Here is a 72089-nt window from a genome sequence, read left to right on the forward strand (position 1 = left end):
TTTATGGTATCATCATTGAGTCACTTGTGACATGTAGATGCACAGGGTGCTAGAGATCTACAGATTCATCCATTATTTATGAATTGTGTCGCAAGGATATAAATGCCGCTATCTCATTGTGGGGGTACTTGGCCTTTCGAACCCCGCTCACAAACTGCGCCATCTATTCACAGACAGTGATGCTGAGCTTTTCATTCCACAACTGCTCATGTAGAGAGTATTGCATCTGCCAGGGGAGCTGGTCTAGGCCGGACTTGAGCCGTTTGTTATGTGCATTTCCAGTTTTGCATTATTTTATGAAGATTTTGAAGAGTGTAAGCAAACAACTTTCAGATCCGCCTGAGGCCAGCCCTGAGAAGTGAGAGGAGTCATGTCCTGCGTTCTCCTGGGAGCCACAAATCCTTCTCCACACAAACTTCCCCTTAATTAGTTGGACTGTGCGTAATAGGAAAACATTAGTATTGTTATGAGGGGAATGGGAGTTTGACTGACAAGGTCCTGCTCTTAACTTTTGTTGAATTAAAAGAGGATAGCTATCGCAGGTTCGGTATATTGAAACGGTCATTTGCATATTTGCAGCTATATTAAAAGGGATTAGCTCCAGCCAGTGAAGCACAACAAACAGAAGGAGGAGGACAGCACGGTTTAATATCACAAATGACACCCAGGGAGTTACCCCATAGCTCCAAGCCTGATTACAGCTTCTTAATTAGGACAGCTTCTCAACTCTCACACATCTCTCCTTCCTCTGCTCTGCCGTGTGCGGCAGGAGTTTAGTCCCAGATTCAATATTTACCCTGCACTCCTCTACTTGTACCAGGAGTTTTTACCGGGGATAGAGGGGTGAGTTGGGGGTAATATTAATCATGAAACCTGCTCCTCGTATGCAGGTGCAAACCAATTAGCAGGCTGGCATTTAAAGGACTTTAATTAATATTTCGTCACAGATGAAATCAGATATCAGTTATGTTTAAATGCCTTTCACACAAGTTTTCAAATATTGGGGTGTTGCATTATTGGCAGCTGTGAGATTTTGCTTCCTCTGTTGACACCTCACATTTGCACACGTGCTGCGTACACACTGTGGCACAGTAACTACTTTGTAACACGCTGTATTTTATTATGTGAACATGAATATGCAATTTATTTTAGGGCGTGTCTTTTATATCACGGTTCTGGCCAGCTCATCTCTCAGTTTATTAAAAAAAATAGAAATGAAATATCTGAGGGTATGAGAGTAAATTTTGTCAGCTTTAATATCACTATAAGGATTTCTCACGGCAGCTGTCTATCCACATACAATGCATATTAAATGACCCAAATGACTATTGATTTTTTTGTTAATGTTTTGCAGATTGGCATGGCAGAAAATGTGCAGGAGCAGCTTGATGATTTTGTGTTGGGAAGTATGCTTGGGGGTTTTTTCAGGTTTTTTTTTTAAGTTAGATTTTTGTTTATTCTACTTCATACTGCTACTGTTCATAAGCAAATATTGAATTCTTACTCTGATACATTTATCTCACAGATATAATTATGATTGTGCAATTTAAATTTTATTTTACATACAAAACTTATGATTTTCTTATTAAATATGATGCATTCTTCATCACATCAGATAATATTGATATAATATATATATATAAAATAAATAGCGCTGTCAAAATTAATGTGTTAAGTTTTAAGGATACAGTAAAGATAATTATAGCATATGAACCTAATTAGTAGTAATGATATGGGGCTACATAACAATAAATTTTGCCAAGGAAACACTGGCATGGTCATTTTCAAAGAGGTCCCTTGACCTCTGACCTCAAGATGTCTGGATAGGATCTATGGTTACCAACACGTTTCCCCTTAAAAGTCAAATATCCATTATTTCAATTTATCATTGATTAACCCTAGCCCTAATTATAATATGATTGTCTGGAAAGGACCACCCAGCATATTGAATACTCAAGCATGTTGAAGTACATTTTGCTGAAATAATGTCTCTTCTTTTGTGTTTGCAAATAATACAATTTGAAATTCCTTCTGAAAATCTGAAGAAATTTTCAGAATTGTTCAGAGGCTGATTCATTTGGCTGAAAAGTAAGGTGTTTTTTTTTTTTTTATCATACTATATCTAGTCTTTGTGCACATACTGCTGTTATTGCAATATATTTAGTTATATTGTACATAAGAAGAAACAACAAAAAGCAGAACATAGTATTTGGTATCTATGAACTACTAATAAGCTGTTGATATGCACACATATATCGTGTAAAAATGTTATAAACAATTAATAAACACAGTAACACGTATTTTTCCAAAATGTAAAAAAAAATCTGATTTTTCATGTAATCTTGAAAAATGTTATGTTAGATACCTGTCACCACACCAATCACAACAAATGTGAAATTTCTTTCCTTATCATACCAATATATAATCTTTTGCCACAAATGGCTTAAGCGAAAACTCTTGATGCAAGACCTCCTTTATTGTTATTGTGGTACTTGTACCTCAACTTGTGTGAAAAATCTAAACTTATTCCACCGTATGGTCATAAGGTAGCAGAAATACAGTTGCAGTGGTGAAATATTTGCCAGATAAGAACATAACTTCATACATATTGTATTACATGGCAAACAGAGGACTGTGTCTTCTGCCCCAAACCCAACAAAGAAAAAAACTCCACCAGTTCCCCTCCCAAAAATGTTTATTATATGCAAAAAAACTCTAAAATTAAGAATAATTTACTATAAATTGTCTATATCGATGTATCATATGATGAAAAAAAAGCTTGAACATGGAAAAAGAAGGAAAATCTGCAAGTTAGCATATACACAGTCGCCTATAAAGTTGGAATAAAATATTTTTTACCTCTTTCCATGAAATGATTGTGACAATGTGATTTATTCTTGAAAGATAAAGTGTATATCTTCTGAAAACTTTATTAATCAATCTTTTCCAAACATATCACAATAAAAATGAAACCATAATTTACAGATGATTGTGTCTGAAAGCAATATTATTCCAAATTCATGGGTGACCGTGTATTTGTGCTGAACCCATTAACAAATAAGTGAATCACAGAATTGCAGTCTCTGCCTGTAGCAGCAGCCATACACAAAGCTACGAGTTAAATACTTAATGGTTATAAAAGCTCAAAACAATTCTTTATGGACAGTGTTGTATACGTCAAACATTAATATTAAACATTGTGTCAGCCCCACTTTCTGTCGAGGCTCTGCTTTATGAAATCACACAGGGGCCGCTGACCTGCAAAGATGCGACTTGAACCACTTTTTTTCCACTGCCGGGAGGCTGGGGGGGGTTAAAGGTCAACTGTCACAGAAGCCACAGAGGATCCTCCTGGGTGAAGATCCTTGAGACGTTTCCCTTAAACCAAGACACCATGGCCAGGTTTCACAGGTCTGCCCTGCAGCTGCCCCGGGGCTTGAATACATCTGTGTGTTTATTGGATGCTGTGGTACCACTGGCCACAAAACCCCAACCATTTCCCCAGTCAATGGTACACTTGATGTTCATGTTTAAGTGGGCTTACTGGTTTTTCCGCCACACTGTGTTCAAACTCATACTGTTAGTAATGCTTGGAAGAGTTTTGTTGACACTAAAACTTGTTACGTTATGATCTAATGCACTTCATAATGTGCATTTAAAGACATTAAGCGACCTTTGCGGCTCTTTATACGCTAACAGTAGGCCACACACGCAGAGATAAATGAGCTTTTTCTCCTTCACTGTTGGTAAAGCGTATAGTAAGCACTGATTGGGAATCCACTCAGCCAGAACTAAACTGTGTTTGCTCACAGTGGGGAAAAAAAATCATATTAGCAAAAATAAATGTTGGTGGGTTGTTAGAGAGTCTGATTATGTGTGTCTCAGGCAAATTGGCGGTAATGAGTCAAGAGACTGCACTCGTTCACATACATTAAAACAGCGATCATTAGGAAATTAGGGCCTAGATTAATCCTGTTAATGACACACTGGCGCTCATGGGAAAAAAAGACGGCCCCAGATGTCGGGATGCGGCGCCGTGATGAAGCATCAACTGCGTGCGACAGCTTCCTGCTCTCGCCTTCTTCCATCTCTCTCTCTCTCTCTCTCTCTCTCTCCTCCTCCTCCCCGGCTGACGGTAAAGCGGGGCTGCTCCTTGCACAGCGCCGCCACTTGAAATGCAAACGAGGGGGGCCGCAGCCGACTGCTAATGAGAGCAGATCCCAGTGATAAGGAGCGAGAGGGAAGGAGAAAGAAAGGGGGAGAAGGGAAAGTGAATAAATTAAAAAAAGGAGCGATCTGAACTGAGGATAAGACGCAGCAGCAGGAACTCTGATGTCCCCAATTAGGAGGGATGTCACCCCCTGTCTGGGCCGTAGTAATAAAGCCCTCACTCTGTATTCGGAATCACATGGCTCCAACACTGTTAACATTCTAATATCTTGGGCGTGCGTGGTAACATTAATTACTTGGCCATTTGGATGGCTCCTGAATCTCCTTAATGTTTGCTTCCAAATGGAAATCTGAGCTCAGGCTTAGGAGTGTTACATTAGAAAATAATAAGTAATATTTACCCTAGCAGCAAGCAGTCACGCCTGCTCCGCAACTGGTTCCATTTCTCCTATTGACTGTTTGGATATACTGTTCTCCTATACAAAGACAATTATTCTGTGAATTTTAACAAGAATGTGATCCCTGGAAATGGTGTCTTTTTCTCCGGGTTTTCGGACCTCTTGCACATAAAGCCTGCTGTTTGAGAGAGGCCACGCCACATTTAGATTTAATTACAGGTGTTTGAAATCTATGCAAATCTCCCCCAATCTATTCCTATCAGGGGAGCCCAATAATTGAAGGGAATCTTCCCAAACAATTCCTGCTAGCATTAAAATTCATGGTCACCTTGAAAGGCATGTCTGCGGCTGTGAATCCTATCAGTTCTCTTTCTCTCTCTCTATCTCTCTCTCTCTGTGTGAGAAACAAACACTGTTCTTCTTTAGTTGCTGCAATATATAGGCTATCATGCCAGATAAGGAATTGTGCAGGAATGAGCATTCTTCAGACTCCAAATGGTCAACTTTTATCTGGCGGAAGCTGCTGTATTGTTTTCAAAGTGTAGTGAACCCAAAAGAGAAAGGGTAAAGCCATTTTGGTGTGTGTATACAGCAGAAATGTGTTCTTTGGGGTGGCAATATAAGAGGAGCCCCGGATAAAGGAGAAAAAGATTACAATTTTCCCCCCATGTTGCGGTGGCAGAGCTGCCAGCGAGAGGCTGAGGAGAGCAGTGAATGTAATGGTTGTATTACTGCACTCGGCGATGCATTATTAATGCAAACGTGATCAAGGCAGGTGGACAAGCCCAGGAGAGATAGCGCTGCTTAATGAACACCCCCCCTCCTTCTCTCTCTCTCTCTCGGCAGAACAAGGCCTGGCAGCTGTTAGTGTTGCACTGTGAGGTGTGAGCTGCTGTACCTTTGTGGTTAAGGTAGCCCCTATTTAATTAAGAAATAATCCGCAGCCGCTCCTAATTGACTCTGTTCATAGAGCGGTGCATGTGTCAGCGCCGTGGTCATGCCCACCTGCAATTTTAAATGTAAACGGATGTTTTGTGCCGTTCATCATTTGTTTTCTGTGGCAATTCAAGTGCAACAAATTGTGTGTGATGGCATCGAGTAAACTATCAGAATGTAGCCTACACTTGTTAAAAAGCATTTTACATTATACTTTTACCACATCGCATGAAGTAAAATTATTGGATACACTGGATGGGCCTATAAGCAACAGTGTATGTAAAAATAATGTCTATTTAAGGCTTATTGTGGAAGACCCAAACATTTGCAGCCATTAAACTCAAGTAAAATATTATAAACCTGCATGCAGGTCTCAAATTCCAAAAACATACACACCATCTGTAGCAGAGCTTCATACACCTCACAAAGACGACAACCTTTCAGAGATATAGATCTCACAACACAATGACTATCTGTAAAAATATGCAGTGAAAACAAGGGACCATGTAGGCACTAATCCTGCTAAGGTACTATGTGCTATGCCTCATTTTGAAAGAACTCCCACGTATGGAGCCTCATTGCAGAACATATGATTATTTAGAGGCTGTTGAATTCACACGCAATATACATGGCTGGTAGGAATGTTGCTGATGTGTGCTGTGAGGATTGCTTTTATAGAGGATAACATCAATTTGACTTGAAATTTTCATTTAATTTTTGGAGCGCGCACATGGGCCTGTCAAAGGCACTGGCTTCAGTCAGGACATGTTTTTAAGTCACATACTGCCCCCTAGTGTGAGTGTGGTGTATTGTTGGTGTAAATCAGTGCAGCTTGCTCCTGTGGGAGAGTCTGCTGTACTGATGATGCATGGAAGGCATAGGTTTAGTTAGGAAAATGCATGATTATCCAAAATTGTTGTTGGGTAGTGTGTGCATTTGTGTGTGTGTTTGTGAACAATGCTACAGATGGAGAGCATTTTTTTTTATTCAAAGCTGTTGAGTGGGGGATAACTTGTCTGATTGGGGGTCATTTGTTTTCCCAAATTTGCTTTTACTGCACTTAAACTCAAAAGATGGAAAATGTCTTCATCCAGGGAAGGCCAGGGTGAGTGTTTGGATTAGGGTTAGTGCCATATTAGGGTTAGTGTTAGGGCACATCCAAGGAATGAATTGAACTGAATTTGAACACATTTGGTTGTATACAGTATTGTGTGGATACCCAAAGTGAGCCCAAAGGGACCAAATGGGCCAGGTCATATAAATACAAAAGATATTTGGGTTCTGACATGGTGCTTCAAGTTATTTCTAGTGAAAATACAGTGTCTGTTGGTTTCTGGCAGCATCGCCAGACAGACATATGGAAATAAATAGGTGTTTGCGGTCCTCGACATGGTATACTGCTTCACTTACATTAACTGCGTTTGGTTTTGGTCGGGTTTGGATAAAAAATATGCAGCTCGAGCTGCACTATATTGTACAGTAGTGAGTTTGATGTATTCATTTATACTCAAACCCCTAAGGTAATACCGGCTCCAAGCAGGTGAATCCCCCCACCCACCCCTTGCCTGGGACCTCATGCTGTTTTGCAGGGGACAGTAGCCTGCAAAGGGTCTGCAGGGCCTTGCGGTAAAGGAGCGGAGACGTAGGGGCTTATTCGCAGCCAATGAGCACTTTAATAAGCAACTTGTTTACAGCAATCCTGACAAGGAGCCAGCAGCAATAATGCAAACAGTGAAAAGACGGGTGTGCAGGTGGAGATACAGTCACATTTTGCACAGGTGTGATGCATTAACATAGACACAGAGCTCACAGACACATACACAAAGTCATTGATTTAACCATGTTCAGCTCTTCAGACAGGTAGGCCCGGGGTTAATGGAATACTTATGGATGTAGTGTGTCTGAGGCTGAGGGAAAAGATTGGGGTGGAGGTGGGATTTGGGGTTGCGGTGCCGCCCGCCGCCTCGGTGAAGCCCCCGCTAACCGACAGAGCGCATCCCTTCGTCAGGGTGGATTAAGAGCATGTCAGGCTAGACGGAGCAGATAGCCGGGTTTATATATCACACAGGACGGACACACCGCAGCAACGCCGACACATACATCCTGCCCTTTTACAAAGGATTTTGTCACGGAACAGTTATTTATGACTCCAGATATGGACATACGCATGGGGAAATTATTCCAGGATTATATAGATGATGCTTGAAAGCCATCAGTGTTATGAATTTGAATGAGATGATAATGTTTTTTGGATGTGATGGGGCATTATTTTATAGAGGAGGGATAGAGCAGTAATATGTTACAGCTGTTAGTTCTGACATGCAGGATTTGGAATCTGGAGTGATCTGAGTTGTTGGAATTGGTGGGTGTATAGATGCAATGCATGTGCTCAGTGCTACAACTGGCAAAAGAAACCATGTGAATCTTTCACATTTCTCGATTTATAATGAACAGTGAAGAGTCAAACTGCCAGTATTTAGAAGTTGTTTAGATTTGCTCTGAACTCATCCCAAACCAAGGTAAATCCGAGGCGCTCTGTAATACCAATGCGAGCCAAGGGTACAATTGTATCTCCGAACGACTTGTCATTATATTTCAGCCGAGCAAAAATAAACATTTGGATACCGTGAAGCCAAGAATTGATTGTGGCTTTGGGGAGGGTAACATTGTAGCCCATGTAGCTTTGCCTGAGGCTGAAGCTTACCAGTGCTTTTATACATAGTTTATTCCTACCTGTTCTCTCTCCATGTCTTGGACCTGTATGATAGTATCTGCTTCAATTCCCCAGTCTGAGCAATCTGTTTGAATCCACAAGGTTGTGAATAAAACAAACCTGCTCTCCTGCTCAGCTTAGTGTATAATGCAGGACCTCGCCATTGGTCATGAATTGACAAAGTCCACATAGAGCTATATCCCACACCCTTACCTGCTGGAAATAGCCATACAGCAGATATGCTACTAGCAAGCAATGAGGTGGGAGGAATTGCATGACGGCACGGAGAACTCTCGTTGAGTAGCACAGGAAAAACCTTCGGTGCAGATGAGCAGAAAATGGGACATTATGTTCGGAGGGAGTGGAGTTCGCTCCCCCCTCAAGACGAAGGTTCAAGGTGCAGGGAGTGGACACTGGACAGGAGTGCAGGGGCGAGGCGTGCTAACAAAGCCACAGCCACCAGCCTGGTCTCAGGGAAGCACTAAGCCTGAATATTTCATGGCTCCTCCAAGCACAAAAAGACTACAAAACTGGCCTGGCTCATTTGGAGCCGAGTGCTCGCTGAAGGTCAGGACCCGAAAACAGAGAGGCAGGGGCAAAAGAGGCAGGGCCAAACATCAAACACATTTCTAATGCCTAATCATATCTATTTTTTTGCTTGTTTTGCATATTGTTTCTCTATTGGCGTAGATTACAAGCTTGGAATATCTTGTATTATTTTGGAACAGCACTCCACTTGAGACTCCCATTCTCTCCGGAGCAAATGCATTCGGTTCATTAGATTGATGTATTTTTCTTCTGGTTGGAAATGCATAAAGTTGCTTTTTATTATTATAGAAAGCCTCGATGAGGTGGGTGTAAAATTCACATTCGCTCACTTCTCCTAACAACACAAAAGAGAAAACAATGGGGTGGTTTATACCCTGCAGACCCTAAAGGGAGGCGTTTAGCTCCTTGTGACTTTGTGTGCAAAGCAACCCAAACTCCCCGCGCTGGCGCATGGCAGAGAACAACAGCAAGAACTCAAGGGCTGTCTCTGACAAAAGGGAGCAGGATAGCGGTGTCTGAAACCCTCGTGTACCTCTTCTCCTATTCCCTCCCTAATCAATATCAAAAGCAACAAAAACGCAGGCGCGAGGAAGACACACAAAAACACACGCAAAAGCAAACAAATGCCTGTTCAGTGGGGGGAGAGAATTAGAGCACGGCGCCATCTCCTCATCTTACCTGTCATTATCTGCTTTAGCTCTTAATGAGTGCTCCTCTACACTTGGTCACATCACATTTGTTTTATACAAGTCCCTTTGAACAGCTGAGAGATATTGAGCCTCCTTTGATCATGAAATCCGTCTGAATTTCAAATCAGATATGAACCTCCCCCCCATATCTGGAGCTAGGTCGTCTCCACATTTTCAGTCACTATTTTGTTTGTTTATACATCAGCCGAGGAATAAAAAAAAAAGGGGGGTGAAATAAAAAGAAAGAAAGAAATCAGATAAAGAAAAAGTGAAGATATGGGAGCCTCGCAGAAGGAGCATGTGGGTTGTATAAATTTTGTTCATTAATGTTTATGAATTTAACAGAGAAATAATAAAAGAAAAAAAGAGAAACACTGCCACAAGATGCAGTGGCGTGCCTGCTTTTTTTTTTATACTTTATTTTTTTTGAAGGCAGCCGTCTTCTAATGATGACCCTTGGCATGCTGTGGCACCTGGGACCTCCCCTAGCATGAGGGAGGCTGATGAAAATTAGCCCATTCACATTTCAAACAGAATTTGGCCTGGCCCCTGATCACAGTGCCGGGGCCCCCCTCACGGTCCTGCAGAGAGAACACGCACCACCAGAAAGGATCTCCACCCGGCCAGAGCCTCTCCCCTGGCGATCATTGCGGGAACACATGGTGACATGACTGTGGGACGTGAGGGGTCTGGATGTACTCCGGCTGTTATTCCCTGTTAAAAGATTTAAACCATTGGGGTATGATAGGTCCCTTTGATGTTTGCTAAGCATAGAGCTAGGGAACAAGGGAGAAGGAGAAAAAGGGGGGAGAGGTGGGGTGAGGTATAGTGGTGATGGTAGCGGTGATGCGGGGCAGAGGCTTGTTACTAGAAGGCAATCATCTTTGTGGAGCCACACCAGAGGAGGGCGGAGATGCGTTGAACCTCTGTTTCAACACAGCCACGCCAACAAAGGGAAGATAAAAGACAGAGGTTGAAGCCGGGGCCAAGACCCGCTGTGGAGCCAAGATTACTGCCAGCACAAAGTTTTGGCACTTCTACCACTCCAGCAACTTTTACGTTCCTAATTGCCCCAATTTGGTCTCTTTTTCTAGAGGCGGGGAAAGGGTAGCAGTGTTAGTGGGATTATGTTTCATACCAGGAGTATAGTATATGATCTAGCATGCTGACGTCTTGCATACTAATTGTAAAAACAGTGCACTATGAAGACGTGAAAACAGTACATACCGTATACGGTTAGTGTGTAGTATAGGCGTGGGACCACAGCTCATCATAGATTATATACGGACTTCCAGGTCAGTCCATCCTCATCCACTGTCCGTGACGGTGATCTGTGCAAATGTAGCAGAGAGATGGTGTTACACTAGATTATAAACTTTTATTTTGAAGGAGCAAACTAAGAATGTTGGATTTTGCATTTGTAAGGGGTAACTTCCTGTTTTTATGTTTCATTTTTTTTGTTAAATTATTTTCAGTATCATTTTGATGTAAGCACAGGTATAAGTTAGTAGTTTGTCCTTGTAAAAAGTTGGATTCTCCCGTTGTGGACGTTGTGAAGTAATTTTTGTATTCGCTGTCTTTGTTGATGAGCGAAGGTGATGACAATAGGAGGTTATCTGTATTGTTAAATACTGTACTGCTATTACTGTTATTTGTTATTACTGTTATTAAAGAGAATGAGCTGGCAGAATAAGCTTCAACTATACTGTTGTTGTGGTGTCCTCAATAAAAAAATTCAACACAGCGCAAAGTGACACCCGCTACACAAAAATCTTATTATAACCCATTTTTAGATTGGTTGTTAAGGTTTGGACATACTTTCCTCATTCCGAGTCTTTGGACAGCTGCTGTGGTCACACGGGCAAGCACGCGATTCCATTCATGCTACAATTGAGGGTCTGAAATGGTTGTTTGTGTGAAACCAAAGATCAACTATTTTAACCTACATATGTATGTTGGTATGCAACCACTTCACATAAAAAATGTACCTGATGCACTTATTTTAGCCCTAACCTTTATTTTTTTCTAAACCTAACCAAGTAGTTCCATTTCACAACATGAAACATGTGTTTAAAACTGTGGCTGATTCACAACGTTAAATAAAATGGTCAGGTATTTAAAAATGCATCCACGCGAACATTTCATAGCGGTAATATATGTAATTTTGGAAGTAACGCATACAGCCTATTCTTTTATTTAGGCATGATGCCCTGCTTGTACTTTGACTTACCATTATAGTTGTTTTGCACACTTACCATACGGTATTCCTGTACAGCAGGGGACTATTAATGATATCAGTGTGCTGTCTTTTGGTTTTACATCCAAATAATATGTATATAATCCACGAATAATGTACCTAATCTTGGCAAAACTATTTTAGCAATATCATCACATTCCAGAGAGAGTGCTATGTTATTATAACCAACAGAACTACAGTTTTCCTTAAGCTTTCTTGAGCTGGAGTAAATATGTATTTAGCCTAGCTTAGCATAAAACTAGCGAGCATGGATCGAGGGAGGTTTAAAACTATGATCCCAGCAAGTTATTTTATGCACACATGAGAATAAATTAATAGAATTAACAATTTGTGATTTAAGGGGCAGTTTTGTGCTGTTTCCTGACAACTAAATCCTAAATCCATAAATCTAGCCATTTTCCATGTTTTTCTTGATAATAACCAAAATAATTATCAAGAAAACCATAGAAAATGGCTAGATATCAGCTCTTTAATTAAACTTTTTTTGAGCTATTGTTGTTGTTATCATTATATTTATCCAATCAAATGTACCTTTAGTTGTACCAGGCTTTAAAATGAACAATAAATTATAGAAAACAACAGTGGTCCAACAATTTTTTCCATGACAGTATTTTTGATCCATATTTTGTAGCAGCGCTTCTGACATGTTTTACATTTTTTGTTACTTTACTGTCATTGCAATTGTATATGTGTTTATGTAGATCAATGGTAGCAACATGGGGCTCTTTGGGTCCTCTCCAGTAGCTCCCCTGTGGCTTTGAGAAAAAATGATATGGTAATGAATAACGGTTATTATATTTTTTCTTCTATAAACTGTAAAGAAATGTTTGACTTGGGGCCGGTCATTTTTATTAGAGCTTCAACAACTTGTGTACTGTAACAAGATTTAATCAAAGATGAAATTATATCCTTTGATCTATATCATATACATTAATAGTGAAGCAATTATCTGAGTTCAAAAATTAATGGGAGTACCATAACTTTTACTCTCTAATGAATTAGTGCGTAATTATCTGAGCTTTACACTTAGTCCTCTGTTTGTGTGTGTGTGTGTGTGTGTGTGTGTGTGTGTGCGTTGCATCCCCCTTCATGGTACAGCATCGGGAGACAGATGGAAGACAGTCTCAGCAAAGGGAATACTAAAGATCTGAAAGCGTTTTAGAAACAATTAAAATCTTTGATGGTTTAATCTGTTCACATCAAAAGCAACAATCCCTCTGTTTGATTTTCTTTTGATGACACAGTATAAAACCGATTGAGCCAACTGTTAGCAAACACTGATGTAAACCACAGACTGAGAAGTGCTATAAAGTGATATACAATCATGAGACATGATTCACTGTATTGTTCAGAATTCAATTTATATTGTTCTGTAATTAAAATTAGTGTGTCTGAATCAAAATTTGATGCAGAATATATGCTGGAAATTATGTTTTCTTCAACTGGGAAATATGCCTCTTAGCGCGAAGTCGAACTTTCGCTTTCGTTCGTTCTCATTCTCATTTTATCTCTTGCTCTTTCACAAAAACACTTAGACACACACAGCTCAAACACTCCCTACACACTTAAAGATTTGATTGAACTATTTTAAAATGGTTATTTTGATGCACATGCTGTGTTTTTGCCAAAGTGCAAAATGTGTACAGTTTATAAAAAATGATTGCATCTCAAAAAAGTAAGTTATGAACGCACTCAAAATTAATTTCCTGATTTTGTGCAACTTTTTTCCATTTACACTTTTGAGGGATACAGCTATGACATTTCTGTATTGCACTTTTAAGCAATTTATTTCATTAGTATGGACACAAGTCCATATATATTATTAAAATATGGGATGTAAGGGTTGTATTGATGTATAGCATGTGAAAATGCAACATGGTCTCACAGGAATCCGTGAAATAGCCACAGATTTGCTTAACTCAAAATCTGTGGAATAACCACGGAATCACTAAAATTTCCGTGAAACTGACACGGATTTCGCTACAATGCAAGTTAATGACAGTCATATCACGTGGCTATTCCAACATACAAAGTGATTATGTACATTCACTGAGTGAATATTTCGAAAATAAAACATATATTTCTCGCTAGAAATGTGATCGAAATCCATTTTTATGCAGAAACTAAGTCAAAGTATTGATTTTTTTACTAAAAATGAGAGAACTGTCCGCCATGTTTTTTGTTCTGACCGCCGGGCCCTTAAAAATGCTTCAAAAAATGGCACTACAGCATGTAAAAATGTAAATCTGCTCTGCGGACCTGTTCTATGCTAAATCACATAGTACACTAATACACTGTCAGAAATTATGTGCAGTATTTGTACCTTTAGGGATAAAACTGCTTGTCACTTGGGCAGTACCCTCTAAGTTACAGCTGTTGTACCCTTGACATTGGCTTGGGAAAAATACCTTTATAGCCCCTAAAACTATACACAGTTAGTTTAGGTCCAATATTGTGGGCATATTATGTAGATTGTACCATTGTACCAATGTATTGTTATATTTAGGGGCACCAAATTATAGAATACCTTTTCCCATCTGGCAAAGAACTCCATCTCCATAAAATGTTTCAAAAGATGTCTAAAAGCCCATTTAACTGCTGTTTTAAAATTCTAATTCACACACAAATACAGTTTTATATCATGTTCATATTTTTGTTTTTATATTGTTATTTTTATTATCGTCATTATAACTTGTTGATGTTATACATGTGTTTTTTTCTATTATCATTTTTTTAATTACTTTCTTATAACTATGAAGATTAAGTTGGTGGAGGCTGTAAATAAGCCCATCTGGGTTTTCTGCCTCTCCCTGCACTTTACACTATTTGTTATTTTTGTCATTTTATGTATGAACTGTGCAAATAAATAAACCTAAACCTAAATGGGCTCCTACTGTACCCCTAATTATTGTACTTATAGATATATACTGGCTGAAAAGGTAATGTCAAGGGTACAAAATCTGTACATTAGCGGGTACCGCGGCAGGCCATTTTACTCCAAAGGTACAAATTCAGCACATTACTTCTGAGCGTGTAGCTCCTGTTGTTTTTAGGTAAAAGCTGATATTAATGGACATTAGCGATTAAGGATTGGAGGCCAAGTGTTTTATTTGTCTTAATCTTTTGGTTAAATGTTTGGCTCCGGGGGAATCGCCAAAGAATTTATAACATCAGAGGACAAAAGTCTTATCAAACTGCCTAAGAAGCATTATTCTGACCTATTTCCTTGCTGTCTTTGTGCATGTTCATTAGACAGTTAATCACAGGAGGGAGTACTTCATAGGCTGGGGGGGATTAGTCGAGTCAGGGAGGCTTTTTGACATTCTGACAGTGTTCCACCGGGTCACTCCTCCTCACTTTCCTCCTGAAACTCAGCTTTAGCTCTTCCCTGAGACACTCTCTCAGTCTGTCATTCCCTAGGGAGCAAATTCATTTACTTATCTTCAAATTAGCAACAATTCAAAGGGAAGATCTGCACTGCATCTGAACCTTGCATCAGAGTGTTGATAATGCGTGCCAGTTTTATTGTATTGGGGTTTTTTTCTTACAGCCTATAAAAAGTGTTTTCACAGCTATTGTTTTGAGAATTTACTTTTCATAAAACATATATTTTCCTTTTTAATTAACACATCCTTTAGTGGAAGTCAAATCACATTCCTGCCTGCTTGTGTCTGATGACCCCAGACTACTGAGATTTGCACTTGCGCCGTGCATGCGGTATGTTTACATTTGTCTAAAAGCGGTGTAAATTGAATTCTGCTGTATGCTCCCGACAGTGACTACAAGTGTAAAGTGGCGTGTACAGAGTTGTACATACCACTCCTCTGGGGCCCCAACCCTCCCTCATTGTTCCATCAAGGCTCAGGATGATGGCTCTGAGAGCGGGAGGAAAATAATCAATAACTCACATGGCATCCTGCATCCAGGAAGATTCTGCTGTAAATTAACTTGACAATGGGGATGAAAAAGGAGAGAAAGCTCCTCTGGATATCTGTTTGTCTGCTCTCTTCCTCAGATGCGGCGGGGAAAGAAGTACCAAACGGGGAGCAATTGAATGCAAAGTGCTCGTTTTCTCGCCGACTTTTCTGCAAGCGCAGCCTACCCCCGACCCCTTGAGGCGAGACCAGCAGAAACCCGCATCAGATCAGAAGGTGACATATCAAAAACCGTGTCACAAAAAAAGGCAGTAATGGTTGCCAAAGATGTGGCAGCAGTTCTAGTTTTCTACTGGGCTCTTTCTATCGCTCCCCTGTCTATTGGGGTTGTATGGTATCAGAGGGAAACGCTCTCTCAGGCCTGCCATGTAGAAGCGGGATTTGATCTTGATGGCTTTGTGACAGTTTGGGATGAGGGATAGCGGTTAGTGCTGAACAAGAGACTCGGAGCTGATCAATGGGACTTTTCAGACAGGCCTATGTGCAGAGAAGTTATGGGATGGTACCTCTGTGCTGCTCGAAAGCTCCCCTTTCCACTTTCTCACTTGTTAATAACCACTCATCTCTTTTTCCTTTGTCTCCAAGAGCACAAGATGGCAACATACACATACATACATACGCGTACAGCTCTGGAAACTGACCTGCCGTCCACGCCTCACACTGTTAAGTTCAAGTTAGGGATGGGAATAATTAATCGATGATCGATTAATGGTCATAAAGAATTTGGTCGCTCAAGTGGAATTTTTAATTGATCTGTGTATTTTTAAAATTTTATCTATCTACCGCGTATCAGTATCACTGAACTGAAACATGGCCGAGCATTCAGCTGAATGTACGTGAGTAAGCCAATGAACTGAGAAGTAAGTTGTATAATGCTACAGTTTGTAAACTGAAATTTGCAATAAAAATTATAAAACACAGAAATACAGTATTAATTTGAGCAAAACTAGCTGTATCAAACATTGCTAGTATGAATTACTGAGTTTAATTTTATCCAAAACTTATTTAAACACAAAACACACTTAAATATGCAAGATTACTGTTAAAACTAACCTCATGCCTCTTCTGGAGCTAAAACATCAAACATTGAACTCCTTGATGTTATCTTTACGGTAACATATCACTTGAGTTAGTATTTTACGATTGACAGGAAGTCTCTTTTTGTCCTTTCAAAATAAAAGCGTCCGTTATCAAAAGAGGCTTTTGCATAGTACTGTATATCTTTTATTCTGCCCATGTCTGCATGTTTCATACTGGAGTATGTATAAAAACATAGTGATTAATCGATTAATTGATCGTTAACGGTATAGATGCTAGAGTTGGCAGGTTTCTTCCAAACGCCCATCCCTAGTTCAAGAAGTGATTGTTTAGAAAGAAAAAGCAAATGTGACTACTCTTGTGGAGGATGAAGTATATTAATATCAACATTTTCAAATCACTAGAGATTCACATAATTATATTAAACACAACAGCTAGCTCACATTATTGTGAGCTTATTGAAACTCCTGGGTGTTGTCTGATTAATATAATCTCCACATGCTGGTGTCTTTACACTAGATTGTTTCCTTGAAGAGTAAGCAACAGCCATTTCAATATTTGAACCAACACAGATAAACCTTTAATTAACTTTAAATCACGTCTTAAGATCATGGGAACATTGTCATATTTTCATCATGTGCCATATAAATCAGGGGAAATGGGACCTTGTGAACATAAGAATGACATTAAATTAAATCTTCCAGCAACATGATGTGTATAATATCATAATGGTGTTTTTCTGTAATTTCTGGCCATATTATGCTCCAATATGTATCAACAGACTATAATTTATAATAATTATTATTATTATTTATAAATTTTAAGCAATTTAAAATCTGACCATTTTTGACAAAAATCAAAATGTATGACTTTTTTGTGGTGGGTCATTTTTGGACATCCCATAATCTGGTGTTTTTCTGTAATTTCTGGCTATATTATACTCTAATATGTATAAACAGACTATAATTGACCCATTTCTAGCATTTTTAGGCATTTTGAAATTTGACCATTTTTGACAAAAATCGAAATGCTATAGTATGACTTTTTTTGAGGAGGTAATTTTTGGACATTGCATAATATCGTAATAAATCGTTATTTTTTTTAAATGTAAAGCAGCTTGTCCTTTAATTCAGTGAAGCTAATGTTAGCTTAAGCAGTGAAACTGATTAACTTTCACTACAGTCATCAGTCGCATATTCGAACCTTGACATTACCAGTAGTTTGTTATTTGTACCACAAGTTGACAACCAAAGAATTGTTTCAATAATTATAATTTGTTATTCATGGACACTATATACTGCAACTCTGTCTAGGCACTAATGTTAGCTAGAAAAAAGCATTTTAGCTAGCTGTAGCTCAATTAGTCATAAATTGGTAGTAGTAATTAATTAATTAATATATCTTACCAAATGCTGAAAGGTTTTTTTTCTGTAAAATAAATTAGCTAAGTTCTATGTTTTTTTTTTCAACTGACTGTCCATCTTTATATGCAGTCTATGCTCACTACAAATATATTTTAAGTAATGGTATATAAATCACCAATACAGATCTGGAATGTAATTTTGGAAAAGGAAATATGATATTGTTTATAACTACTGTAGATATTTTCTCCAAATCCTTAAGCCCAGTTGACACAACCAGCACTAAGTGACATTTTTATACTTTGTTTAAAATTCTTAAAAAAGAAGAAATTCTTTGAATAATAGTGAGGTTATTTTTCCACATTAGGGTCACAGGCTTGCTGTGAGTCCTAAGAGATGAGGTGATCATAAAGGTCCCTCCTACTTGTTCAAAAAGTCGAATCAAAGACTGCAGACAGGGCCACAGACAGATGAATGAAGGCACCCAACTACTGTGCCATGATGGCAGGTCTCAGAGGTGCACGGTCACCAAAAGAGGAAACATGTTAAGGATCAACTGCCAGCAACCACGTGAAATCAAAGACAATGACATACAGCAAGGCACCTTTTACCGTTTTAGAGGCAGCTGTAGAGGAAGTGCAGGTTTCATTATGGATGTAATGGAGAGCCGGCCAAGGTCAGAAAGCAATCATCATCCTGACACCTCGCCCAGCAGGCAGCGCCGCTCCTCGGGGCACCGCAAGCGCTAGAAGAGCTGTCTTACACATAACAACAACAGCAGATAGAGGCCAAAGGCAATGTCACAGGCCACCCCTCCATCGATAACAGTGCAAAGGACCTGTAAGAGAGCTTTCTCGTAGCAGAAAATAGGGCCTGTCAGCGTGCAAAATTCTAGGGCTTCATGTCAGAGAGCGTAGTCCAGCAAGTGATCTTGGGTGTGGACATGTGTTGACTTGACATGTCTAAACTGGCTGGAGTAGCCAAGAATAACTGGCTCTTTTATTGGAGCTATCCAAAGCTCCAGCATATGGCAGGGCCCATGGTGGCGTAAAGTAAAGACAGGAGGCAGAAGAGCATGAGGCTCGTCCCGGGCATGAGCTGCCATCCCCGTAGAGGAGCCCTGTAATTAGCAAGGCTAATGAAGAATAGGGCTGAGACTAATGTCCCCGCTGACCTCCGAGCCCTCTTGGCAGGGTGAGAGGGTGGACTTCAACAGAGCAGAACATGATACTATGCTATAGCCATTAACCCTGACCCAGCACTCCCCTCAGGCTTACATCTGGTGCAGGACTGGACCGGTACCAAATCTCAGTGGGCAGCAAGACTAAATACCTGGGTCCACGGGTAATGAATTGTCTGATAGGCCCTATTATCTCTCATCTACTCCAATTCACTAACTGTAAAATCAACCTTTAGGAGACAGTGTGTGCTATAACCAGGGTTGTGCTTCCCATACCGCCACCATTGACTTAAAAATGCAATTCAAAAGTGCATTTGAAGCATCCTCACGAGTCCTCGTTTAAAGTCTGCACACTGTAGATATTCCATCATTATAGAAACTGTTGTTGTCTGTTTTGCACAGCATGGTTCCTCACACTGTGATTACATAGCGGAGGAAGACACCTGTCACATGGAGCTGTTACTAGCTGTTACTAGCTGTCAAAGCTTCCTACAGATTGGTTGCTGCTCATATGAATGCGTAGAAAAAATGACACCTATACTTGAAGTGTATAATTTTGTGTTTGTGTATGCCCAAATCCCAGTTTCAGAAACAAAACGCTACAGCCGAAGGAGGCAAGAAGAATTACAGACTGGAAAATGATTCAGAATTGGTATTTAGGGTGAATAATGTTCAGTTTTGGGGCAGCTGTTTGTTGCTGCAAGGTGCTGGAGATGAAAGACAAGCAGTGTAAAATGCCCAAGAAAAGGACCGTCCTGAAGTATATATCAGCATCAAATTAGTTGTGATGACACATTTGAATGCTAACAGAGCAACATGACTGTCACCAGTCACCATTATAAACAGCAGCCCCACTGATGTGTGTCAAGCTTTACATGTGAATGAAGAAAAATACACATCAAACAATGCAAAATAATGGACATCCCAGTAGAAAGTGGCACAGAGCACAGATGGCCATTATCACAATCCATCTAACGGTCTGTCAAAAAAAATATATTTAGCTTATAAATAACTATTGTGATGTTTTGGTTAGCTCATGAAAGGACTTCTTTAGCCATGCTGGCAGCATCAGTCTGTCAGGAGTGGTTCACTTAGTCCTCACTGAAATTACTAAACCACTTTTGTAAGAATTGTCATAAAATGTTGTGCAGACTGTTGTCCCGAGAGGATGAAGCCTAATGGGTTTCATAATTCACTGGATTTATATGTAGCACCATGGTTCATGACTAAGTACCTAAAAAACTAAAAACATTCCCACTAGCCTCAGCTGCACTCTGTGTCTAGTTCTAATTAGCAACTGTTAGCATGATAACATGCTAAACTAAGATGGTGAGCTTGGTAAAAAATAACACATTCCCACAAAATTTGGGACCTAAATAAAACAGAACGAATCATTTTGACATATATTCAACTGTCAAAAGTTATCATTGTCATTGTGAGCATGTAAGCATACTGACGTTAGCATTTAGCTTAAAGCTGTGGATGTTATTGTGTTAACACCAAACGCAAAGCTAATTTTCCACATGGGTTTTTCGTACAAAAATAATTTATATTTTTTCACTTTACTCGAGTGAAATGCATCAGTGTTGATACCAACAAAAACATATTCTTCTTTCTTTTGGTCAAAAACCAGATACGTTGGAAACCAAACAGACATTTGTGGTCATAATATCACATGTCGGTGCAAACAGCTCAGCTCAAACAGCTAATACAGTGGTTGAAATGAAGAAAAAAAAAATTTTTTTTGCTGTGATTTAATTGCAATAGATGGGCCAAAAGTATGCCAGAATAATTACATTATGACGCAGATTTGTAAAAAGTCTAAATTCATGCTTTTTCAGGTCTGTCAACAAGAGTACAAGCAAACAACTTTAAAAATATGTGTTTTCTGAATGGAGTCTGTATTTGCATCTTTTTGTGTTTTACATTGACTCTGTATGTATTCTTGTCGCACAAAAAGTTCACTTTGCTTTTGTTGTGAACACACCATTTCTGTAGAATGAGATGAGCAAAAGTTATAACACCATAAAATGTATTGTTAGAATTTTAATACCTGTATGTTGCTGCCACTGACTTCTCCTGAGGATAGGTGTTTCTTCCTCTGTGCGTGTGTGTGTGTGTGTGTTTCAGGTCCTGCCACGCCCCTCTCTGCATGCCTGATTTACCCACACCTGAATGTGATCTGTTTATCAACCTCCAGACCCAGTGATCTGCCCCTCTCTCTTCTGCCACTGACATGTTTGGTTGACTGTTGCTGGTTTTGTTGCTGTAGCTGTTCTTAAACTGCTCTGTTCAAATAGCGTTTTGTTACAGCAACATTGAATGTCAACCTACTTTGTCAAGGGTGTCTGGAAGCCTTATAGGGGTTCTCTGCCATTTTTGTTAACCATTTTTCTCAGGTTTTCTGTTTAGTTAGGGAGCCAAGTACTGTTATATTTTGTTTGGTTGATTAGCTGAGTCTTTAGTTTGTTATTTTAGCCTTGGAGACCCTGATGATTTAGTTGCTTTCTTTTTTCTGTGGTGTGTAGTTGGTTTATTTTTGTTCATTGATTTTATATGTAAATATATGATGTTCATTGTTAAACTTAATGTTACAGCAGTCATTTTTTCTGCCATGTTTTGGGTTACTTCTAGTGTCCCCTAGACAGTAAATTAAGGTTGTAACACTATACTATTGTCTTTATACAGTGTCTTTATTTTGGGTTTTATGTTATATATTTACATTTTTACCAACATAAAATGTCTGATAAATATTTTTTATCTGATCTATCTTAAAATGTTAATGTAAAAGCTGAAGGTGTTCCTGATACTGTATACTACATCTACACTACAGGGTTTTCCACACAGTGGTACTGTGTGAAAGAAAAATATTGGCAGGATAAATCAAAACAGGAATATATCCTATACCATATTTGTAAAAAAGAACAAAAAACACACTGGTTTTGTATGTGTGTCTGTTTGGTTAGACTAAGTTGAGGAAAAGGACAGATAAATATTGTATAAATGAATTTATTGTGTAATGTGAGCAATCAAATTAATTAAGGGGTCCACAGCTGTTGGAGGCGAATAAGGCCATGAATTTTTCAGTGCTACCACTTCTCCCTAAGATTTTACAATAAATATTTCTGGAGGTCTTGGATGAATTTTTCATGGCTGAGTGGGGGAGATGAAAGGCGAATGAGGGATCCAGGGGACGGGAGCTCTCTGCTGCTGACACACCACAGAGAGGTGCATCGGCTCCAATCTTTATCAATGAAACCCAACCGGCACTATTGCTTTAATTACCCTGCTTTGTCAAGCATTCCTCTATCAATAAAGAAAGGCCGGGCCGTGTGGTCGGCTAAAGGAGGAGGAGGAAGAGGAGGAGGAGAGGGGGTGATATCATGAGCTCCACTTGTTTTCATGCCCTCCCACTTTAACAGAGGAAATGATGTAACCGTGATCGAAAAGCAGAACAAGTCTAGACCACCTCGCCATGCCACTGCAATACAACTGCAACCTGCATTTTATTTGGGGGGGGAGAACGGTCATATCAATCCCAACAGTGTGATGGTACAGCAGCAGCACCTTTAATTCAACGCTGTATCATTTATTTATATATCGTATCCTTGTAGGAGACAAATCGATGAAGCATCAAACTGCTACATCCATACTAATGTATACAATATACCATGAAATGGTAATAAACACCATTGATTTGCATGCTATTGTCTAAGCATGAGGCATAGACTGGATGAATAAATCAGAATTGCGCACAACTTGTATGTTTCCCCTGATTTGGTATTCAGGGAGGATCCTGATGTAACTAATTCAGGAGAGACATCTGTTGGGTGGGCAATGCATCAGCTATATTCCACCTGGAGTAGCATCCATAAACAGCATCCCCCCTTTTCACCCAGTGCTAAAATACCCGGAGAAGAGAGCAGGGATGGTGTTGGTGGAGGTTCTACTTATTCCAGGTTCTGAACATCTAAAATCTTAAACATGTATATGAAGCTATGGGAAGCTTTGTTCAGTGAGGAGAGCAATCAGGTGTGAAATGGACATATCACAGACTGTGCGTCCAAAAATATGCGGACAACTCTATATTTTAGCCTGGGGTTTTTTCCAGTTAATTTAAATCTTAAAGCTGCATTGGATGATTTTTTGGCCACTTGGGGGCAGCAGAAACCAGCTGTGTACACAACATTGACCTGTTATCAGTCTGTAGCGCTTCCCTCAATAATATTTAATAAGGGGAGAGCTTTTGGGTTCTTTTATTCCATTAGCAATATTACTTTTAACCCTAATTTTACAGAATTTAAATATAATCTTGTATTTCTATGATCTTATCCCTCTGTTTTTTAAACTCTCTAATTCACTGGTTTTAATATCAATTATTTTATCAGACTTTACAATATTTGTCCCTTTAACCTATGAAATAAATCCTTATACAGAATCATGCAAATAAAATGATGAAACACCAGTTTGAAGTAAAGAAACCTCAATTATTTACTTATCCACAAATAAAAAAAGACTATTTTAAACATACAGAATAGTAAATTAAAGTGACTTATTTTCAACACTTTTTATGCAATTATCTTCACAAATATGAAACAAAATAAATATCTCTATTTCAAATATATGAGAAAAACACTCAAATGTCCCTCATGAACGCCAAACACACTTTGTGGGCCCACACACACACACAACAATACAAGCCGGCACTACTTAATTATGCAAATCAAAATAAAGTTGCAGGCCTGATGTGTGGCTCGGGTTCGTTGCGGCCTCAAACAAAATGTACGTTATGCTCCAGCTGAGCAAAATGAATGAATCAATACCTTCACGTTTCTCGTCCTCACGTCCGTCCGCGGGATGACACGCACAGCTCCGGTCTCCTCCGTCTCTCGTTGAAACAGCGGCTCCTCTCGGCTCCGTCCAGCTGCGTTAGCTTGGCAGTTCCCCTAGTACGCCCACGTGTTGTGGCGAAACTCAACTAATGCGCTGTCCTCGTAGCGTTAGCTTCCTTCTTAATCAGCGCGACACACCGTGCAGCTTCGTGTTGAAGTCACGGCAAAACTGTCGTGCACTCGTACTGTCCCGACGGTTGCTTTAACACTCGCAGTCACAAATACACACAGTGTCCCACTTTTTAACTCTTGAAAACTTTCGTTACCTGGTCATCACATTCATGCTCACTCACGCCTTTCCTTACATCTTTCTTCTCTCCTCCCCTTACTCTCTGTCCCCCCCCCCCTTCTCGTCCGTGAGAAACACCTGCCTCTCAGACGCTCAGACCACCTCATACAATTAGTACAGACAATTACCAGAACATTGGTTCCTACCCAAATGAATAAACAAACAAAATCTTAAAATGATAACAAACATTTCTAAGATATTTTTGAATACTTTTTAGCCTAGTAGGCTACTACTTTTTCTTTTAAATATATTTATATATATATATATATATATATATATGTAGACATGTATATTTCTAATTATCTCTTTTTTAAATAATCATGTTTTGCAACTAGGTTACAAGTCTAACCAGTTGAAATGGCTAATGTGTTAACAGTACCGCTAACAGTACCCTATGTATACATCCAGTGGACACGCAGCCACACTGGCATTCACTTGGAGGTGTGTTTCAGGCAAGTGAGTGGAATGTTAGTCCAATATTTACTCTCCTTTCAGCTCTGTTTCCACAACTCCAGAGGGAAATATGTGACTCTTTAGCTTCTACATGCGCCACTATTACCCCTTTTTTGACCAAAGCAGTTTCAGGGCGGGTTCGAAGCCGGTGCTAGTGCTGGTTCACAGTTGGTTCAACTTGCACGCCAGCTCTGAACCGGTTTGCTTTTCCACAGGCTCTAGAGCCAGGTCATTACATCACTGTTTACGTCTATATGTGTCTCTATCCTCTCAGCAAGTATAATAACAATGGCAGACTACATGTCTCTACAACACATCAGTATTGCTCATTCTGATCACTATGGATGCTGAATACATTTTTATTAACACTGAACATAAGATCTTAATGTTGGACTAGCCCGCTAATGTTAGCACGCAATCGATCATCCGCTAACATTAGCATGCTAGCTCGCCCGTATCAATCACACTGCTGTGAAACAAATCGAATAAATGAATGATACACGTTTTAGTTAGTCTCTCTCTCGCACCAAGTTGGTCTTGTTGGCCAGATAACCCCGCCCCCAGCCTCTCACGTAAGCTATTCGCGGTTCAAGACCAGCAAAGAGTTGGTGCCGCTCTGGAACCAGCCTGGAGCCGGCTCTTTGGCAGTGGAAAACCAAAGTTCACACTTAGGCACTGGCCGGGAACGAGTTCTCGTTGAAAATCGCTATATGTTCTAGTTTCTAACTGTGCCTATCTGCTGTTTGGTGCTCAGGAGGTAGTGGACACACAGTCAGTGATTAGAGGCAGGATACAGCTGAAACATTTAGCCAAACCATGCCAAGATGTAAGTTCTCTAAAGTTGGGCCTTGTTTTTTCTGGGCCCAATCATTGCTCTACACCCCCCACCTCTCAATCCCCGAGTAGCAGAGTTGTGGTTTAGTTGGATATGTTCGTCTAGTCTGCAACAGTCATTGATTCTCTATCTGACTGAGGTTTGTGCAAGTAAGAATCTATGGCCCCGACCATGGCTCTGAAATATCACAAGCTGAACTGTACTATGTAAAGACGCATCCACAGAGCCGGTAAACAGGTAAAGGAAACAATTTCACTATTGAGTGGAATGTATTTTTTCCTAAGTGTTTTAGTTGCCTAACCTTGACCTTAACCCAATCCAATGCATTTTAGATGACTGTGAGCCAGGCATTATTGGCCAACATCAATGGTGGACCTCACAAAAGCTTATGTTACTAAATCCAATTCCAGCGTGCCTCCAAAAAAGTTTTGGAATTGCATGTAGGTGTAATGTTTGGTGGTCCAAATACCTCCTAACACATCGTGTGTAATACAGTGTCAATGTGGTAATCTGTGTTCTACGAGCTATGTTGTTTTCCAGTCTATTAATAGAAAGCAAAGCAGGCTTGCTATCAGGCAGCTCCACTCAGCACTTAGGAAAACCGATTGTTTAATTCTGTTATATTCTCACCAATCAATGCGTTCACTTCAAAGCGATGGGAAACGCTTGCATCCAAAGTAGATTGATCACTTCTAATACAAGTCATTAACATACAAGTTGTTAACAAGTGAGGCCTCTGTACTGTATCTAGGAATCAAGAGAGTCATCGATAAAGCCATTCTAAGACTTTTAATGTCTTAAAACCTTGAGTACACACTCCTCCACTCTGGAATGGGATCAACCACTGTTAAACCGTTTTCTTTCATTCTTCCCTTCCCTGTTTTTTTCTTTCTGTCTATCTCTCCCTGTCCCTCGTTCACTCAGTCAACCTCAGCCACTTAGCTTGAAGCCTGTACTACGGCATGAGACCACTGGTATACTTTACTGATGATAAATTTATAAGCCAAACGGAGGGGAAAGTATTAAACAACCTTGTGAATAGCCGGGGTTCGCTTTAACCGAGGCGGCGTATCCTTTTCATCAACAAAAATAACTCTTCAAAGGCAGTAAAAGCATGCTTAGAAAGTAAAAGGCCATTTTAGCAGACGAGGCCGATGTTGGGAGGGTGAAAACAGAAACAATCTAACCTCTGATAGCCCACAACTCCCCCGCACCACCTCCCCTTCCCTCCCTACTATCCCCAACCTCTTGCCACACCACTACCAACGCAGCACACATCCCGCCCCTTAAAAAAGCTAAATCAAGGCTTTGAAAAACATACAGTGTCTTTAATAATTCAAGCATTGGTGGGTTTGAATGGGCTCTTTAGCGTAGAAATATACAGTCTCCTGATATAAGATCAGTCCCTCAGGGGGCTCCCTCAACATCTTACTGCAGTGTGGCCTTTCTTAACTGCACTATGGGCTGCTGCTTAAGATGCAACTACCTGCCTGATTATATTAAGTAGAAAAAATGTCATGTACACAGCATTGTATGGGGTGTACCAGCAGTTTTAAAAAATATATTTTTAATGGGCGTACGTATAAAAAAAGAAAAGCGCTGTGAACTTATAGTGAATCCATAAATCAAGTGCAAAGTTTTGCAGTAAAGCAATTATTGCAGTTGACTAGCATCTTTACTGGGGTTGTGGACTAACACAGGATTGTAAATATTTAACTATCTTTGCACCCAATGCACATTCATATTTCATCAGGTTTCTTGCAGTTTATTCTCAAAGCAAAGTGTTGGACTGCATAATTATTTCAGTTTAGCATTTTTTTCCCAACCTATTACTTTCATAAATACAGGAATTTGAGTTATAGCTCCTCAGAGGGCTAATTTAAGAAAAGCATGCATTAATTAATACAACCTAGATAGAAAGGAAGAAATCCCTAAGTAAGTAAGCTGTTGGCAGATATCAAGGATGATTTTCGCCTTCAAAGGAAATGGGGATGGATTTGAGAGGATGCGGCGGTTTAATCAATACTGTTGACTCTTGAGGTTGGCAGGTGTGGTTGGTGCGTACCTCTCAGTAGAAGCATTTCCATCATTCAGGAAGAAAACCTCAACTGGAAATCTACTCCCCAACTTTCCAAGGCTCTCTGAGTGTTTAATGGTAGTTAATTTCCGATGTTGCTATAATACAGGCATCTCTTTTTCTTTATTTCAGTGTACAGTACAGTACAGTGTGTGACTTCAAACACTTTGTTGTATGCTTCCATTTGTGTGCATGTCCATTCTCACATCTGATGTGTGGAATAATGAAATAAATATCGAACTCTTAAATATTTTAGTGCATTCTAGGAGTAAAGTGGAAGTGTTTTTCTGACAGACCTTGCCCCCCGTCACCCCTCCACCCTCCACCTCTCTGTCTCTCTTCACAAATGCATTGTGTGCACTGGCCGGCCCAATCCATCACTCGGCGTCTGGCGGGAGAAAAAGCACTTTCCCAGGGTGGGTGTTTTTTAGTTCTGCCAGCGCTGCTGTTTCAGTGGGCACCCGTGAGACCTCGCTGATGGACACTCTGGTCATCACTGGCAGGGAGCTTTGGGACTCTCTTCAACCTCCCATCCCCTGCTTCCCCCCTCTTCCTCCTATCTCCACCTCAGCCTGTTCCACTCACCTCATGTTTTCACCAGCACCTTCCTTTGTCCCAGCAGTGTATTGCACTCCTTTTTGACAATGATGACTACTGTACCTGCCTGAATTCTCCCTTGCAAAGTGGCTTGGCCTTCAGAGACCAACCACACTCTGTTCGAGGCATCGGGCCTCTCAGCGTGGTTGAAGACATGAAAATACGATTACCGCATGAAAGCTAATACCAGCAGGAGGAGATAAGGCAACGCTTTAGATTACAGCCCCCAGTGCACAGCATAATTACGATGGTGTAATCTTTTGTGCTCCTGGTGTACCAGCACGGCACATAAAACCACACATATGTAGGTACTGGTACTGGGGAACTAAATTTGAAGTTTTGAAAGAAGAGGGTAACAATTCAGGATCTTACAAAGAAATGACACTGTTTGTTTTTAACTTACTTTACTTTACTGGGTACCTATTCTATTATTAAACCCCCCTTCCTGTTACTACCTTGTAGTTACCCCAACAAAAGAGTATCATCAGTGCTTTAGATTACAGTCAATATATCCTGTAGTTACCTTGTAGTTAAATGTGACAAAACGGGAACTAATAGTGCTTAAGACTACAGGCCACATACCCTGTTACCTCATAGTTATAAGGAACAAAGGGAAACTAATACTGCTTTAGATTGAAGCCTGCATACACTATAGTTACCCTGTAGTTGAATGTCATAAAAGGGAACTACCTGAGGGAAATACCCTGGAGGTACCCCATAGTTAAATGGAACATACAGGGAACGATAACAAGCCACACATCCTGTAGTTATCCTGCAGCTTAATATAAATGGTAAATGGTAAATGGACTGCTCTATAACAAGGGGAAACTTCGTAATGTCTTCATAACAACAGTGTAAGTTCTTTGTAAGATCCTGAATTGGATCCCTTTATTTATTCCATGATTCCAAGTTTACATCTTGTTCCCCTTTATATGTATATATACTGGTACATACCTTTTAGGAGCCTCCAAAAGCTTACACCATACCTCCAGAGTAATTACACTTCATATTGCTAGCTGTAATCCAAAGTGTTACCAGAGATAATCAGATTTCAGATTATAATTGTTCTAGTCTTGATCATATCTAGTGGAAGATTATATTCTGAAGGGATTCTCAATTGTGCAGCCGGGGAGACACACACGCACACACACACAAATTTTTTTCCATTCAGCTCTATTTTTTTCATCACAGCCATTGAAAGCACAGAAGAAGAGGGTTTTGCGCATGTATGTGCTCAGAACAATTATGTAGAAATAAATCTATTCAAATTGAAGTCTGCTCCAGTTTTACTCCGACAAACTGAGATTTGATTTCCAAAATGCTCGCTCGTCTCTTCTACACAAAGAAGCCAGCGGGGAGAGGGTGCAATCGCTGGAGAGAAGTGGGCTGGAAGGCAAATCTAGGTGATGCGTATGTTCTTAGAGTGCCCCTGGGTCTTCCATGGGTAGGTAGGATCTGACAAAAGAGATCTGTACAACAAAAAAATCCTCCACTCTGCTTGAGCATGGGATATTAAGCCCAGATAAAGATTCTCTCTTAAACATACTCCCTTCTCTCTTTTCATCCCTCTTTCTTCCCCTCCCTCTGCAGTGGCAGAAGAAATTACCCATTGTACCATTAGATAAACCCAAACAGCCCTCTCCGTAAGACCTCCAGTTCCTCGTGCAGTCCCAGCTTGGCGTCCCTCGGGTGTTTGTTCAAAAGGAAAACTCTGCGGTGCCTCCGGGGGATGTTTAACTCATTGCAATGGCAAGTATTTAGAGAAAACTCAACAAGTTTGAGGCTGTCAAAGCCAGAATCCAACTGTCAGGCAGAATTATGTCTCAGAGGCGTCTGATGTGAGGTAATGACCAATTGCATCATTTTGACAAACCCACCATCGATGAGAACTAGGGCAGACGGCGATTGCTTTTGCACAAGTGTTTCATTTGAATTTGAAACAGTGCTGCTAAGTGCATTAAATGATGCTGATTAACAAAGATTATAGCTGCAGCAGGGATGTGATTTCTGTTTTGATACGGAGCATAAATTGAGGCAGAGCAAACAGTTTTTTTTTTGAGTGGCTGATGAATAATTGAACGTCAGCAGAGGGTACATCAATAAAGTGGTAATGAAGCATATTTGTGTGAAATTTCTAATTCTCAAACTCTGTCACTATTCTAGCAATCTGTAACATCTGGTGTTATGATGAAGCTCACTGTATGTTAATTTGATTCATATTAAAGGGCACCTTTTTCAAATGTGCCCAAAAATAATTCAAGACAAAAAATTATTGAAACAGAATAATAAGAGCATCATTAATACTACTACAACTCCTACTACAGCAAATCATCATCATCATCATTATTATTATTATTATTATTATTATTATTATTACTACTACTACTTTTTGTCAGAGGTGTTTAAATCTAAAATAAAATATTTCTTAACCCTAGTCCGAACCCTGACCTTGGTCCTAATATTAATATTATTGCTATAAGTATTATAAAAAAAATATAAAACACCTGTTTGTGTTATGTCATTTACCTAAATTGTCGTTTCATTTCTAGTCCTTATTCCTTAACCCCTGTATTATTGTTTTCTTTTTCTTATTGCTTTTCTTATTGTTATTACTTTTCTTATTATTATACTTATCAAAATTACAATTTAAGTCATTCTGTAAAACTATATTGTCATGTCATGTAGCTAATTATATATATAAAAATAGAGTATTTCTTAACCCTAACCATGACCCTACCCCCGGTACTATTTTTTCCTTATTATTTCTATTAATATTATTATAATATTTCATATTAATTACCACCTATTCTGTCATGTCATTTAATTGTTGCTATTATTGTCATTTGATGAAGTGATTTCATTCAAAACACAATATTTCCTGACCCTAAACATTTTTTTTTAATTATTACTATTATTAGTATAATTCTTGTTTATTACCACTTGTTTTTGCCATGTCTTATTACTATATTGTCATGTCATGTTGCTATTTCCTCCAACATATAATATCACTGAACTGTAACCCTCTGTGGCTCGGGGTAAGGGTTAATATAAAATGACAAAATACACAAAACACTTTATACACAAAGCACTTCAAATCATCTTTGCTGATGATGATTTTGAACAGCAGTCTTTTCAAAACTAAGGCTTTGGTGCCCTCTATCTTTGAATCAAGGTGGCAAAAACATTATCAATGAAATGCAAACTGATCAAGAGTTTCTGTGGATTTTTTAAATTCATTTTGGAGCGCGTTCATATGATATATAGCCAATAATCTGTAACAGACATGAGAGTAGAAAAGAGTGTATTCTGCCAACACAACAAGTTTATGTGACGTGGATATTGTAAATGATGCTGAATAATTCAGTTTACAGAAGCAATGCATCACTTAGATTTTTTTATATTTACAACAGTGTCTACAGGTCACTTTCTTTGGAGTAAAACTGTTCCTTTGTTCTGCCTTTTTCTAACACAGTCGTGGCATGTTGTGTCCACCCGGAGTACTGTTGACCTTCTGCGAGGCAGCTACCTGGTTAAAGAAGTCCATTTTCAAGGCTGTTCTTGCTCAAATCAAAACTCCATTATAGATTTTACCTCCAGGGGAACCTAGGGCTCACAAGGTCCTTGGCAATTTTACCTGAGGAAGAAGCTAAAAGGATTTGAATCTCAGAGGAGGGGTGAAGAGAAGGAGGGTGTGAGGACCGGAGAGAGGGTGGGATACGCACCCCAGGACCCGAGCCCCTAATCTTCCTCTGCCAAGCAGGGAGCAAAGCAGAGCAAAAAAATGGAGATTCAGAGACGGTTCAGTGGCACTGAACCCTAAACATCAGGGCCCGCAGAAGTGGTGGAGGAGGCAGAGAAACCTTGAAAAAACAAGGGGTGGAAAAAGGAAGAGCTGTTGTGGAGGGATTTGCCAGGGGAGCTAGTTTCAGCTCCCAGAAACAAGAGCTTCCAATACATTTAACATATACGAAAGAACAACAGCTCTCTCCTCACACCATCCTTAACTATTTGTACTAACAAGACAGATGGAGGCCAAAGATGCAGACAGATCACATCAGGACATCTGTCACTTCATGGCAACAGCCTCCTTAATAAGTGACAAGGCTTCCTCACCCGTGGGCACAGGATGGGGGAGGGTGGGGTTAGTGTCTGGGAGCAGTGGCTGTGCAAAGCAGCCGTCAAAGTCATGTGGTGCCCTTTTTTTTTTTTTTTTTTTAAACAACTTGTCCCAATTACAGCCTATCACATGCGATCTGTGCCCTTGATTATCATCCTGGGCAGTCGACATCAAAGCTGCCTTCTATGGGTGCTGACACGAGGCTGCGCGGTAATTAGCGGACTTCACTGAGGAGGGTTTCGTCACCAAATGTTTTCAAAATACCGAATGTCTTCATTTGCAAGCGGAGGGGGGTGGGGGGTGGAGGGGTGGAGGCGTTCATGTCGGGAGAGAACGATGCCCTACAGAAATAATTAAAACATAATTACAGCTCATCAGCTGTGCAAGTGCTCACAAAGTGCTGTCGCTGAAGATCTGCATCCTCGGGGCGTCAGCAGGGCCACATACACATCCAAAATTCACAGCACAGACACACTTATACCAAATAAATGCTTATGTCTTATTAGCAGAAATACCAGGACGGAAATAAATTGGCCACAAACTCTGATGAATTCATCTCGCTGTTAAATCGAGTGCTTATTACCCTCGATAAACACCTGCATTTGTTAAAAATATGTTGTCTGCCAAGGACAAACAAGGCAGCACTCATCATCCCAGAATGCACAGCAGGTCGTTAAAGCAATAACTTGTCTCCCTGGCTGATGTGTCAAACTGTATGCTCTGTAACACACAGATCGAGGAGCCAGTCAACCTTTTAAATTGACATCATGTTAGCTGTGTCCCCCAGGTTGCAGCGCGGGCTGATGGCCATCGGTTCCATGATGACCACTTGGTAACAAATGTGGCTGGCAGTGCAGTCCTGCACAGGGCCGAGTGCACGCTAAGTGTTTGTGACGAGTGCTAAGGCCATCGCTTGATTCCAAGGAAGTAATGAAGGCTGGACTGTAGGCGGTGTGTTTTCTTCATCCACCTGATGGCGGGCTTCTAACTACCCTGGTGTCAGGCCGGCTTAAAGTCACGCGTCCTCTCTCTGCTGCTCGTCCAGAGTTATCACGACATGTGTTTATTCCTCCCAGCCCAGAGCTGAGGAGCCGAGTGGCACAATCGTCACAATCAAGTCTGGTTTGATGATGTATGCCCTGTTTGTAATTCAGAAAACATGTCTGCATGCCAGGGACAACACTAAAAGCTTAAAACATGCTAGGCTAAAACTGAATGCCCACTCAGGGTTAAACACATGCACATATTGTTACACTGTAATAAAAACATTAATACATTTAAATGTAGGCTGGGAAAGTTCTAAACTTTACGCATTTTTAAGCAATATATAAGCACTTTATTAAGTGTTTATAACACACTGTAATGCAGATATAAGAGCCTTTTCATTTCAAATATTTTTATTATTATTAGTATTTATTTATTTTTATATTGTCATCTTGAAGTAGGATTATCCATGGAGTGTCCCTGTACAGTGTATTTGTTTAGTAGTTTTTGTAATAATAACTATTATTTTATTATCTTCATTTCTGTAGCTGCACCTACACCCTTAGAATTGTTTTGTTTTTCTAGTCCGTCTCACAAATTCAATTTCACATTCACAATTTTACCTCTCACATTCACAAACAATACCTCTCACATTCACAATTTTACCTCTCACATTCACACATTTTTGTGAGAGGTAAAATTGTGAATGTGAGAGGTATTTTTTGTGTGTGTGAGAGGGAACAATGAATTATGGCCTATAAGGCCCCTCATACCACATATGTTAACTTTACTGATGAACTAAATCAACGTTGCTGAGGACTTTTGCCACCGATGCTATATACAATGAATTATTGTCATCTGGGAGTAGGATTACCCATGGAGTGTCTCTGCACAGTGTATTGGTTTAGTAGTTTTTGTAATTATCAATATTTTTTCATTTCTGTAGCTACACCTGCACCATTAGTATTGTTTTGTTTGTGTTGTCTGTTTGCCCTATCTCTCCGAGTGTATCCTAGACACAGCACATATAAGTGTTGCACTGTGTAAAATAATAAAAAACTATTGTTTACAAAAGAAACAACTTATTAAAAATACAGTTTTCAACAAGAAATATTGTTAGTTTTACATGAATTCCAATAGCTCCCCACCACTACAGCCAGTTTAAACTCGCTGGGTTATCTAATCTAGATAATAATGTGTTTGGACTGTTGGATTTAGATTTGAAGCCTCTTGCATTATGTTGACCAAGTGAGATTACAACATTTGTTACAATATGAACTAAAAAGATAAGATCTGATTTAAAAAAAAAAGAAATCAATATTAGGATATTTTAAGTCAAATAAGTGATATTGAATAAAGTAAATGAATAGTCTCTAAATCCACAGGTATGCATATTCATGTTTAACAGACTAAACTGTAAACCCGGCCCAGTAGTTTCTTCCTTGCCTCTCACCACATGCCTCTGTATGTGTTCTGATCCAGCTGCAGGTCATATCCTGCTGCTTTAATGCTCTATGATGCTTTTAAATGACATGGCTGGCCTTCAGTCAACACAGATCTTTGATATAAACCTATTCATACAACATATTCAACCATTTGTCTGGGTTTTGGAGTAGCACAGTTTGTTCAAGTCCTGTTTTAACCCATAAGAACCCACGGTGACATGGGTGTAACAAACACTTCTTCTAGAATCTCCCATATTCAGCTTTATGCTTCACCTTGGTGTGGTGGTCATGTGACTGTGACAAGAAGTGACTTCTCCAAAATGTTGGTGTGACTGGAAACAGAAATCTAAAAAAAAGTAGGTTTTTTGTTACTAGGCTAAGTTTAAACCCATTTAACAATTCTAATCTGTTAATATGGTGTCTTTTATTGCATTTTACCCTATTAGAGTTTGTTATTTGTTTTTATTTATCATTGATTTATTATTATTTTGTTATTTAAAAACAAATCTGAAAAAAGTATTTGTTTTTAAACAACACTTTTAATGTCAAAATTTGAATATATGTTGTGGAGATGCAAAGAAAAAGGCAAATGTTTCTGTAAGCAGAAAAGGTGTCGAGTTTATTTATATTAAAATAAGAAATATCATAAAAAATAAATACCATAAACGCCCAATGTGACATATATGTTACATCACAGATCTTTGACATTTAGGGGTAGTATTTTTTTTTTTTTTTAAAACATCAGAAATGTGTAAATAAATGGGTCTGGGTTCTTATGGGTTAAAGGGTGCACAGTGTGTGAAATAACAAATTAACCAGTTAAACAATCAGAAGAAATCTAACAGTTAACCAATTACTATTAGAAAAGTCAGGTCAGTAGATGGCAACTACAATTTCATCCAAATACCAAACAATGTATAAATGGCAGTGCTGTTCAATGTGATTATATTTATATAATGTAGTAATGTTTTCCTTCCACCAGAGGGCAATACCATACAAGACATGGATTCACTTTCACATGAAGGCCTTTAACTATTATACCCACAGCCTTGTATAATGATGTTGTAATCATATAATTTTAGGAACTTTGGGGAAAATTCCTGCTGGAATTAATTTATTCGGTTGTCAGTGGAGCGCATTCAGTCTCACATGACATATTACGCTCTGGGTGTTGTTTGTGGTTGATAAGAGGCCAAAATCACAACCACAAATCCACACAAAGCAGCCAAAGAATAGACAATAATGTCATGTGTTCATCACATTAATTACTTGTGAGCTCTGTATCATTCTAAGTATTTCATGATACTGTAGAATGAAACTTAAACATTTAGAGTGGACTAATGTACATTTGTTCATTCAATTCAATCCATTTTAAAAATAAAAATGTGTCAGCCTTAATAAAAATCAAATCCAGAATATATTTTAAAATGAAGTCATATTTATGGTCATTCATAATTATGAAATGTGTTATGTGCTCTAACACACAAATGGCATGTATAATTAGTAAGAAAGTGAACTGGATATATTTTGTGAAATACAATACAATACAGATGTACAGAAGAGGATTGGGGCCAGATAGGAGAACTTATTGAGTTTGGTAAAGTTGGAAAGATATTGACAGATTGGTTGTTCCCGTGTCAATAAGTCATCAGAGGAACATTGTTTTCTATCCAAACAGTTAGGTAGACTGCGAGCTACAACCTGTTTTTCATCAATGTCATAAAATGAGCAAACACCACAATATTTAAGGGTGTAGTACAACTAAAGTCCCTTTACACATAAATGAGCTGTTTTGGTAGTAGGCTACTACGACTATTGTTTTTGGGAGAATCTGCTTTTATGTAATTTATGTTGTTTCTTTCAGACATATAATAAACATATTGAGGAAAATTAGGTTGTAGCTTGCAGTCTACTTTACCCAACTCAAAAAGCTGACTTTATTCTCAGCATTTCAACTTTTTTCTCAACATTGTATTTCAACTTTATTCTTGTCTTTTCTACTTTTTTTCTCGAAGTGCATAATGGTTTTTCCCCCTCCTTTTCTTTCTCCGACCCAGCCCCTCTGTACAGATAGTTTAATCATCCTACACCTATGTTCAAGAAAAAATATGTCATTCACAAGTATTATTTTTTAACTGGCGAGAATTGGAGCACTGTGTGTTAACCTGCTTTGTGTACTATTCAGATACCAAACAGCAAGAGTCTATTCAGTGAAGGCAGTATTAAGCTATATTAGACCAAATCATATGAATAATCTTATTCAAAAATAATTCAAAAATACAATCTAAAAATGTAATCTGTTGGGAATATGTATATATGGTCATTATGGGGTTGTATATAGATTCTGGTTTCAATCCTAGCTTTTAATAACTGATAATAACAGTGTAATAAGTTAATATTTTATTTATGTAGCACATTTTAAAACCAGGTTTACAAAGTGCTGTGCAGAGAGAAGAACAGGTGAAGATAATAAAAACATACAAAAAACACACAAAATGCATGATAAATACATTGTTTACAAGAATGAAACGTGAATATGAGTAAAAGTACAACTAATAACAACATCATTGTGGGCTGGTGTTATACTAACCTCTATAACAAATATATGAATGCAGAATCTTTTGGCAACAGGACAACATTTTTTGTATGGGAAGTGTTGTGGTTTTCCATTTGTAGTCCGAATAGTATTGACCAATCAGGTTTGACCGGGCTTTGGTTGCATGCAGGTAAACAACGTGTGGTGAGCAAAAGAGGCGGAAAGCATTGGCCAAAATATAATCTCGGAACACCTTAGCTATCATCTCACGATGATTTAGCTTTTTATTAGGTTAACTAACAATTTGCTCATTGGACTGTAAACAATGACCGGTTCAAGGAGGAGGATGTCTTGGTCCAAATATCTGTTATCCAGATATCATCCAGGTACACCGCAATTCCAGAAATATTGGCTGTTGGCCCCAGTGGCAAAATCATTGTCAGACTGATAGCCAATGGGTTCTGAGATTGGCTTACATAAGACAGGAAACAAACTACTGTCTACTCTTTTGGGGAAAAAAAATCAACTTTATCAAAAATGAATGGCATGATTCAAAACATTTCAAGAAGTAGAGAAAGGGATTGGAAACCTTCATGGTTTTGGTGTGTAAGAAGTACATTACAAAGTATATTCAAAGTGGAATGCATAGGTTTAATAAGAATACTAGCTTATTCCTACACAGTCCTTTGAGTTGTTTGTGCAACATATGCCATTGCTTGTGATTGATACTGTCGTGGTAGAGTAAAAGAGTCGGTCTTAACCTTGGAAGCAGTAGTAGCAGTAATAATCTTAACTCAAGGTCCACTTACTATTTTATATTCTCCATGGGTAAAGCTAGGAATTGGACCTTGAGTTGAATGTTTAGTAGAAAGTAGAAAAACAAGGGACAGTTCACCCAAAGATCAGAAAAACATATTTCCGCACTTAGTATGGAATTTTGCAATGTGGTCTTATTGGAAGGTGTATAAAATGCATGCCACTTCTAAGGACATGTCGCATCTCTCCGCATTTTTAACATTTTCCGTGTCATTTAACGTCCCATTCCCAACTTGTCCCATATGGATGCATGGTCACAACTTGAATTCAACTCGTGAATTCAACAAAACAACTTGGTTTGGTTTAGGAAAAGATCATGGTTTGGATTTTAAAAAGTTTGTTTGTTGCGTAAATTAGTCAGGTATACAAGTTGTCAAGTTGCCTTTGGTTTCACATAGGACACGAACAACGGTCTCATTGGTGAAGGACATGTGTTCGTTTGACCGATCCATCAACCCTGTCTTCCTCAAGTGGACTTTCTCGCTCTTTATACTATGTCGCCTGACTTAAAGAGAACTAGGTTGAAAATATCCAAAGGAAAATCTCCTTCCCGAAGTGATGTCCCAGTCACTCTGTATAATGAACATACTTGCTGTAAACACGTTTCATGAAGAATATTTCCTTTATAAAGTGTAGGTGTAATAAAAGCTGCTGTATCTTATCCAGGGTAATGGGGACAAGTAGACCGGAAATTAGTGTTGCTTTTGAATATTTTCAAATGTATTATTTTGTTGCTGTGAGTGCAGCCCATGTTGGCACTGTACATTTCTGTTGTAAAGCAATATGATATGTTAAAAGCCACGCAGGTCCACTCTTGGGCGAGCAACGGGAAGGAGGAAGAATGGACGGCACCAACCAGCGCAAGACTTTAAACCTGGAGACTGGTCTTTGCGTCCTGTTGCTGGAAGTTATGTCGTTGTTTTTTTAGCCTAACCCTGTGATTTTTACCTCACCTTAACCAAGTAGTTTGTTGCCTAACCTTAAAACACCAGTCATCACATTTTTATATGTTGCAGGGGTCATGTGTCAGGCAGAGATCCAACATGTACCACTACAAGAAAAGTGAGATGTTTTTTTGTTATTTGAGTGAACCATCCCTTCAGGTTGGGGTCAATGTGAAGTTAATAACAAAATTAAATCCTTAAGGTAAAAAGGGGGATTGTTTCAAAACTATACAAATTTCCATACATCCATTGTACATAGTTTTGCATACAAAAGGTAAAAAATATAAGCAGGGTGGTGTACTGCTACTATGCACTTACATTAACAGAAAACAAAATGAACAAAATATTCATAGAAATGACAGCAGCCATGATCATTTCTGGACTCCATATCCACTAAAATGTCTCCCATATAAATTTTAGGCTTAAAATATCAACCTCCAGTCAAGTCCGACCAACTTTCGGTTTAAGCTCTGCCCTTTCCAGTTTAGACTCCATCCAGTTCAAGTACTGAGACAGGCAATTTAGCTGGTTGAATAGATACGAAAACAGTTACGGTGTACTTGCTCATCCCTAGTGCCAACCTTGTGTGTGCTGTGCTAATGTTCATTTTCTAAGTTGCTAAAACACCATGGAGAGCACCAATACCGTACTCTGAACTACTGTTTCTATTGCCATAGTAAAAAAAAAAAGAGTTCTTCACACCAAAGATGAAATGATTGATATTTGATGCCACATTGGATGTGACTACCGCCCATCACTTAGACATTTACACCCATTTGGGAAAGAAACACTAGATTCCTGATTGATGCTCTCTTTGACCTCCATTGGGAGCGAGTCAAAGAGATGATCCTCCACAATCAGGCAGCTCCTGCGCAGGAGGCCGCACTGACCGAGCTGAGCCGGGAGACGATCCAGACAGTTTCCCTTCAGTTCCAGATGTGTCAGCTGCGAGAGTTGGCCAATTTTCTCTGGAATGGAGGAGATACAGTTGTGGCTGAGACATAATGTCCTCAATTTGATACACTTGAACAGTTGCTTGGGAACTACCTCGACTTTGTTGCCATTGATGGCAAAATGTTGGAGGTTCTGCAGAAAGCCAACCTCCAATGGTATAACCACTATAGAGTTGTGGCTAACGTCGAGGTACCTCAACTTGAGAAGGGTGAATAGCGACGAGGGTAGAGACTCAAGCTTGTTGTGTGAGAGATAGAGTGATTCAAGGTTTTTGACGTGGCTAATTGACAATGGAATGGTGATGATCTTATTGTGCCAAAGTTTGAGGCACGTTAGTCTCTTGAGGTGCTGAAAGCTGATGATCTCCTCAATGGTACGAATGTTGTTGGATTTTAGATCCAGTTCCTGAAGGTTATTCAAACTGAATATAGCGTGGGGAATTCGCTCCAGCTCACAGTTAAGAAGCTCAAGTTCGGCGAGATTCATTATTTTCTTCAAACTATTCAGCACTAAGAGCTTTGTACCATCATTATGAATAACCAACTTGATCAGATGTGGAGACAAATCTGTGATGTTTGTCGGGATCTTTGTGAGGTTGCTTTTGAGATGGAGAATCTTTAAGTGCCTGAGGTCTCGCAGAGACTCAAGTCCGATCATTTTGTTGTTTTCAGAGTTGAGGTTACCAACCAAGTACAGTTCCCTTAAGTTTTTCAACAAGTATACCCAGCTAGGAATCTCAGCGACATCTGTGAATTTGACATGAAGGCACCGGAGGTGATCACGAAGAAATATGAAAGCAGTCTGTTCAACTTTGGCCGGACAGTGATAGAAGTGCAGCTCCTGGAGGTTTATCATTTGTGAAATCTTAGCTGTTATTCTGGCCTCAGGGATTAATTCTAGTTTAAGGATTTCTAAATCGGTGAGATCAAATACAGCATCTGGCACTCCGGACAGCATAAAAAGATGGAGTTCCAACTTTTCTTGAGGATTGCGCGTCACGTGTTGCCGTAACTTCTCAAAGGTCCACTCATGGTTCAGGCTGATCTCTCGAAGTTTGTTCTCGCTCACCTCAGAGAGAAAAACACCAAAACGCTTTGAATACAGCTGGTCGTACTGATCGACCATGTGGAGGAGGAACGCAAAGTCATTCTTAACATCTGGAATGTCACTGAAGCTGCTCTCCTCTCTGACTTTTTCAAAAGAATACTCTTTAAGTGGTCGCCGAAAAAGCCAGAACAGTGTGTAAATACAGATTACACCGTAAGCGCATATGAGAGCAATATAACTAACAAGGAGTTTCTTTAACATGAATGCCATGTTGTGTGTGCAATGGAACTTTTTGTATCCAGTCAAATGCTTTATATCAGGCTCACACACATGGTCAAAATCTATAGAGGCAACAAAAGTCATCGTGTAGCACAGGATCAAAATGAACTTGACTGTTTTGATGACTGTCTGAATGGCATACAGCCTATAAATCAGGTCACTGTCTTCCACATGGGCACGGAATTTCCTGACTTTTTCGAACAGGGCTTTAGCTTGCTCGCCGTCTTTCTTGTCCAGGATGGTCATGGCGGGAACTTCGCTCACAAGCTTTTCAGCAGAAAAGGTGACACCAGATTTAGTCAGCATTGGGGCGGACTGATTTGGACTCCCCTCCTCGCTGCTTGTGGACAGATGCTTCAGGAGGGAGGAGGCACCGGCCAGTCTCTGCTTGTTCTCCTCCGAGTCCTCGCAAGCAGTCTCGGACAAAGCTTTGGTAGTCCAAGGTGATTCGAAACATTTTCCCAGTATGGAAACAAAATGTTCTATTTTGGAACTTGTCTTTGGGTACTTGAACCAGAAGTTGCTACTGACCATTAATACAATAGTGTGGATTAGAGCAAGGTATGGGAAATATTTGGAATACCAAGGAAGGGCAACATGGTAGCACATCTGGTTGACAAAAACATACTGCTGAAAATCCAGTTTGGTCCTGACACCTGTAGGCTGAGGCTGCCCAAAAGTACCTGACTGCGTGAAGGGAACTGTAGGGGCGATGCTATCAGGGGGCCTTTTAGCCATTAAAGGAGCAGCTTGCTCTCCAATGGCACTTTCTTTGTTCCATAAACTATCAGCTGTCTCTGGTGGTTGGGGTCCTAAGAAGCGTCCAGCCCCATCTGTTTGCTCCAGAATGGGAAGACAAACCACTTGGTCCTTAGTTAACTGCATCGTTCCAGAAAATATGGCCAACATCAACATGACAATACCGAGATAGTCCATGAAGACATCCCACCATGGTTTCAGTATGCGGTAAGTTGGCTGGATGTCATTCAGGGCGGCGACTTCTGTGAGGGTGAACATTCCTGTAACAGAGAATATGAATTAGCATCATGCTTGATTTCTCTCATCACAAAAATGATACACAAGATTTTTTATCCCAGTAGATTTTTAGCAGCACCACAGACGTATTATTATTTGTTATGGTCACCATGCTTTCACATATCTGCTATGAAAGCTGTAAGGTGCCTTTCTGCAGTAAAGTACAAGCACTTTGAGTAAGGCTGAATTTCCATATAAATGCACCTTTAATTCTCTTATTTAAGCTAACTAAGACTATTGTCTTTGTCTTAGCAATTTTATGTCCAACAAAGTATTTTATCCAGCAAGGTGTAAAAGTAATTTTTGCATAATGCTAATAAATAAAAAATAACAAAGTGCTACTTTAGAACAAAGCTTTTACCATTCCTTAGCTCTAGGGGTTGGCAATATGGCCTTACAATAATATTAAGATATTTCAAAGTATTTCTGAAATAATTAAATTCTTGATGACATGACAAAATACTTACAAATAGTTTTATATCAATTTCAAAAACAAAAAATTGCAACAAAGTAATTGTAATATTTGTTAGGTCAGCATAAGTAAAAACTATAATAAACTAAGTAAAAACAAACAAACAAATCTCAGTTCTTTAGATTGTAAACAAAGACAGTAACTAAAAAGTAACTAAAATATAAATAGTCCCCTGAACTAACTGCTCCACCATGGAGCCAGTAGTAATTTAGCTTTCAGACATGCTTGTTGTTACTGTGCCTAACAGTGTGAAGATGATTTCTTTAAAAATATGATATATATTACACATTATACTGATATTACCATCAACAATATGATATGGCACTCCCCTACATAGCTCCCTAAAAGTAAGATAGTTGTACAGGTACTGCTGCCCTCACAGACTCACAGAGGGTGAAACTAATGATGTGCTGTGGGTGACAAAGTGATAAACATCATAAAACATCTGGCAAGTTCCATAATATCTAACTTTCAGTGTTATCACGATATGATAAATATATCCATATAACCACACAACTCTGTATTTGCAAAATATTTTTACAGTCTCTGTGGTGATGAATGAACATATCCAGGCTGCCAACACAACAGTTTATGTCTGCTCATAATCCTGTTTACATCATGAAGTGGCTTGCTTATTGTTCCTGTTTATGTAAGATACACTGAGTGACCAGAAAAAGGGAATGCAAAAGAGAAATGTAGAGCCCCATGTTGTTGTATTGGATCACTTCAAACTCTAATTGGTTTCTAATGTTGTCATGTATTGTGAAGATTTTTCTTTCTGGCCACTTGTATATCACATCTGGTAGAAATTATACTTCCTGGCACCATTGCACAGTAGATTTTTGGACACTGAGGTCTAAAAGGACACATAAGTGTCCTCCCCCAATTTTGACAAGGCCACATTTCCCAGTCACATTTAGAGGAGGCTCAGAAATAATAGCCCTGTCAGATTGTTATGGATTTAGAGAGGACACTGCCCTTGACCTGGTACATGCTACATACAGTCTCTAGAGACAGTGAATGCCATACAACACAAATTTTGCAAATCTAAATGTAGTCTAAATTTATCCATAAAACACTCTCATTAATTACACTTCAGTGTGCTATTCTGTACATACCTTACCAACTAATATTACCTTAGCCTACTCCAAATGTTTAATTAATTATTTTTATTTTATTTTATTTCCTGCAAATGTTTCATTTCACAGTATTTCCAAATTCTCTGCAAATGTGTAAATACTTGAGCAAAGATTTTAATGTAAATTCAAATTTCTCATAGGTTAATTATTTATAGGCTAGGTTTATTTTTAATTTATGTATAATGTATGTTCAATGTATGTTTGAATGCTGCTACTGAATGCTTGAATTTCCCTCGGGATAAATAAAGTATCTATCTATCTATCTATCTATCTATCTATCTATCTATCTATCTATCTATCCATCTATATCTTTTCCACAGTCATGTGCTCTGTCTGCACTCACTACCAACACACATAGCCTACAGTATTCTCATCATGTGAATCATTGATATGTTGACTGTAAATAGCCTACTGTATACGGTAGAGGCTAAAGGTTTTTTTTTTTTTAAAGACATTAAATATTACAAATATATATATTTGTGCCACCACTGTGTCTATATTATATTGTGTGTTTGTGTGTGTGTGTGTGTGTGTGTGTGTGTGTGTGTGTGTGTGTGTGTTGAAAGCATGAAGGTCATCATTTTCAACGAGGCTGCAGAGCAGGCTGAGACCGGCTACAGCAGCGAGACGCATCCATGGAGACAAAACAAGAGGTGGACCTGACGCCTTTGAACGCAACACTGATATCTGGGTTCCGTTAGCGAGAAAATCCCGATGCGTTCACTTGAGATTACATTCCTGCGCTGAATTCACTGTTGGTTTATTTTAATGTTTTTTCCACTACGCTGTATAACATGCTAACACTTTGGGGCCCGAGCATAGCGGTTACATTTGTAGACCTTGAATAACCGAAATGAGGAGCAGCACTGAAACGCACAGATACGCACCTTCAGAAGGTCTGGTCCAGTTATGTCGATGCCAGCAGTACTGAACAACGCCTCTTTTTACATGCCATGTTTCACTGCGGTGATGAAGCCGTCCATTCTTCGCATCAGTTCAACCGTGGGCCTGCTGGCCGGGCTGTAAGCAGCTTAAATAGCTACCCCCACTCCGCTTCAGATGGTCGGGTCCTCTGCCTCTGACTGGCGACACAGCCGGCCGGCACGGCAGCAGCAGCTGCTGGAAGTGCACCCGGCTGGCTGTTATTCACACACTCGCCAAGGTTGCTCCACAATACGTATCACCATGACCATCAATTGGTAACGGTTCTGTTGTATTGTGCAGGATAAATCTCTCTTGATGTTGCACAGGTGTTTTTTTTCTCACCAGACGCTGATATGATGCACAACATGTAGCGCTTAGAAACCTTGCAGGGATTGACAGTAGAAGGGGAGATGACCCACTGAATTTAGGGAGCGTCGTAAAAGTGCAAGAGCGTATAATTTGAAGTTACATCACAGCTTTGTTTTGTTATTACAAAATTAAATACATGAATACATGACACCTTTCACGAGAAGAAACGTGCATGCATTGATATACCTTTTTCCCCTATTTTTTTTTATATTAGGCCTACATTAGGAGGGGGTAAAGCCCAGTTTGTCATCAGAAACACTTCAAACTAAGTTTATTGTCATGCAGGCCCCATTGTTCTTCTATGATTAAATAAAAAAGATTTCTGCTGTTGTCCAGCAGCTTTGTCACTTTAATTTTATTCTTAAAGGAACACCGTCATGTACATTCCATAGAAACAAATTGCCATTTAGCCAGCACCAAGCAATGTGAATTGTCCCTATTTTTAATTATATAAATTAAAAAGAACAAGAATACATTTTACTAATTTACCCAACTTCCCTTGTAATTAAGTTATTATTTATATATTAATATAACCCTGATTCCGAGAAATGTTTGGGTTGTATATGTCCCTCATATGTAGTACTTTTTATTACAATTCTTTGTATGCTTGCATTTGGTGAATAATTCATTCATTCTTGGACTGCTCCCATTGCAGCCTCAAGTTCTTACATTTTCAAGGAATTATCTTATGTGTTTTGCCCCCAATACCTTTCCAAATTTTTGTTCTATACGCTTCTGGACAACTTTATTTTTTCATCAGTGCCTCAAGTGTGCATAATAATAGACTAATCTTCTTTGCCTTATTAATCCTCACCAGCCAGCAAATAATATCTAATCCCACAACACAATTGGGAACATGCAATTTGCAGTGACCCCTTTCACATATGAAGTGAGATAATGGATTTTTTTTCTCTAAAAATGTAGTCAGTTCAGGACTATTGTTTTCACCATACTGCTTCACTAATCTGATCAAACATATGGTATTATTTGTCAAGATCTGATAGTTAAAAAAAAAAAAAAAAAGACTGGATATTTGTTCTGTCAGAACATTAAGAAATGCCAACCTAAGAAATGTAATTTACAAATAAATCATTTTTATTGGCCAACAACATAAAACATACTGTTTATAAAAATACATTTTTGTAATAGGCTGCATACATCTTGTGCACATTTCAAGAGCTGAAGAACAACAATAGTATGACAAAGTCCTTTAGTTTTAATGCACTTCAAATTGATATCTTTCTATGATACAGAATTGTTTAGCTAAGGTATTACATGTACTTATGTAAGATATATCCTTTGTTTTTTGCATTTCCCCTGCTGCGATCCACGTGAGCTAACAGTCTACGTAGCATATAGCATACATAAGGCTACTGGCCAAAACTTAATTGAGGTCCTCAGTTTAGATTTACATTCAAGAATCAAATTATTTCATGTAGCAGTGACAAGAAATGTGCAATAAAATATATTGTATAGATTGCATTTTTGCTTTCTTGCTGAGAGTTAGACGAAAAAATCAATGTCACTCATGACTGTATGCTAAATATGAAGCTACAGTTAAGAGATGGGTAGCTTAGCATAAACACTATAAGCAAGAGGAAGTAGCTAGCCTGGTTCTGTGCAGTTATTTGAAAAAAAATCTGCTTACCAGCACCCCTAAAGCTCACTAAGAGACTCCAGGAACAGCCAAAATATGGCTATTTCTGTGCAGATCAAACAAAAGCTATAATGTGTGCATTGGTTAATTAGGACAGAGCCAGGCTCGTTGTTCTATCTCACTTATGGTCTTTGTGCATAGGTAAGCCAATTGCCTACTGTCAGTTTTCTCATCTAAGTCTCAGCATTAATTGTTCCTTTAAGAAGGAATTGTGGCTGGATAATATTTCAAAAGTAGGCTTGAGCGGCATCTTTTTTTTTCATACAGTCATATCAATTTTTTTCATACAGAATACCAAATTTCATCAGTACTGGTTATACTGTATACGTTTATGCAGTGATTCCACAAGCTCTTGTCAAGAAAGACATCTATTCTCCATATTAAACAGGAAAACACAAATTGAGACCTTCTAAATTCAAGTTCCTTTCTTTCACCAAACTAAGGCTAGCTTAACATATTAGCATAAGTCATCTAAATTACACTACATTCAAAGTTGACAGAAACAAAATAAAACCCATGAATACCGTCTTGGTTAGTCTTTCTAATGTTCCAACAATCCCCAACTCTGGTCTCGTTGAAATAAATCCTTAATTCACAGACTGAGATGTGAAAATATGGTGCCTTGACTTGGTGTGCCGTGCTGGCTGCCCGCTGACTTTCAACGGCTATCTGTCTTTCTCTTTTAAATTTGAAAAAATAAATTGACAAAAAAACCCAGAAACAGCATGGTCCTTGTTGGCTGGCTCAGCTTTATCTTTGGGACTAAACCCAAAAATACCCCCAAACTGAGGCATTTTACTTTTCTACTAGTCCTGTAACTTTATCCCAACCACCTGAAGTACATCGCCACTATACACCATCTACCTGTCAGTTTAATAGAAAGAGCAGCATCAATAACCCCGTTTCCATTTCACGCATTACCCGGGTAATTCGTCTGATTGGGTGTGGCTAGGGGAAGAGGCCCTATGGGCGATTTATTTGGGGAATTTTAGTCCAGAAATTGCCTTCATGCTGATTGGATGATTTTCGCAGTCATTTTTTTTCTCCGTGGGCTTGACATCAGTAGGACTCGCATGGTGTTTACATAATCAGCAAAAAGCAGCAAGGGATTGTTGTAAGAGGAGACACGCTGTCTGCGAGGGTGAAATAAGTGGGTGGGGTGACTTGTCAGACTAATGCGTGTAATGTAAACGGGGCTTATACTTTTGATGGTATTAAAAACCCTAAAAAAAACATGATTTCTATACGTATAACGTAATGTGATACAGTGTGATACCGCCCAAGCCTAGTCAAAAGTGAATAACAACTTAACAGCAGCCCTGTTGAAGCCACACATATTGTGACAATGTATGAATAAGTAATTTTTTCTCCATCAAAGGAAAAAAACAACTTTTAACAGTAGTGGAATACTTAAGCATGGTAATGAGTTCATAAAAAACAAAAGTTCTGAATTGGTAGACAGAACACACAGCAGGCACTGTGGCGACAGTAAGGCATCTCACTCAGCCTTCATTTGATCCCTGACATCAGAAGGCAGAGTTTCAAACAGTGCGTCTTCCACTATAAGGCCACTGCGCTTCAAAGCACGACAGCAACCCAGCTCTTGTGGCAGGAACTCAAAGTGGTTGCATTTGAGGTCCAAGTATGTCAGTAGAGCTAGGTAGGAAATTTTTGGCGAGAGAATGGAGAGTGAGTTTTTGCCAAGCTTTAGTGTTTTGAGCTTTTTGCAAAAGAAGAGCTCATCTGGTAGGTTTTCGATTTTGTTACAGGTGACAGAGAAATACTGTAGACTCTGAAGAACCCCAATTTCTGGAGGGATGAACCGGATGTCATTGTTGGACAGGTCCAGGTAGCGCAGTTTGTTGCACAAGAACAGGTGAGAGGGCAATATCTCGATCTTGTTGTGGCTGAAGTAGAGGCGCTCTAGGCTGCCAAGCTTCTTGATGTGCTCCGGGATATACATGATACCATTGTACCAAAGTTTGAGGCAGGTGAGTTTCCGAAGATGTTGAAAGCTGATGATCTCCTCTATTGAGCGAAGGTTATTCTCTTTCAGGTCAAGCTCTTGCAGATTCGTTAGGCTGAAAATTGCATGTGGGATGCGTTCCAGATCACAACGCACAAGATCCAGCTCAACCAGATTGGTCATCTTTTTCAGGTTGTTGAGCATTACTAGCTTGGTGCCATCATTGTGTAGGTACAGCCGCTGCAGATGGCTCGAGACATCCACTATTGACTGGGGTATCTTGGTGAAATTACTCTTTAGTGAAAGAGTTTTCAAACACTTCATCTCCCGCAGCGACTCAAGAACTATATTCTTGGAGGCATCGGGGCTCAGAGATCCAGTGAGATAGAGCTCCTCTAAGTTGCGCAGGCCATACATCCAGTTCGGAAGCTCCCTGTTATCATCGAATTTCACACGAAGCACTTTTAGGTTCTCTTTGAGGAAGGAGGTAGCTGTTGTGTGCGACTTTAGAGAGCATTGGTAAAGAGACAACTCTTGAAGGTCTTCCAGCTGAGAGATCGAGGCAGGGATGGTGACATTGTTGATGATTTCTAGCTTGAGGGACTGCAGCTCTGTCAGCTCAAAGACAGTGTCGGGTAACCCAGGGAGCATGAACAGCTGGAGTTCAAGTCTGTCTTTGCCGTTAGTTTGCAGTCTCTGACGCAATTTCTCCGCGGTCCACTCATGGTTGAGGTTGAGCTGTTTCAGTTTGTTCTCACTGACTTCGGACAGAAAAACTGCAAATCGCTTCGAATACAGTGGGTCATATTGATCAATCATGTGTAGCATGAAAGCAAAGTCATTCTTGACATCTGGGATGTCATTGATGCCTGTTTCCTGTCGCACATACTCAAAGGAGTATTCTTTCAGTGATCGGTAGAACAGCCAGTAAGAGGTGTAAAGGCTTGTTAATCCATAGACAGCCACTAAGCACAAGTAACAGTAAGAAAGCTTAGAAAACAGATGAGCCATAGTGTGGTTACATTCAAAGTCATTGTAGCCTGTCATGTCCTGGATCTCGACTTCGCAACGCACTCTATTCCGCACTTTATTCACTAGAGAACTATTATAAGCAATGATCAGGAGGAATTTAAAGACTTTGAACACTGTCTGTCGAACGTACATAAGATAGAGGATGTCTCCTTCCTCGACGTGCAAACGAAACTTCTTCACCTTTTCAAAAAGAGCCTTAGCTTGTTCACCCTCTTTTTTATCCAAGACACTTGCCGACGGCTTGTCAACTACAATCTTTTCCGGGATCGACCGAAGAGACTGTGTCTTCTCCAAACTTCCTTCACCGGGAGACACGGCGATGTTGGATCTAGAAGTGGCACTCTTTTTATGGTCCTTTTCTTCAGGATTTTCTCCGGACACCTCGGACAGAGCTCGTGTGGTCCAGGGAGAGTCGAAACACTTGCCAAGCATTGAGATAAAATGTTCTATTTTAGAGCTCGAGCCAGGGAATTTGAACCAGAAGTTGCTGCACACCATGAAAATGAGAGTGTGTATAAGAACCAAATAAGGAAAGTACTTGGCATACCAATGCAGAGCCTTCTCATAACACATCTGATTGATGAAGCTGTACTGTTGAAGATCCAGATCGGTTTTCAGGCCTGTCATTTCCCTTGGTACAGCTGAAATATTGGATTGCGGTTGCAACAGTGACTTCACTTCCACTTCACTTGTGTTCTCCGGAGGTGACGAAACTCTCTGAGGAAGGCATATGATTTTATCTTGCATTACCTAAAATGAAATGCAGAGGAGAGATTAGACAAACTTTAAAGGCATCCTCTTACAAATCCCCACATCACACTAAGCCCTAAGCATTACTATAACAGGGCTGTTCTTCGTCTGAATGCAGCTTAGGGATGCCTGATTTTCCCACCTGGATTCTCCCTGGGGAAGGACAATTTCTTAGGCATTTCTAGTTCTACACATGAGCATGACAAAGTCTCAAAACAGGGACAGTGTCACCGTGACAGCAGTGCAATGTGATGGGAGTAGAGATCACAACACAAATCACATTTACAATGATTACATCCAAAGTCAGATTTAACTGAAACTTGTGCAAAGTAGCCTTTATAAGCATTTGACTATTACATTTGGACACATTTGTGCTGTAAGGAGACGCTGTGCTCTCACTGGCTGTAGTCTTGTGGAGTTCAAGTGCAACTTTATGGCCTTCATCATGGCTAGTTCTTTGATGTCAGTCTGATGTGTTTGGGCCTTTACAAGGCACAAGTAATAGCCTATCAACTAGAGGTGGTGGAAGATACTTGAGTCACGATATGATATTATTGCGATTTTAAGCATTTTGCAATATGGTGAGTATCGGGATACAATATATTGCGATTTAACTGTTTAATTGCATTTTGTGTCCACAAAATTAAATTGTTTTGTTAAATAAGAGAAAATTCTCAGTCTATTCACCTCACTTCAGCCTTTTATTCCTCAACAATGAGAGTCAAACCAACAGACTGACCAACAAGGTATTCAGTCAAACTGAACTTAACTGATGTCAAACATGCATGGACAACAACAATTGTAGCATTTTCTCAAACTTCCCTCAAGTTTAAGCTTCAGTGCTCTGAATTATTTTGAATGAAACATAAAAAAAACGCTAACTTTGCAGCGTTATTTTGACAACTTCTCAATATGACATCCTGACACCTATAGATTCCTGAGATCTTCTACTTTGATATGATACTAGTATCTCCAGTATATTCATAAAAGTGAGCCCACTACAGCCTCTGAAAAAAAAAAGCGAAAATACAGATGTCGGAACGCTGAATATCCAGACTTGGTGGCCGTGAATCGATATAAGATTGCCACACAAAATATCGTGATACTATGCTGTATCGATATTTTTCCCCCACCTCTAGTATCAACATTACTGAAGGCTCACAGTTGAACAGATCTGCACCGGTGAGTGAGAGGAGGGGGTGTGTCAAACATAAGGCAGCAGATATTACTAAAGTTGCAAAAAAAACATCACAACCCTCTCCACAGAAGTTGCCTAAACACCCATGGGTTTCCACTAGTAGTATTTTGACCAGCCATTATCATAGTCTATAAAGATGCAGCACAGGATACAGACATTTTATCCACTTGACATATAGCACGGACCTGCTGTACATTCAACCCGCCATTATTTCACGTTTTAAGTGTTAGTAGAGTCCAGTCTGCTGTAGTTCATACACTTCACTATTAAGTGGAATACAGTAACAATTGACTTCATGATCATAGAAATGTTTGTATCATGCCTTAACTAAAGTCCATCCCACCCCTCAGCCCTCCCTCGCTTGGCATCACAGGCCAGAAACACACAGGTTCAACAGAAGTTCCTTCCTATCTGCAATAATTCATCAAACTCATTGCCAACAAGGTAACAGTGATAATGGATCATAAACTGACTTGAACTTGCTACATGTAGGATTCACAGATCAGGCTTTAGGACACAGGAATGAGCCCTTAAACCCACAAGTAAGTTGGCATTTTAGCCCCCTGGGGTCTCTCCTCTCTAACTCAATGAAGGTTTTGAATGGTCTTTGGTTAGATGCCTGAAATAATATCTGTGGTTAACACAAGCTGAAGAAATGTTCATGATTTGTTGTACGCCATAAAACACGTTAGTAAAAACGTGTAAGCATCAGAAATGTGTGTTTACCACAGAGCTTATTTTCTGCATTGATCCAAAATCCAGTGCAAAAATCCCATAGGTGTACCATATGTTGCTTGGTTTGTTCTCTATTACAGTGCAGATAAACGTTTTTCAGATTTCCCGGACATCCTGGTTTCTTTAAGTAACCTGGTTTACTGAGTGCATGTAAGCACACTGACTATTGGCAAAAAAGTTGGTTTCAGTAAACAACCACTGCCTGCAGTGTTTACTGTAATTAATGAAAAACAGCTGCTTCACTTTGCAATGCTCATAACAGGAAATGGGCACTTAAATTCAGTGTCTGCAGGCTTGAAGAGGAGACATTTTGTGTACTTTGTTTGTCTGTCTGATATTAAACTCAGCATATTACAGTGTCACATGATGTTAAACTATTAGATTAAGTAATGCAAGGAAACTACATTGGTGGGGTGACTACAAAAGGACACTACTACTACAGTAAGGGCAGTGCAGTTGTGCTGCAGCACATCACAGACTGAAATGCAAAGTCAGGTCTGCTGGGGACTCTGCAGAGCTGATCTGCAGAGTTCTGCCAGCTCAGTCTCTCTGTGTATTTCTCCCTCTAAGGCAATGAGGTAATTACACAAAATGGCATGTTGATAATGTTCTGACTTATAACGTAAACTCGACTAAATAAATAATTATCTACTCAATTTACTAAATATAAGATCATGTCCAAACACTGTTATAGTGGGAGCGGGAAACAATAGCTTTTCCCACTCTGATAAATATCATGTTAACAGTTTTCTAAAAATGTTTTGGTATGCTTTGCAGAATTTACACTACGGAGTATTGCATGAGCCAAAACCAGTATTATTCCCCACGGAGAGAAGTTCAGCACAAGAGGCCACAGCAGTTTGGAATCTTATGTTTACTAAAAGGGGCTGGGTGGGTAAATGTTTCCACTGGTAAACTCATGTTGGGCTGAATGCTTCCTTTGGTGCACACAGTCCAGGTTGTAAAAGCAGGGAATTTGTGCTTTTGAGCTGGTGCCAATGCAGCAGGCAGAGCAGTAACGTCTGTCAGAGAGCCTATGGGTTTGCTCTAGTCAATTAAATTACTCTACTAAAAACAGTAGGACAACTCCTTTTATCTCATATGCATGCTGTAGCTTAAACTCAGTTACATTAGCACTTTCAAAGAGAAGGTTACAGTCTAAAATGGAAACACAAGCAGCACTAGCCATTAGAAAACCTTATGCAATACATGAAGTTAAAGCCTGTTCTCTTAACCCTCCTGTTATGTTCGTTTTTAAGGAGAAGCAATAATGTTCGTGGGTCAATTAGCATGTTTAATTATCCAAAAGTGTCAGAAACCAAAAAATCCCAATAAACATTGTTTATATTTCATGATTAACTCCATTACTAACCATTTCAATCAATATTTAGTGCACTGGTGTTCTTTACCTCTCACAGATCATGGTTCAATGAGGATAATTCACTTTTTTTTTTTTAAATGCACATTAAAAAAAATGTTTTTATGTACATCAGAAAGACCTACATATAAAATACAATAGTTTTACATGACATTGAGTTTTTGAAAATTTGATTTAACATTTTTTATTTTTTTATTTTTAGGAGAGATGTTGATAAATGAACACCTCTTCTGTTCAAGTCAGATTGACCGGAACAGTATCTATGTAATATAAACATGCAAAAATGTGAAAAGAACAATTTTCTTTTTTTTCCCCGAAAAAATACTTTAAACTTGAAATGGGTCAGTTTGACCCGCAACATAACTGCAGGGTTAAGTAGAGCTATCAAGGTGGGGCATTGTTACTGACCTGAAGAGTACATCCAAAGACTCCAATCATGAGCATGACGACAGACAGGTAATCCGTGAACACATCCCACCACGGCTTCAGGACTCTGAACGCTGGCTGCTGTTCAGAGAACTGCCGGAATTCCATCACAGGAATCATGATGCCTGGGAACAAAAGAGTGGAAAATCATTATTACTCACTTGACTTTCAGTGCATACAATGGGAAAAATGGTCTGGCCATAGAAAGGTGAAACAATGGTGTAATGTATTTTACAGTATAAAGGATATTCAAGGTTTATCACAACAGTATGAACTTTTAACCTCCATTAATGTCCCCCTCAAGATGAATTGCAATAGTATTAATCCTCAATTTTTCATCTAGTGCCACCATCAGGAGAAATTTTCAATTTGTCCATTACTTTTGGTTTATGACCAAACATCTGCAAAAACTGGTCACATTTCAATCACCTTCAGATGTACTTTGTGTTTAGTGCTAATTAGCAAACAAACTAAACTAAGATGGTGAACATGATAAAACATATCCACCTTATTTTTAATGCAGAATTAAATAGTTGTCTAACTTTCAGTTGTCACACCGCGGTGAGGTTGTCTTATTTTGTGATCTCGTCTCATTATTTCCTGTTTTATTTTGAAATAGTCACTCTCCTCTCGTTTCAGGTCACTTGCCATTCCCCGTGTGTCATTTGTCTGATTGTCTCCCTAATCACCGATTGTGTTCATCTGGTGCTCCCTTTCCTCCATGTGTTCAAATAGTCTGCATTTTCTCTTGTCTTTTGCCAGTATGTTTGACCCCGTCACCATACCAGCCCGTGCTGTTGTATATGCCACAGCTACAGCCTTGCCTCGCCTTATTGAGTTGTCCTCGCTAGAGTGATTTTTCTTTGTAACTTTATAGTGTAGCGCTAGTGTTTAATTTCTTAGTTTTTCTTGATAGCCGTTTTGTTTTCCTCCAGTTGGATTGATTTCGTGTTCTGTTATTTTTCTTCCCTTTAGTCCCTTCTCCAGGTTTTTCGGAGCGTTTTGTAGATTCTTTATTTTTCCCCATCAGGTTTGGTTCCTCCCTTTTGGAGCGCCTTTTGTTGTTAGATATTCCTTTGTTAGATTTCCCCTTGTCAGGTTAGATAGATTTCCCTGTTTTCATAGATTAGGATTTGTTAGTTTATTGATTAATGTTGATAGGGTTCCAGTGCCTTTCCTCCTTTTGGAACAACTTTTATTTTATTAGATATCTCAGCTTCAGGAGTTTTGTAACTCGTTGGTTTTTCACTCTGTTGAGGATTTCTCTTGTTGCTTCTTTAATAAAGAGACTTTAAGTACACCTGCTCTGCGTCTGAGTCCTGCCTTGAGCCCGGCCTGACACCGGTCTAATGGGCTCTAATGATTGAGTCCTTCAGTTAATCTCACCAGCTTTTGTAGTTTATTCAACTATGTTGTGGGAGCACAAAAGCGAAATGGTCAACAAGTTCTCCAACATAAACGGCAGAAGAGGTAATGTGTCAGTACCACAAATTACAGCATGAAGGCACATATCACGGCTCGCGGTACGACGGTCCGCAGTTGTAAAAAGGCTATAGTTTCTGTGGATTTATGTTGTAAAGCCAATGACCTAGGTTTAGGGCAAAAAACCTTCCTGGTAAGGCGTTACTGTAGCAGTAAAACAGCAACTCCAGTGTCATGTGAGCTAATATTACTGTTTTTGACAAGTAGTCTGGAGGGTTTAGAGCAAGTATGGATGCATATAATGACTTCAGTTTCCTGTCATAAAAAGGGCTGGCACACTGCAAGTTAAAGAGAAGAAATTATTCTTATTGCACAGTACACTTAATCCGTTATTGATTTTATTAGGTGATCCTTTCTTGGGTGTCTAAAATGTGTTTGGCATTTGCCACCGTCCAGCAGTACATTGCTGAGCTTCCATGTCGGTGACGTTAATCCTGCCTGCTTCTCCAGTAGTTAATACACTGACTATGAATAATAGATTCCTCATACAACCCCATTTCAACTATCCCTCAGTATATCTGCTTATAAAACAAAGCAGTATTTGATCAATTGAAGGTGAATTACTTTCGCAGTTCGCAGATTGCTGCCATGGTTTGTCACTGGAACAAACTAGTTTGCTGCTACTTCCACAAACTCACTGGAAGTTACACTCACAATGACTTTTACAGCAGAGACTAGGTGGATACCTTCTTCATCAGCATTTTAGCAATGTCATTAAGCACAACCTCACAGAGTTGTTAGCATGTGAGTGAGTCTTAGGCCAAGAGCTAGGCTCCGGGTCCAATGCAGAAGTGCCTTTAACCTGCATTCTTTCTAATGACCAGCAGGGGGTGACTCCACTGGTTACAATAGGTGTGTTTCCACTGAGCACTTTGAGTACTTTTTGGAAAGCGACTGAGTGTTTTGGCTACGCCCACTAGTTAGTTCCCCTCGCCCTCTGTTCCCATACAGGTACTTTTGTAGCGGCTAACCAACGGAGTTCGAATGTGACAACAGACCGACGCGGCAAGCAGTGTTGCCAACTTAGCTTCTGTCGCTACATTTAGCGACTATTCAGACCCCTCTAGTGACTCTTTCTCAAAAAAGTGACTAGTGACAAATCTAGCTGCTTTTTCTGGTGTTATTGGAGACTTTTGGAGACTTCCTACTCTTCTTAACAAGCAGCATGCGCCATCCCAAAGCAATCACAAGCGGCCCAGTCCTCCCGCAACAGGCTCTCCCAGCAGAGCAGGAGATGTTAACCCCTCAGCGTCCAGTTTGCAGCAGTCTGCAAATGAATCACGCACGCGTGCGCGGGATCGCCGCCTCAACCATATCCAATCAGCGCTGGCTAGTAAGTAGCGGCTCAGAAAAGTACCTATTTGAGGCAGGAACTTTCTGAGCCACTACCTGAGCCGTTAACCGGTGAAGTTGGACAGATCCTCTCTCCCAAGCCACACCCATAGCGGCTCACTAGAGGGAAAAGTACCAAATGGAAGGAAGTCTGAGGTCTAAGAGAATATGAACCTACTTATCACTTGTGCTGGACAAGACTTGAAACTAACGATTGAGACCATAAACTCATAATGAGAATGTTTATTGAGGCAATAAATCAAGTGAGAAGTAGGGTACAAAATATATACAGAACACAGAATGTTTCCTCAATCTGATGACTCCATCTCTAGTGGCTCTCCAACATTATACAAACGCACATTACAAATGTAATTATTAAGGGTCAGTGCCCACAAAAGACTAAATAAATGACTCATTTAGTAGAGCTTGTGTTTGCACATTACCTTCATAGCCCAGTCAGCCCACATGTTTGTAAAGTGGCTCCACAATGAACACGACTACAAACAAAATTGAATTACACCAGCTCTTTCATTGTTCACACAAAGCTATTAATCGCTTAACAGACTAATAAAAACCTGTGTTTGTTAACGGCTTAGGCATAAAAAAGGGATGTGTGTCCCTGATGCAGCTCTCTGCTCACACTGTGGTCACCTTCTGTAAAGTGCTTACTATAGCTGCAAGTGTCCTATTTCCAGTGTCAGTCTAGCTGTCTAGCGGTTGGCTGCAGTTCCATTTAAACTGAAACGGCCTAGTCGATGAAAATTCTGTATAAGCTTATCTTTTTTTTCTAATAAAAAAATCACATTTATTTGTTAATATTTTTTTTGCATAATTCTATCACAATAAGGGATGGGAATAATTAATCGATGATAAATGGTCATTGAGAATTTAGTCGATCAAATGGAATTTTTAATCGATCTGTGTATTTTTTAATTTTATCTATGACTGGTATCAGTACTCACTGAACTGAAACACGGCTGAGCGTTCAGTTCTGTGACCGTACGTCAATAAGCCAAAGAACTGAGAATTAAGTTGGATAAGGCTACAGTTTGCAAACTGCAAGTTGCAATAACAATTATAAAACACACAAATACAAGAGTATTAATTAGAGCAAAACTAGCTTACTGTATCAAACCTTGCTAGCATGGTTTGAATGGCATGGTCTCTGGGGGCTCCGCTGTCCCCTGGCTCGTAGCGCCGCTAGCGGTGCTAATCACCGGCGAGACCTACTGGTGATCTCGCTACGAGCCAGGGGACAGCGGAGCCGCCAAGAGACCTTTCGCCTTTCAACTTTCGCTCTAAACTATTTAAAACACCATCTACAGCTAAAGAGAGTTTCGCGTCTGCAGCAGCCATGTTGGATCCGTAAGAAAACTACAAGCTTCCAAGTGCCAAGTAGTACGCGTCATCGTCTTGCCATCCCTCCCCGCTCTGTGATTGGATCCCTAAAACAGGGCTAAGAAACTGCCGTGGTTTCCAGATCGCCTGGAGGTTCGAAATTAAATTTGAGCGCGCAAGGCAGTATGGGTATACCCAGGCTATCATCATGCCTCTTCTGGGGCTAAAACATAAAACATTGAACTCCTTGACGTTATCTTTACAGTTTAATCTCACTTGAGTTAGTTTTACGATCGACAGGAAGTCTCTTTTTGTCCTTTCAAAATAAAAGCATATGTTATCAAAACAGGCCCATGTATGTTTTTATACATACTGGAGTATGTATAAAAACATAGCGATTCATTGAGTAATTGATCGTTAACATTATAGATAATCGAGTTGTTCACTAATCACAATGCATTTGGAAACAATAAATGCTAAAAAAAAATTAAAAATTGAATACAAACATGTACAATACGTGTATTAAAGTTGAAGCAGGTATTATGAATAAGCTCCAAGGTGCCAGACCATAATGTACAGTGTTTTATTATTTGCAGCTCCACAGTGCCAAAGAGACGTGTGCTGTCAATAGCTGAATACAGCTACACTCCAGCTTTAGTTCATTATTAATGACTTTAGCTGTAGGGTAACACTGAATAGGTTTCTAAAAGCCTACTGGCTTTCAGGAGATCATATTTTTGATAGTTCAATTAAGTTTTTCACACAAATGTCTTTATTGATTCTTCCGTCTCAGCATCATGACAGCAGGCAGGAGAGTAGCCAGTGAGGGGATGTTTACACTGAACTGTCTACAGACAGCTGACTTAAAAGGTCAGTTAAGATAAATTACAAGAACCATTTCTCTGCCTTAACTCTAATTGTATGTGGTCGTGCAGATAGTTTGAGATATCCATCTCAGTGGAAATTTGTTTCTAGCATTGAAAAGTTATTTCAATACAGCAACATCTGTATCCAGGAACAACAATTGAGTCTGGACTTATGCAGAGCTCATTGTGAAAAGTTAATTTGAACTACTTTTTGAACAAAGCAACTAAATAATTAATAAGAATTTACTCAAGTTACTAAAGTTCAATTTGGAGGCCCTATATGTGAATATTTCTATTTTGTTCAAGCTTTGAGTCCGCAACATCACAGTTACTTAGTTAGATGGTTATAATGGGTCTCAGTCTTTTCTGAACTGATTCATCTTCTTTTTTTAGCTATTTCGTGACCTCTCCACACACACATCTTGCATGCTGATGACCTACTATTGTTCAAACCAGTATATTTTTGTTAGAGGCGTGTCAGACTGAAATGGGTACATTTCAGCACAGACTGCAAGGTTCTTCTAGCCTATAATAATAATTGCCTACAAACGTATGCAATATTCTTTTTTATTTTTGCAGAATCATAGATTTCCTTGTAGCCCTTGAGCAAACTTTCTGAGACTCAGTACCAGTCTGCACCGTAGGGACTAGGAACCTCTTATAAGAAACCCAGCACTATATGAAGTAGGCCGAAGCAACTACAACATTAACATGCTTTTTATGTTTTAATGCGTTATTTCCGACAATCGAACAACATTAATGTACAGTGTTCCAACACCCTGAGCAAAGCTTTTTAGTATAATTTGTACTTTTACTTTTGACATTTTCTATATTTTGAATTAGGACTTCTCAGAGCAGGGCTCGTCACCCAACTCCCTCAACCATGTTTTGTGAGATTATTCCAGAGTTACAGTGGCAGGCTTAGGCTGTCTGAGGGGCAGGGGTAGGGCGCAGCAAATTAAAATTCACAAAAAACAGGAGACAATCTGTATAGCCGCAATATAGAAGTTTTTTGGACAGCGTTTTTACCTTCAGATCCTTAGACGTGGGATCATCTACTGGAAGGGAAATTTATCATGTCCTATCTACTAGGGGGGCTTCCACTTTTGATGCATTTTTTTCAGATTGGTCTACCCTCAAAAACGTCAATATAAGGCCTGTGTACATACAGCAAAATATGACATTTTCAACTGGAAATGTTTCTGTGAAAACAAAAGTAAATAACTTTTTAAGTAACTTTAGTTTTTATGTGACTTCCTGTGGCTTACGGTTTGTGAATCTATTTTTTAACGTAACTTCTGTGGCTCATGTGACACTAACTACTTCACTTCCAGCATTTATGTACATTTATTTACTATTTAAACAGTCTTTTATAACACCTTACCAGAAAGTTTTTTTGCCCTAAACCTAGGTCAGTGGTTTTATAGCCTAAATTCACTGAAACTGCAGCCCTTTTACAACCGTGAACCATACGTCTATTTTGACAACAATCATATGTGTCGTTATGGGTGGTATTGACAAACAGCCTATTCTGTCAATTAGGATGGAGATCTTGCTGGCTGTTTTTTTTTGGAAAACGGGGGCACCAAGGGGGGCAGTTCCCCCTTAGTCCCTCACCTAAGTCCACCAGTGTTGATACTTGTGATTATGAAAAACTTTTTCAGTGCTATGAGCACCAAAAACACATTCCTACATTTTATTTAAAGGGGTGCATACAGAAATGTAACATTGTACCACCATAGAGATGGAGAACTCATAAAACACGAACAATCAAAAGTGGTCAAATTTGCAGCAGCAGTTAATACAATATTTTTTACTTGTATGTAGCTCCAAAAACACTAAATTTTCCATAATGCAACTGTACAGCGTCTCTGATTAGATCCTCTGTGCCTAGAAGGCAAGCGTCTTTCACACTCCACATGTCCGGTTTGTAAGGTGGGCTGGTGACATCATCACTACTACTCCTACTGACAGTTGAACTGAACCAAATATGTAAAATAAATTCCAGGTAGTGAATTCCCAAAACTTGGGCTACTAGAATAAAATCTTTTTACCTGGCTATATACCAAAAAATGGTAAGTGGGGAAAGTGGTTAGTCATTTGACTGTGTGACTCTTTGATGTTTCTTTAATAACAGGGTGGATTCATGGAAAATAAAAAATAAAAGAAACAGCCCTGAGAAAGGCGTTATGTATGTCAGTGTGTGACGCCTGTAGTTTGTAATAGCTTCTTAGGAAAAATACTGTCTCTCCACTGGATGAGTCAGCCATTGAGTTGAGCTGACCAGGCCATATCCTTGTCCCTTCCTGACAGGAAATTTGTCTGAATCCCAGATATCCAAAAACAGACATGTTTGGAACACACCCAGCCCCAGGCACACAAAAAGTCCTGTCTCGTTAAGGGAGTGGAAAAAAACTACCCGCATTGCAGAAAAAATATATATCGGCTGTTATTAATGAGGCGCACTTTTGTTAGACTTTATAGAGAAACGGAAGCTCTTGTAAAAAAAAAAGTGCGAATACAGTCAGAAGAGCTGTGATTCATCCTGAGATCAGCACAAACCATCAATAAGTCCTCCGGTCAACGGGGGAGCTGAGTTCCCCGGTAGAAAACAGAGGATACATTTAGAAGCGAGAGAGAGAAATGCGTATTCACAGTGGCTGTATTATACCTAGCAGGTAAACTAACGGGAAACTAGTTGGAGACGCTCCGCCGACCACAGACGCTATCTATACGCAGGATCAGTTATTATATCTACATCATAGCGGTGTTAGTGACTTACCTTCCTTCAGATGAGAGCTGGAGTTGAGGATGTTAGTGATCGGCTTTCATGCGTTGAGGTTTCGGATCATGATGTGCGCGGTCCCCCTTCTTTTCTGTCCGCCAACCTTCCCGGATCCTCGGCCGGACCATGCAGGCATGTACTGTCAGCCCCAGGGGCGTGGACTGTTGGAGACAGCCCGCACACTCTTTACTAGACGGCTGAGAGTGGGAAAGGCCAAAACTGGAGCTAATACTTACAACAACAACAACAACAACAACAACAACAACAACAGCTATAGTATAATTATCTTATATGCTTATTAAATATATATTGTTTTGTTTTTTTGCCTTTTCAACCTGATAAATAAAAGTACCTTTTTTTTAAACTAAAAACTAACTAAGTACATTTACTCAAGTACTGTATATTTATAGTATAATTTTGAGGTACTTGTACTTTACTTGAGTATTTCCATTTTATGTGACTTTATCCCTCTACTTCACTACATTTTGAGACAAATATTGTACTTTTTACTCCACTACATTTAACTGACAGCTTTAGTTACTTTTCACGTCAAGATTTAACATGAAAATCATGATAGCCTACATTTAAAGTAATTAGATTTGTTTTTTAATTAAACCTCAAAACAGTATATTAAGTAGTTTAAATTAGGCATGTCTTGAGAAAACTCAAACACTGCTTACATAAATACATCAATAAAAATAATAATCCAATAATATATTTGGAATTATAAAACATTATGAGTAAGTCCATTCTGCATAACCAGTACTTTAATTATAGTGGAGTAATTTCACAGCGTGGTAATAGTACTTTCCACCACTGGGAAGAAGCACTTACACTCTGTAACCAATACAACGATGAAAGTACTTTATTCCAGGTAAAAATCATACTTATTCAAAAACCTTGCCAAAGTAAAAGTCCAGACCTGTCATCATTGAAATGAAGCCTACTTAAAGTATCAAAAGTACCAATTAAACTGCCATCAGCTGATCACCGGGGGAAGAGCCAGATGTTGTAAACATTTGGCCTTTTCACCGCAGCTATATGGATAATTTTTCAAGCCAACTGAGGTATAAGAATACCTAAAATTCTGTATATCCTTTGGAAGTCTCACAATTTTAAGCTTCTATCTTGTTACTTTTTCTGACACTAGCCCCTTTCATAGTGCCTTGTTATGGACATTTACGGCTCTGTAACGTCTCGTCTGCACTATGAACGCGCCAGAAGCGGGATGCCGGGATCAAGTGATCCCACCAATTTCCCATCTCTGTGACTCCCTCTGGAGGCGGAAAATTGGTGGGATCACTTGATCCCGACTGTTGGAAGCGGGTCCACTATGAAAGGGCCATCCCGGCAAGGCGGAATATTACGCATGACGTCCAACATACACCTCCCACTTGGTTCGACAGTCATCGCTGTTCAGCAGCACAGCAACTGCAGCTGCTGTCACTTACTGTGCACAGTGTCCGCTGCGTATTGTAAACAAACTGGCATGCTAACTGTACACAAAGTATCCACCGCTGATTGTAAAAAAACCGGCATCACAACTGTGCACAATTGAAAAGCAGATAATAATGCCTGATTTTACAGTTTCGTAAGCTCTGCGTATTATTGGCAATTCTTTTTTTAAGAGAACATACTTTTCAAACCAGGTTTTTAGGGTAAAAGGGTAAAAAAAAAAGATTCAGGGCTTTTGGCAGAACATTTGGGGCCAGCTCCTTCCCTGCTGATCACCAGTGTAATTTGAATTCAAATCAACAAAACATATAAAAGTGTGTTTTTTATTACATTTTTTTTGACAAGTCAGTTTCCTGACTGTATCTTGCAACACTATTGCGACACTACGGTGACACTAATGCGGTGACAAAATCTGTCCAGCAGACAGAAAGCAAAGCACTAAAATCTGCTTCTGTGGCAGTTCGTGCTCCCATCAGTGTATCCAGGACCACATTTTGTCATGATGACACACACAGACACACAAAGCGAAAACAATACCAACCACAGACTGTCATAATCATAATTTTCTAAAAGTTTGGGAATTACTGTTTCCTTCACACTCCACTTTGACCTTTTGTTCTCTCTGCAGGAGGCCTTTCAGCTTTCACAGCTGTTTGGGCCTATCAGATTATTATGACCTATAACGGACATTTAAAGATTTCCTCTTGCTGCTGCTAGACAGAGTGAGAGTGAACGTCCAATGTATCATATTAATAATGTAAAATGACTGATTGCCATAGGGTTATTATCTTTACCTTTCCATCTCCACAATTCCATCACTGCATCTCTATAAATGTAATAAGAAGATGTCAGAGGGCAGATCCTGGCTGATACAATCAAGATCCAAGCCAACATGATGACAGAACAACAACTGAAAAACAGAAAAAAACATGCTGAGACCTTTTTTGCTGTCATTTCATGCTGTTACATATTGGTATTATATTGTTTGTTAAGGCAGGGGTTCCTAAACTTTGCCATGCCAAGGATACACATTGTTCTGCTCGCTTCTGTTTTGAATGATAGTTCACCTTGTTAGCAACCTGTCAATCAAAGCTAGCCACGGCCAAATAATAAACTTCTTTATCATCTATTTTCTTTTAAATGGGGCCATTATTTACACAGTTAACATTACATTGTCTTGAAGAAGACTTGAAATTAGCGATTGAGACCAAAATGTTGCCACAATATTTTTTTCTAAGGTAATAAATCAAGTGAGAAGTCCTCTCATTTTGTATTGAGATAGATAGGACCGGAGTTCTTTTGCAACCACCGTTTTACCCCTATTGGGATTTAGAAAGAATGCAGGCTGAAGGCACTTTCAGGTTGCTTCACTGCTCAGACTGGGAGGTTGTCGCCTTGTTTGAACTGCGACTTTCTTGACTTGGAAAAATTATCTATAAATTGACAAACATCATAAATGCAATTCATGGTACGATTCAAACAAGGGGGGGTTGTTGCTAATACCATACACATTTTTTCTTCCTAACTGTGATTCCCCGGGAAAGGGAGGGACTTCAATGCTCTATTTTTGTCTATTTTCTCCCCCAATGATTTCTTTTAGCCCTCCTCTTTACATAGAAAAAACTGCAGCACCCACAATATGTCACAATAATAAAACTGTGTTAAACTGGTATAACATTTTCACCTTACGTTAAATCTTAATATAAGTGATATCATAAAAAAACAAGACTGATTTGTTGTCCTTGGCATATGGCAAAGAGTGTATTATATTGCAAAGAAAGCCTTACATATGATGAAATTTTAATTTGAGAAAAAAAAAAGACTTCATAGTAACCACAAGAGAAAAAACATACCCTGCCTCTTTTCCTGACCCTCTCTCTCCCCTCCTAATAATTTTCATACGGTCCCTAATGTTTGCTCTATACGGTAGAGAATTGAAAAATGCATGTATCAGGTTGTTGTGGCCGAGTGGTTAAGGCGATGGACTCGAAATCCATTGGGGTCTCCCCGCGCAGGTTCGAATCCTGCCAACAACGAAAGACACTTTGGAACTGATGATGCATTTGGAGAGCTCCCTGCTGCAATGTTTCAAGAGCAAATGTTGTAGCAATAATTTAATAAAAGTTGGTTGTAAAAGACAAGTGAGGAAAAAAGTACTTAGATTTGACAGCAGGTGCTGCTGATAGACATAATAGAAATAACAGTGCAGGCAGCTAGCCAAGCAGATAAATCAGAAGAGAGGGTGTTTTGATGCATATTTAACAGGATCAACTTGAAATATCCATATTGCAACTTCAAATATCAATATTGCATGTTTTATTCCTCCAGGCAATGACTACCAACTGGATAGACAGAGAGAAAACATGATGTGACAGATCCTCTCCTGAGCAGATCACCATTTATAGTAAACTAAAAGTTGATTTGACTAACCTTTTTATTAATCATTAAACATCATAATCACATAATAATTATTTATGTTTATCTTTATTCTATTTCATTATCATTATTTTCTATTTTTATTGCCTTAACCTGTTTTTGTTCTGTACTTGTGCTTCTGCAACACCTGAATTTCCTCCATGGGGATCAATAAATTAATATTTTATCTTATCTCTTATCTTAATCCAATTATATATATATTGTGATTCCAGACCGCATGTTTGATGTAAGCATGTGATTTAATTTCCAAAATGCTTGCATGGTAGTTGCAGAACATAGCTTGCAGTGGTGGAGAAAGTATTCAGACCCTTTACTTAACTTCATTAAAAATTAAGTAGAAGTTAAGTAAAAGTATGAAGCATGATCAGTTAAATGTCCCCTGTGACTGTAACACTGTGATATGTTATACATGGTCGCCTATAAAGTATCCATGTATCACTGGATTAATATTACTCGTGCATTCATTTAAAAGCAGGATTTTACTGTTAAAGCTGATTGAAGTGGAAATTATTTTTTAATACTTTGTAGACAACTATTTTCATTGTGGACTTTGCTGATTATCTGCTACAATATTCAAGTAATTATTTGATTAGTAAAACTTTGAAAATTGTGGGAAACATGTCACAATCACCCAGAGACCAAAGCATTTCACAATGTTTGTTTTGTCCAACCAACCAACCATCCCTCAAAATTATGGGAAAAAGGATTCAGAATGATAACAATAGAAAGGAAAGCAGCAAATATTTACTTTTCGAGAAGTTGGAACCATAAAATGCTTTGTATGAAAAAATGAAAACAATTATCAACAAATCATTATGAAGCTCTAGTGAAAGTTTAGTCAGGACGACCATCTCGTTGCATGCCTAGATTAAGTTTTATTCTCATACAATCAATATTCACTCCGCAGGGCAGGGCTGATGCCCCTTGATTACAAATCTCGCTGTAGAGTCTAAGCGCCAAAGACTTTCTATCAAGACCAAATGATCCCATATCATCTGTTGAGATATAGAAATGGCCACATATATTTTGTTACAATCATCACAAATCTATATTCTAGCATCTCATGTTATCTGTTTAATCATGTTTTGATAAACTTTTTTACTAAAATAGTCTTACAGTCAAACTCATCCTATGTGTTCTGTGTACATATATTAATTTTGTAATGAACTAAAGCTAGAGATAAATGTAATGGAGTAAAAAGTACAATATTACCATCTGAAATGTAGTGGAGTACAAGTAAAAAGTTGCATGAAAAGAAAATACTCAAGTAGGCCGAAAAGCACCTTTAAAGTGTAGCCTACTAATGTACAGTACTTGAGCAAATGTAGCCAACTTATTCCACTCTGACAGCTTTATATTATAATCAAAAATGTATTGTGAAACATGTCTCCTCAGGCTGTCTGCCTGACTTGAATGGTCATGTCAACAGTGCATTCAGGGCCGCTTCGTCTGATGTTCATGGGTGGGACTGTTTGGCTAGTGAGCCTATAGTCACTACTAGAGTACAACAGGAAATTTGCCTTGCTCAACAAATACACAGCAACAACTACAAAACACAGAAAATATCAGATAAGACTACTTAAGTTGTTATTGTGCAAACCACAGAGCTTTCTCAAAGGTGCGTGAGGCGGGCGTACACCACTTCTTATACAGTCTATGCACTTCACCCATAGGGTCCATTCAACTCGGGGCTATGCTGCCTTTAGGGTGACTTTGTAGAAAATCTACAAGCTGTTTAACGTTGTGAAACGTGTTTTCAGTTCTTGTGTGAATAAAATATCTGTTATAACTGTGTTATTTTCAGCATAGTTTTTTAACTGAAGCCATATTTACTTCGTTAATTCATGTCTATTGCCCGTGACCTACATGTAAACATTGCCAATGTCCGACAACCTCAAACGTTGCATCACTTTCTCCAAAGAGGACGTCTCCCCCTCCTGATCTGACCGCTGCACTTCACTTCACTGGAGCTCAGTGTAGCGTCCGACAAGTAAGTTATAGTTGCTGACCTGGTGGGGAATTAACGATAACATCTAACAGACGAAAAACAGATGCTGCCATGACCGCAGGTCATTGCAAGGGTAAGCTGACGCAATGGCCCAGCCGTTAGTTTGCATTGTTGGCTATCGCTAGCTAGAAAGTGCTAGCTAAAATAGCTAAATGTGACAGGCGGTGTGTAACGGTAACGACAGCACATGCTTTACTAACAACATACATGTCTCCTGTGGTACAATGGAGCAACAAAAACCTGCCGAGGTAGATAACGGGGTTAAAAACTGCCCTACAGTGTTCGCATGGGTTGTCAATGTATCAAAAGCCCAGGAAATGTGTAAAGTTTGGCTAACTGGGCTAACTGTTAGTTGCTAAGGACTCCCTAATATCTGGATGATATCCAGATATACTTGTTTATAGCACACTGGCGCCATCTGGTTGGCATTTAGTGTTATATATTGTCACACTGTTAAAATAATCGCCTAAGTAATTTTTTGTCAAAATTGTTTTTTTTTGGCTAAATCATCTCCTCATGACGCCGGCCACCTATGGTAAAATCACCTACATCCTCAGTTGATCAGATCATGTGATTTTACCCCTTTAAGATCATCACTTCTTCGACAATTTGCCACATTCATAGACATCAGATAAGAACCCAGCAAAGAAGAGCTAGTTTGTTATCAGTTTAGTTTATCAGTGTTTTATTGTTGACACTAATATTGGTAACACTTTACTCTAAGGTGTCTACATAAGAGTGACATGAGCGTGTCATAAACATGACATGGGATGTGTCATGAACATTAATGACACTTTGAAGTAACATAAATGCTCATAATACTTGTCATGTCATGTTTTTATGACAGGCTTGTGTGACTCTTATGTAGACACCTTCAAAATAAACTGTTACCATACCTTGCTTAAGTCACAAAGGCATGTTCAAAAAGTTGCCTAAGTAATTTATTTCTCTTAAGTTACATAATTTACACACAGTGTTATTACTATGCCAATAGCCATCCTTTGTTACATCCTTTTTGAGTGAAATGATCAATAAATGTCATATGTTACACTTCTGGTGAATTTCTTTGTGTTTCGTGCACAACTTCAAAAAAGTGAGTTAGGCGATTATTTTAACAGGGTGACGACATATTAAAACAATATTTAAGTTATTAAAAGTTCTTATTTCTGATCACTACATGTGAGAGTAGACATAAAACTAACTTTAAGAAAATGCATTTTCCAACCTCAGGCATGTAATTCCAATCATAATTATGAATGTTCTCCTCAAGAAAAGTAATTTCGAGTTCAGCCCTTCGACAACTCGGACTCTGTGAATAAGATCTGAAAAGATATTCAACAAAATTCCTGTTGAACCTTAATAATTTGGTGTTGTTTTATATTACTTATTTAGGTCGAGTGTTTGTGTTGTTTGTTGTCAAGTGTTGAGCAAGGCACCTAACCTAAGCATGGTGTGTTCACTGGTTTGTAAACAGGATCGGTTGAATGCATGAGGTTGAATTGTGGTTACTAATAAGGGAATCTTTAACCATTTAACTAACATTCATTCATATATATCTATATTTTTCCAAAAATGTCATAATCAGAATTTGATTAGGCTTCATATTTTTCTTTATATTCTGTAAAATTTACAAAACAAAAACACGCATTTCTTCCTCTCAAAATATTAATAAAAACTATCAAATAACATGGTTGAACTTGAGTCTTATATTTAGAGGTGTCAAAAATTCAGCCATGTCCAGAGTCGTTTTTGCTAAACAATGGCTTTCTATCATTTATTCATGCATCAGAGTTGAAATGCTAAGCCATGAACATAATGAATTCCTCACATCTTTGGATCAGGGCAAACCTGATATTAAGTTGATTGTTATTTTGATGTATGAAGGGTTTTTTTTCTTCAGATACACATTAAAAATAAAAGTTAAAATTGGTCAGATCTGTTGTGACTTTTGTAACAATTGCTGTCTTATAAAGAGTGGGAAATATCAGTAGCATGAACCCAACAACAACTACAAATAGACATACATCAAGCAACATTGAGCAACATTCAGTGTGACAAAACCAAACATGTAGACAGTGCCCTACGGTTATAACAGTTTTTTTTATTATTTTCTCTCTCTTTTGGTGCAGCATGAGCATAGCACGACAAGTCCTGAATTGTTCCAAGTTTGCATGTCGTTCAGTGGACATAAACTGCAGGAGACGGTTTTGTACTACACAGGTAAGTCCACCTAAAAACTCTTTGAAGTTATCTGTTCTGCGTAGTACGCTATGAGGTAGTTAATAAACTAATTGGCAGGATTTACCGTAAATTAAAATGTTTAAATGCGAAGTTGGACAGGTTGGATGTACTATATGAGTTAACTACTCTGGCTTTAAAAGTCAGTATGTTGACAAGTGCAATGAAGGTATAGTCCTGTTAAAAATAGGCTGGATATTGCTGTCAAAACATGCAGTGCTGTCGACAGAGCTGTTACACAACTGGCCAAAGTCCTGGTGTGTTAATGTAGCAAAGTGAGCGGTTGATGATTATTTAAGTCCTTCCACTCAACTTTTTTAAATGCAAAATGTGAATAGTCACTCAATAGGATGTTAACTTAAGTGCACTGCATGTTGGTTTTGTGTTGCAGCATACAATGACCTCAAGACACACGCACTCCAAAAGAATCGAGGGACTGGACAAGAATGTCTGGTAAGTGAAAGACTAAAACATTCCTCTCTTTGTTCGGAACAACAGGAGAGGAGTTTTGTTCACAGACCTGAGATCAGGTTTCCATTTTACACCATACTGTTAAATGAAAGCTAGGATGAGAGGGTGGGAGAACGCACACTAGTGTTGGAGAGGTGCTGACAATGATGAAAGTACCAATGTGAAAGAAGATAGTTTGCAGCTGTGTTGCAAATTGATTAAAAAATAATAATAATAATTTACCAATGTTTCTACATTCCTCAGGGTATAATATTATATACATTATATTGCAGCTATTAATGCTATGAGTGTACATTGATCTTACTTCACATTACATTAACCTGTTACCATTCCTATGTATATACCTATATACCTATCTTCATCAAATTTGAACTGGGAGTAGGTAATATGTTATACTTTGACCCCATTGTGTTTTCAACCCCATAAGTCCCAACTATATTGATATGCTGGCCTGTATTTACCAGAAATATTCAGGTGGACAATAAAAAAACAGATTTTTCAAGGTGTTTCAACTTACGTCATTCAATAACAGTAGTACTTATTGTTATTCTGACTCTTTGGGAATAAACTCCAGAGTGTTACCTTTTCAAATGTGACCAAAACCACAGATTTTTTTGGGTATGTCTTTGATATGTGTTTTTTAAGGCCTTTTTAAGGTTATTTTGCAGGAACGCTAAGGGGTTAAGCCAGCCAGATTCCTTATGCTAGTCATGAGTAAAGTAAGTCTAAACGGTAGGCTGTGAAGTCCAGAAGCCTTATATTCTTTATGCTATTTAAAGCAACTACAAGGAACTTTTTTGTGTGTTGAGATTGGTGGAGATTGAGCAAACTACCAGAACCAGGCCAACAACAGCAGAAATCAACCTAACTTTCAATAGAAGCATTATCCTCAAAAAGTACCAAGAAACATACTTAAAGGGTATCCACAGGGTCTTAAAAAGTCTTAAAAGGTCTAAAATTCTCTTAAAATCTTATGAAATGTCTTCAACATGATTTTGAAAGGTCTTAACATTACTTTTATTTAAAACAAATGCATGAACTTCAGTCTTGCATTCAAATGTTTCAATTTTTGGAGGATGTTATAACATAACTTCAAAACTAGAACT

General features: G+C 39.1%; 3 protein-coding genes, 1 long non-coding RNA gene and 1 other non-coding gene across 6 annotated transcripts in view; 2 read left to right on the forward strand and 3 right to left on the reverse strand.

Moving 5' to 3' along the window:
- Positions 1 to 9894: 9894 nt before the first annotated feature.
- On the reverse strand, positions 9895 to 21338 carry LOC131978349 (uncharacterized). Its single transcript, XR_009394955.1, has 3 exons — positions 21280 to 21338; positions 10683 to 10786; positions 9895 to 10169 (listed from the first exon to the last, which is right to left on the reverse strand). It is a non-coding gene; the product is annotated as an uncharacterized LOC131978349 (long non-coding RNA).
- A 16155-nt stretch (positions 21339 to 37493) lies between these two features.
- lrrc8db (leucine rich repeat containing 8 VRAC subunit Db) lies at positions 37494 to 45346 on the reverse strand. Its single transcript, XM_059341854.1, has 2 exons — positions 45025 to 45346; positions 37494 to 42510 (listed from the first exon to the last, which is right to left on the reverse strand). Exon 2 carries the CDS (start codon positions 42506 to 42508, stop codon positions 39956 to 39958), a length of 2553 nt encoding a protein of 850 aa, XP_059197837.1. The 5' UTR covers positions 42509 to 42510; positions 45025 to 45346; the 3' UTR covers positions 37494 to 39955.
- A 1158-nt stretch (positions 45347 to 46504) lies between these two features.
- Positions 46505 to 62481, reverse strand: lrrc8c (leucine rich repeat containing 8 VRAC subunit C). Its single transcript, XM_059341973.1, has 3 exons — positions 62373 to 62481; positions 54555 to 54697; positions 46505 to 50835 (listed from the first exon to the last, which is right to left on the reverse strand). The coding sequence occupies exons 2-3, from the start codon at positions 54690 to 54692 to the stop codon at positions 48586 to 48588; spliced, it is 2388 nt and encodes a 795-aa protein (XP_059197956.1). The 5' UTR covers positions 54693 to 54697; positions 62373 to 62481; the 3' UTR covers positions 46505 to 48585.
- Positions 62482 to 65784: 3303 nt separating this feature from the next.
- On the forward strand, positions 65785 to 65866 carry trnas-cga (transfer RNA serine (anticodon CGA)). The gene has a single exon. It is a non-coding gene; the product is annotated as a tRNA-Ser (tRNA).
- Positions 65867 to 68129: 2263 nt separating this feature from the next.
- LOC131978003 (kynurenine--oxoglutarate transaminase 3-like) overlaps positions 68130 to 72089 on the forward strand; it is a 12446-nt gene continuing 8486 nt past the window's right edge. Inside the window, exons 1-3 of one of the 2 annotated variants that reach the window (XM_059341494.1) lie at positions 68130 to 68256; positions 70404 to 70494; positions 70904 to 70965. In XM_059341494.1, coding sequence (XP_059197477.1) covers positions 70405 to 70494; positions 70904 to 70965 — 152 coding nt within the window. In that variant the 5' untranslated portion in view covers positions 68130 to 68256; position 70404. Of the gene's footprint in view, positions 68348 to 70403; positions 70495 to 70903; positions 70966 to 72089 lie in introns of both variants that reach the window. The other variant, XM_059341493.1, reaches the window with a different exon arrangement.

The sequence above is a fragment of the Centropristis striata genome, chromosome 9 (assembly GCF_030273125.1).
Source record: "Centropristis striata isolate RG_2023a ecotype Rhode Island chromosome 9, C.striata_1.0, whole genome shotgun sequence".
Taxonomy (NCBI): domain Eukaryota; kingdom Metazoa; phylum Chordata; class Actinopteri; order Perciformes; family Serranidae; genus Centropristis; species Centropristis striata.

Bases quoted from the DNA above. Each gene is read 5' to 3' on its own strand.
- lrrc8db (XM_059341854.1), bottom strand. From the start codon at position 42,508: ATGTTCACCCTCACAGAAGTCGCCGCCCTGAATGACATCCAGCCAACT.
- lrrc8c (XM_059341973.1), bottom strand. From the start codon at position 54,692: ATGATTCCTGTGATGGAATTCCGGCAGTTCTCTGAACAGCAGCCAGCG. The intron at 50,836-54,554 runs GTCAGTAACAAT...ATTTCATTTTAG, and splicing joins TCTTTGGATGTACTCTTCAG to GTAATGCAAGATAAAATCAT.